General features: G+C 36.8%; 1 long non-coding RNA gene across 2 annotated transcripts; it reads left to right on the plus strand.

The window, feature by feature from the left end:
* Positions 1–19272: 19272 nt before the first annotated feature.
* On the plus strand, positions 19273–60601 carry LOC143685801 (uncharacterized). Of its 2 annotated transcripts, XR_013176741.1 has the most exons (5): positions 19273–19338; positions 54295–54440; positions 55266–55383; positions 59851–59983; positions 60237–60601. It is a non-coding gene; the product is annotated as an uncharacterized LOC143685801 (long non-coding RNA). The 2 variants fall into 2 exon arrangements; XR_013176740.1 differs by lacking the exon at positions 60237–60601 and having other exon boundaries at positions 59851–60161.
* The last annotated feature ends 347 nt before the right edge of the window (positions 60602–60948 follow it).

The raw sequence follows: 60948 nt of genomic DNA on the forward strand, positions 1-60948 counted from the left end.
CATGGATGATAGAGAGTTTCAATTCTTGAAAAATTTTCAATCATTTGTGTACACGCCTTTAAAAGGTATGCACGCTTAGTTTACAACCTGGGGCTCAAATACCCGAGAACATTAGTCATGAAGCAATTTCAGGCAAAAACCAAATATAAATTTTGGGATTGAAATATACTCAACTACGCATGAATCCATTCCTTGAATTATTGGAAAATTGGACAAAATAATTTTGAGCAAGTATAAAGAACGAGAGGCGTTTCTGAAGATCACAAAGAGCTGGAGATAATAATTCTGGATATTGTACATCTAGCTGAGGACTTAATAGTCATAGTGTGTCCTGAATAACAAATAAGTGAGGCTGGAAAAATAAAGAGTGACAGATTATATAAAAGAGTTTTTGTTATGACTTTCTGGAGACTATGTATTGGTTCCCGAGAGATTCACACTAATACTCCACTACTATTTCTCAACCTCGGCACTATTGGCATTTTGGGCCACAGAATCTTTTGCTGTGGGGACTGTCTTGTGCATGGAAGGTCACTCAGCATCCTTGGTCTTTACCCACTAGATGCTACTAGTACTCCCCAGTTGTGGCCACAAGAAATGTCTCCAGGTATTCATAGCTATCTCTGTGGATAGTTGGTTGAGAACCACTCATTTAGACCAAATGGATAAGCACTCTACCCTTTGGTTTCTATACTGCTTTCATAAGTGTCAGCTTTCCGAGTGAATGTAGGTTGATTACCCGGTACGCTGAAGGATATGTTTCTGTGGAAATTATTCATTTAGCAGTAAAACCTACATAATTATTTTGGCCAAAATTCATATGACTACTGGGTTTGGGACATGACAATTCTACGTATGAGGGGCTGGCATTGATTCATCATTGTCAGCTCTTCTGCCAAGGATAGTTCTTCACACTATAGTAAAAATAGTAACCGATATTGAATGCTTTTCAATTGCCAAGGTACTTGGCTGCATTATGGTTTGTAATCTCACAAAAGCCACTGGGTGTAGGTAACTATTACACCATCCACTTTATAAATGAAGTTAAATGAACTTGCTAAGGCCATTCAGTAATGGATGAATTTTAAAGCAGCTTAAAGAAGGCATTATTAAGAAGGCTGACTGCACAGGCTTTGGTGCACATAACTAGACAAATTCACACACCTTTCACGTTATAAGACCATCTCCAGGAGTGATGGGCTACCTTTTGTTCCTTTCCCAACCTGAAAAGAGAATATGCTCCCAAAGATTTCTGGGAACTTCTGAGATTACCATCTCACAGTGCCTGAGTCTGCAGAAGTCAAAATAGTGCCTGAGTCTGCAGAAGTGAAAATAGTTCTGTTGCCTAAGAGAACCTGCAATCTTCTCATATTTCTTCCATTGTGACGAGCTATCTGTTTGTTTTTGCTTTCTCTTGTAGTTCCACAGGAATGAAGACTAAAGAGGAATCCTCTATCAGTGTGATTCCCAGCCCCCACAGGGGACATTTGATAATGCCTGGAGGCATTTTTGATTGTCACATCTAAAGTATCATTACTGGCATCTGTAGATGGAGGCTAAGGGAGCTGCTAAACATCTTAAAATACACAGGACCATCCTACACAACAGAGAATTATCCAACCCCAAATGTCAATAGTTCTAAGGTTGAAAAACCCACCACAGAAAGAAGGCAACCAGCTCTAAGCAGTAGGCAGGATTCCCTGCTGTAACTTCCTTGGGAAACAAAAGTTCTCATAAAGTAGTTGTCATATGTCATTAATATTGATTTTCTAGAGAAATCCAATCATGCACACCACTGATCACTTTTCTTGGATTCTGAGCTGATTGCAAAATAAACTCAGATATCAGAGAGAGCTCCAAATATTGGTTCGATTTCTCTTAAAACTGGATTGCAGAATTCAACCTAAACTGGAAGCCAGCATTCATTTCCTACCTCTTTCCCCATGAACTTAACTCACCCATACCCAAAGGGAACAAATAGAGAAGAGCAGAGCTTTACCCAGAGAGACCCGAGGATGTTTAATCCATAGAATAAAGGGGGTGAATCTAGTCTTCAGGCAGAGAGGGGGCTAGAACGATGTGCATTCAGGACCCCTTGTTGTCACTCACCAATCAATGCAGTCATCCCTCATCCCAAGAGTGAGAAAAAGGAGTATAAAAGTCCAGGACCTGTGAGAGGCTGGAAGGAGAGAGGTTCCTCCTCAGTCCAAATGCCTTGTATTAAGAAACCAGAGCTTCATGATACCAAAAGGTGCTAGTAAGGGGAAGTCCATCAATATAGCATCATTCGTAATTAGAAGAGATTTAGTTACTTCTCGTAGAAAAATCATGCTCGTGGCAGCAGGAATAAAGACTTGTGTTGGTCAAGTCTGGTGACAGAAACATCTATTAGTAGATGTTTTGATGGTATTCGTATGAAATGAACTAAGGCAATAGATGAGAAATGGAGAAGAGATAGTAACTATGGGTATGATTAGATTTGGAAGGGATTTAGAGAGAGTGTCTAGAAAGAACTGCCAGGCTGCTAGGTTCTAGCTCTGATGGTCTAACAGATGATGCAGTTTATTTAATAAGCATCTAATCTACCCTTTCTATGTGGTAGACATTATCACAAGCAATTTATAAATATTAACTCCCTTAATCACACTAGCAGTTTCTATAAAGTAGGTGTTATCATTTTTTCCCTCTATATTTAAGAAAATGGAGAGACATGGACCACACATTACTTGCCCAAAATAATATTAGCAAATGGTGTGTTCCAGATTCAAATCCACACGGTAGGACTCCAAAATTCATGATCTCACTACCACTGCCCCCATGGGTATAAAAAAAAAGAGATGAGCTTTAACGAAAATACCGTACATTTATACATTCTTATGCATTTAATTTTATTTTTTTGTTTCTTGTGGGCTGTAAGATTTTCTTCAACAAATTCAAAATGTTGTTACACAAAGAAAATATGAGACAGGAGGTTCTGAAAATCTTTCAGTTAATTAAAAAAAATATTGCAGGAAAAGACATTCTGGGAAATATTCATTTAGAATGGAGAAAAAAAATGTAATAGACCATAGGGACACATTTCTTTCATAATATCTAATCATAATAGTTGCAACCAAGCATAGCAACAATAATTTTGTGATCTGTTTATCACAAAGGTCTAATTCTACCCAATAGCCCAAGACTGGGCAGGAAAGTACAGAATGTAAATGTAATTTAAGATTTTCTAGATTCCATTCAGAATCCTTGCTGGACACAAAGTGCTATAGTTATTAATATCTACCATATTTTTGCTAACACCCAGAACATATATATACACACACACACACACACACACAGTCTTTCTCATCTATATGTCTACATCTGTATCTACATCTGTCTCCATCCTCATCTCTTTGGATATCTATTTCCTTGCACCATCAACTCCCCAACCCTTTAAGTTTTTGTTCAATTGCCAAGTCATCTTTTCAGTATTCAGACCATCCTGCCCTGTCTTAGATTCCTTCAGTGTTCTTTCCTCAGCTTGGACTAAGCTGTTACAGGAATCCACACTAACACTTTAATAGAACTCTTCTGTTACCACATCAGCTTGTGGTGGTAATACCTGAACTCAAAAGGAGAATTCATAAAAGTAGAAATTTCAGAATCCCAAAGGCTACAGCCTCCAAAGGTAAGTCTTAACAAAGATATATTACCAGAACCCCTATTTACGATAGTTTAATTTTAAAAACATATGAGTTCGACTCCTGGTCCATGCACTTCCCAAACAAACAAACAAAATTCAACAAAAATGGTGCTGCAATAATACTCAAATGGGAAAATAATGAAATATGACCCCGCCATACAGCATACAAAAAAAAATAATAATAAAATCACTTAACTTTAGAAACAGAGAAAATAAAAGAGGCAAAGAGCCTTAGATTACATTTCTAATTTTTTACTTCAGCTTAAGGTGTCAAACCTTAAAAGTATTGGTTGAGTCTGTGAATACACAGGCTGACTGAAAATTTAACGACCAGCTGAGAGGGCACATAGTTTCATAAACACATGGGTATCTGGTTGAGGAGAATGCACTATGGAAGGTGTTTAAAGCTGACGACACCACTCACAACACGGCTGTAGGAGAGGAGATAGAAGACCCCTGTCCAACCTGCTATTCTGTGAAACTGCCCAATTATGCCTTCTGCAATTATCTACGACACTAATCTATTTAACTCTGTCTTGCTTTTGCTTTTCTCTGTGTGTGCTATTGAAGAGGCACATTATTAATGTGTGTGTCTGTCTGTCCGTATGTCATGATATTTATTCAGGTAGAGAGTTGACTGTTTTATCCTTGCCTTTGCTAAAGCAAAATAGGGAAATAGTGAATTTTTATGTTGAAAGATTTCTCCCTACTGGAGGATTTTAAAAAATAATAGCAGAGGTTGCATATGGGTGGTTCAGTGGTGGAATGCACGCCTTCCAGGCAGGAGACTCAGGTTCGATTCTCAGACCATGCACCCCGCACCCTTCCTGCCCCCCCCCACCCCCCCCAGAAAATAGGCTACACTGATAAACTTTTCATATGCAAAGGCTGAGCTTTTCTAGGGATAACTGCCTCATCTAGCATCTCTGAAGCTTTGGGCGAAAAGTCGATCAGTGTTTGGGGAAAGTACATTTGTGAATGTGGACTGTTGTGTTAGGGGGGAAATAATGTGGTTTGTCATCAATCTCTCTGTGTGGTGTACAAGGGCTGACTTGTTGAAATTTTGTAGGCTTTTATTTACTGAGAAAACACAGACCCTGTGCTGCTCAGAGTCCTATCAGTCCCCACATCCAAAGGAATCACATCTGAAAGTGAAACTGCTTAAATTATAACCTCATGGATAATCCAATCCATAAGGAGACCAAAATTGCTTTGCTTCTGTGAATAAGAACAAAACCCCAAGAATTTAATTATTTGAGAATTATTCATGAATATTTTGATCCTGGCTCAAGGCTAGAGTTGGAAAAAAGAGACAATCACTGACTGTTGCCAATCAGAGTTTCATGGAAGAAAATATGGAATATTTCAGTCTCAGGATAACACTCCATATTTCCAGGTTATGTTAAAAAAAAGAGGTGTTGCTAGAGACACGTGAACCTGGGATGGAAATAGAAATGAAAGCAGACTCTCTGAGAAAGAAATGGGATATAGACTGTTGCCAGGAAGAAATTATTGCAATGATGTGTGTTGTTCAGTTATAAAACTCAGATTATAAGTTACATTTTGTGAGAAACATATGGCCACGTGCTAAACTTCCACATGCCATAGTTAATAAAATTGATTCTCACTGATATACCTTGTACTAACTTGTACTACTGATCTTACCTAATGGTTGGAAAATCCATAAATGTAGAAATGTGTATCTATGTATAATATATATACATGATATTATGTGCGTGCGTGCTCTAGTTCATCTGGTGAATGTAAAGAATTCACATATACTTAGTGCTTGTTAGAGATGACTCTTGCCAAAATTTTGAAAAGGACATAGCTAACATATCTTGGGACACGACGTGTTATCTTGTTTCTGTGTTATCGAGGCCTTAGTGAAAAGAAAGGTTAGGGCATAGCAGGAAGAAAATAAGATGTAATAATCTTATGGATATTGGCCTTAATTGTTTCCCTTCTACCTTTCTAGTTTTGCCATCTTGGATAAGTAATTTAATCATTGGAGATAACACAATCTATTCTTAAAGTTGTTGGAAGGGTAAGAAATAATTCATATTAAGACTCAGGTATGGTCTTAGGCATATAGTACAAGTTTAATAAATAGTTGTATTTTTTTCCCTCTAATTATGCTTTGGTCACCATCTAACATAGCAGACAAATGCAGAGTTTCAACCCAGAGCAGCTATTCTGCAGATGGCGCAGCACACGCACACATGCTCCAAACCTTGTGTTGTCTTCCATCACTATCCAGACTTTAATAAAACCACAAGACTGAAAATATTTTCTATATGAGGCATAGGCCATTTTTAAATCAGATCGTCTTTTATTCTAACATCAAGTTTAGGATGAAAAAAAAACCAAAAATATAATTGAAATTTGAGGAACGTCAAAGACAAATTTGTCAATACAATATAGTGAAATGAGGCATTGATGCCCCTTAGTCATAAGTACAGAATCAACAACGCACTGTCATTCTCACTAGGGAATCTATACACAATGTATGTCAAAATTGGGGCCATCGTTTTCTAGCTGTTGATGTCCATTGACCGATCAATTCAGTTAAAATGATTTACTCTGTGCTATTAAGTAGATAAGGCTTTTAGATAGTTCTGTGCCAGATGTGCATAAGACTTTTATTATTTATTCATATATATTTATTGAGTGTCTCACTGGGCTTGACACTATATTATTCTCTGAACATACAGCAGTGAATATATCAGAAAAGGTCATTTTCTAATGGGTCTTGTAAGACAATAAAGAGAGAGAGGGAGGTAAGAAACTAGTAAACAGACAAATAAACAAGATCATTCCAAATAGTGATGGATTAAGAAAAAAAATAATAAGATAATGTGATTTTGAGCGATTAAGAGTGGTGGGCGAGGGAGAAGTAACGGCTTGAAGACTAGTTGTAATCAGATATTCGGGAAAGATCTCTCTGTGAAGGTGATATTTTTTCTGAGATTTGATTCATGCTGAAGAGTCATTCAGTGGGGATTTCAGAGAAGTGAGTTCCAGCCAGAGGAAACAGAAAGAATGAAGGCCCTGAGTTTGGAACAAATTTAGCATATTTAAGAAACAGAAAGGCAATGAGTGGGCTTGATTATCATTAAAAGGAAGAGCAGCATAAGATAAAGTTGCAGAGAGATTCAAGGACCAGGTTTGCTAGTCTTTTAAAACCAAGCCAAGGGGGTTGAGTTTGCATCTAAGTGCAACAAGGAGCCACTGGGGAGTTTTAAGCAGGGGAATGATATGAGAATGGCGTTGTTGGGGTCCAACAGTTGAAAAGTCTAGACAAATTACAGCCATTCTGAAAGATAAAAGTGGTGGTTGTGATCAGGGAGGAAGCAGTGGAAACGAATGAAGTCACTGTATTCGATATATATTTTAGAGATACAGCTAATAGGGTTGGATGGGGAGAGTGAGCGGCGTCAAGAATTATCCAATTGTATAAATTGGTGCCATCTTGTTCTATAGAGTATTACTGGCAGTGCTTGACAAATATCAGTAAGCATGCAACGAGTGCTCCCTCTAATTGCCAAATGATAAGTTCTTTTTCTTTTCAAGATATACAGAGGGAATATTTCATCTATTTTTCACAACTTCACAGGGTATATTCTATCACTGTCCAGCTTTTACAGGGAAAGAAACTAAAGGTAAGAGATTGGTTAAGTAATAAGCCCAAAGTTAAACTACCAGAAAATGTAAGTGCTGGGAAGCAAACCAGAGGTTGTTTGTCTGACTTCTTCAGAGTTCCTGCTCTTATTTATTATTTCTAGAAATAATGAGTAAATGCAAGTCATTGCCTTCTTTTGCAGAATTTATACACATGGAGTTTCAATTTAGTGGTAGTGCTTCTGCATAAATATTTTATCCTTGGTTTCTGGTTTGATGATGAGGATGATGACAGCTAACATTTGTTATATGGTTCCCATGTGTCAAGTATTGTATTGGACATTTATATTTAGCAATTTAATTTAACTCTAACACGAAATCTACGAGATAATACAACCATTGCTAATTTATAGGTTCAATTTTTTTAAAAAAAAAACCACACAGGAGAGCTGGCAGAATCATTCTAAGGTGATTAACTATAGTATATTTGAAGCAGTCATTTTTAATTCAGCCTTTTCATTTCAATACCAATGATTTTAACGCAGAAGTTATTGGAGTATCCATGAGTATATGGAAGTGTCAACATCATTAGTCACCAGGGAAAATGCAAACTAAAACAATGGCCACAATTAAAAACTGACACTATCAACTGGTGGAAAAGATAGAGCACATAGAACTTCCATGTAATGCTGATGGGAATTTAAAATGGTTCAATTATTTTAGAAAAGTTTTATTGGTTTCTAATAAATACAAATATATACCCATCTACAACCCAGTAATTCCATTCCTAGGATTATATCCAAGACAGATACAAATGTTTTATGGCAGCTATCTTTTTTTTTTTTTTTTGGCGTGGACAGGCACCAGGAATTGAACCCAGACCTCTGGCATGGTAGGCAAGAACTCTGCCTGCTGAACCACCATGGCCCACCTTATGGCAGCTATTTTGACTCACACAGCATTTGCGTACATACTAGGTGCCAGGTAGTGTGCTAAACAACGTACAAATGTTATCTCATCTTACACATTATTAGGGATCACTACCAAAGGATCTCCTTCATGTGATCATATACCCCAGTGTGTCCTTACCTGTCTTACACAGTTAAATATGATTTTATGTAACTATTAAAAACACTCCTTTTCATTCTCAAATTTTCTCTGTTTGGATAGTGTGCCAGTTTGTAAGAATTTATGTACCCTAGAAAAGCCATGCTTTAATCCTAATCCAATCTTGAAGAGGAAGACACACGTTGGAAAATTGATTAGATCATCTCTGCAGAAGTGTGACTCCCCCAATTGTGGGTATTAACCTTGATTAGATGGAGATTAGACTCCACCCATTCCAACTGAGTCTTGGTTAGTTTCCTGGAATCCTTTAAAAGAGGAAGCATTTTGGAGAAAGCTGGAGAATAATGAGAGACGTGAGAGAGAACACGAGACCCAGTGGAGCCCATGCAGTCAGAGCCTTTGGAGATGAAGAAGGAATGTGCCCCTGGCCAGGAGAAATAGCTAGCAGATGCCGTCATGTTCACCATGTGTCTTTCCAGTTGAGAGAGAAAACTTGACCTTCATTGGCCTTTCTTGAGTGAAGGTAACCTCTTGTTGGTGCCTTAATTTGGGCATTTTTCCTGACTTGCTTTAATGGGGACATTTTTGTGGCCTTAGAACTATAAATTTGCAACTTAGAAAATTCCCCCTTTTAAAAGCTGTTCCAGTTCTGGTGTCTCACATTCAAGCAGCTAGAAAACTAGGACAGATAGCAAATTATTTGGTAACCCAAATTTCAATCAATGTTTTCCTGTTTATGAGCTTATGCTATAAGTTTTGGTATCAAATGGGACAGTATAGCTTTCCCTCCTCTTTAAGTCTCCCTCTAAGTGATGGAATATGACTAAGGATCAAAATGTAGTGAAATGATGTTTACATGACTTTAGGAATCAGATATCTACATGTGCTTGGAAGAGGTCATTCTTGCATACCTACAAGTCAAATGCCCTTTCCGAATGTCATACCCCCAGCTGTTAGTCACCACAGTCCCCTCTCTTATTAACATGACAATCCTACTTTACAGACAGTTCTGCAATGTGTTTTTTCACCTGACATCTGAATACGGAATTTGAGATAATAAAGTGAAGTTTAATATGCGTTATTTCATCATCTAATCAGGACCTTCAGCCCTAGGACTGCTTGCCCTCTCTTATTTAATATGGGGCCATTCTACCTCCTAAATAGTTCCTACATTTATGTAGTTTCTATCCCCACAGCCATTACCCTAGTTGATCTTTCATTTTGTCTGTCCTATATTATTTTTCCTATAGCCCTCACTGTTCTCCATATTTCTGCAGTTTTCCTCTTTCAAGCCATCTCCAAAATAGAAATCTGATCATGTCTTCCCTCAATGTATTCAACGGGTCCTGCAAAAAAGGATCTTCATTACCTGGCCCACTGCCTCATTTATTGCCCCTTCTTCCTTGGACACTTTTCTCTCCATGCTGAACTAATGGAGGTCTTACCAGGGTACCCTGTATGCCCTTAGCTTTGGGTTTTATAACTTTAAAGTTTCCTCTACCTGAGACTCCTTCCCCTAATCCTATTTGTCTAACTAACATTTGCAGCTCTGGTTTCTGCTTATATATCACATCCTCTTTTAGTTTTTCCAATTGATAGTCTCTAGTTGCTCATAGCACCCTGCAAACACTCCGATTTAGCACCTATTAAATTATATTCCCATCGCCTTTATAATTCTGACTCTCCTTTATTCTTTCTTGTTACTTCTCCATTTCTTAACACATAGCTAATCTGAGGGCAAAGTGTTGTTGGTATTTAATTCATCATCATATTCCCAGGAACTTTTGCAATGATGTATAGTCCTAACACACATCTAATTCGGACTCAGTGAACATTTATTGAATAAGTTAACCACTGAATTAATCTCCATTTTATGGAGGAAGTAATGCATTATAAACCATTGAGCCCATTAAAAAATAAAAACTACTTAAATAAACACATAATATGGAAGCCGGAGGGATGGATTGAAGAAGGGGTATTTTGGATGAGTTGTCCAGAAAGGAATTTTCTAAGAAGGTTTGAGCTAAAACTAATTCATAATAAAGTGTCAGCCATTTGATGAGCTTGAGGAACAGTGTTCCAGGAAGAAGAGACAGCAAATGACAAAACCTTGTGGAGGAAATAGGGGTTTAGGAGGAAAAGAAGGAAGGCAAGTAAATGTATTTTATTATGGCTTTTAAGAGGAAGAAGAAGATGAGAGGGGGTAAGGGAGGACCATTTAAATGTAAAGCATGGGCTTTCTCTGAATACTTTTCCAAAATATCAACCCTCTGCCATGATTCTATCCCCTTTGTCTGTTTTTTTTTTTATAGAATTTACCACAATTTAACATTGCATTACATATCCATTTGTTCTTTTGTCTGTCTTCTCCACTGTGCTAGTCACTCTGTTATCACGTAGAAGTTCTTTTGTTTATTGCTCTATCCTCTGAGCCTAGATGTGCGCTTGGTACATAGAAGATGCTCCAAGATCTACTGCATAGAGTAGCAAAGTCTTATTCGTGTATTTTCCATGTAGAAAATAAAGTGAAAAGGAAAACGTGTAACAAGAAGAGTAGTCAGGAGACCCTTTAATAACAAGTTGAGCTTGCAATGGCTTGGATTGAATGGATAGCATATCTAGAAAGGGGTGTTCAGATTTAGAACATATTTCAGAAAAGGTAACAACTGGATTTGCGGATCAGTTTTATGGGTGTGACAATTAACAGAGATAAGGAAAAAAGAAACCTATCTAGTAGAGTCATTCATTCTTTAAGACGAGTAGTGTTCCCATTTAGATTACTAAACACACTCACATACCCATGCATGTGCAAAGAAAAAAAAATGTGCTATTTGTCTTTGAGAATCTTAAATGTGGGTTTAAAAGTATCCCTGCCTGGCATCTCAGCTTTGAGTCATGAAAGCAGGAGCTTTATCATAACAGGTGTGTCATTTTCAGGGCTTCTTTTAAGAGCTCTGAATGTTGTGTCTGAGAGACACAGCTGTATCTAATGCACACCAGTGTGTACCATTCTGACTTTCCTATCTTTTGATGAACAACATTTTCTCAGCATCTGTTTTCATCTGTAATGAGTTAAAGGAAAAGTATTTTTTATCACTATAGAGATATAGGAAATCAGAAGGTCTGAAAAGGTACTCCTGTGAGATGGAAAAGGACATATTTTATCTGGGACATTTTAATGTGGAAAGAACATCAGAGTCTTATTTCTACTAGTCTTTTTGTTAATTCTATACTGTAGCTATAACTATATAACCATGACTATAATCATATAATATAAACAGTGTAACTTTACTATATGAAACTCATGTTGTATTCTAACTGTAAATTAAAAGACATTCATTTGGGCAGGCAATGATGGCTCAGTAGCAGAGTTCTCGTCTACCATTCTGGAGACCCAGGTTCGATTCCCGGTGCCTGCCCATATGAAAAAAAAAAAAAACATTCATTTGAGGACGGTATATTCGTTAAGTTTAAGGTAAATAAGGTATATGTTCATAATGTGTGTGTCTTCTACTTTTCAATGAAGCCTGAATCCCAGCACTCTCCAAATTATTTTAGAAATGTAAAACATGATTATAATATGAATAATGACTTCTGGACTTTTTAATAGAGCCTGAATCCCAGTATTATACAAATTATTTTAGAAATATAGCACATGATTTTAATATGATTAATACCTGACTACCTGGTCAAATAATTGAATTGAATTGTCTCTACCTTTTAGGGCTGGTGTCAGGAGTAAATGAATCTTAGAAGTAGAATACTTAGAAGAGTATATGAGAAATATTAAGGCAATATATGTATTAGCTCTGAATAATAATTTCACCAATACTACCTTTGAGTATTTATTTGTCACACACTGGGTTCTAGACAATACCCGGAATACTTTATGGGCCTATGGACAATTAATGCCAGCCCCCACCCCACAAGAACCCTCTGTTACATGAGCCATTATTCTTCCTTACTTATAGACAGGGGAATGAAGCTCCAGGAATGTTGCCAGCTTGTCCAAGGTCAACAGCTAATAAGAAAGAATTTGTTCCTCATATTTTCTCCGGGAGGAAAAAGTTCACTGAAACAAAGAAACACTGGCAAATCAATTTTGACGAAGAATGTTTGGAGAATTTCAAGCAATGGAGAGATTCTCTCATGTGGAATTATATTAGTGGCAGGCTGTGAACATGCAGGGAATACCATGAAAAAGAAAGAGCAAAGAGGTTAAAAGATTGTTTAAAGATAGGACAAAGAAGATATAAAAACAAGGATGTAGAGGGACTGAAGATTAAATTCCACTTCAAACTTTGATCTATACCAAAAATTCAGGCAACATTTACTTTGCCGAGAAAATGGGACTCTTTGTTTGTTTGTTTGTTTGTTTGTTTGTTTGTTTTTGTTGAAAGCTCATCGTTTGAGTGTGTTTCCCCTAAAGAGAGACCAAAAAACTGTCAATGAAATATATTTATGTATTTTCTCTTTGCAAAGAAAAGAGATAGTTAATTAATCTTTGGATAAATATGTGTCTATTTTGTTTTCCTCTCCATTCTCTGCTTTCCAAGGTTATTGAGCCCTCTCCTAAAGATTCTTAGAGCTTATTCCAGTAGGCTTGTTCTTTTCCTTAAAGCAAATGCTTACATTACTTTTTAAAACATTAAGAAGGTGCTGAGATCATTTATTGTTGCTTTACTTTAAAGGTGTCTAAATAAGAGTGTTGGTTTTTTTCTTTCTTTCTTATTTGCCTGTTAGTCAGCGGCAGTCTCCAAATGTCATGATGCTAAATCAGAACTTTTTTTTTCTTTCCAATTTAAAAGAAAAAAAGCAAAGTTCACCTCAGCACCAAATGAAGGCAGTTCAGGCTGGTTTTGGAAAAGGAATGAACTTGGGAGAGAAGAATAACAAACTTGGTCTTGAGGTCTTTCCTATATATTGAAAAGGCCAGTTTGGAAAGGAAATGCAGAAAAACAAACATAAGGTGCCCAGGTTTCTTTATCATACCTGGAGAAGGATATGCTAAAATCTACACAGCCATGCCCTGGCGCCAGGACTTGATTTTTCTTTTTTTTCTTTTAAAATGGCACCCACTGCTCTATAAAATGATCCATTGGGACTTCAAAGCTGTGGCGATTGCATGTGGCACAGGATGTACGCAATTAATTATGCGATGTTTAAATGACAGGGTGTAGGAAAAAGAGGGGAGAAAAAGAAAAAGTTGAAAAGAAAAAAATTCAAAGTCAACTGAAAGACCTGGTTGTCTGCCTGCCAAGAACCGGTAGCAGATAAGGCCTGCAGTTGCTGGGGAAACTCAGGCCTCCAGGAGCCAGAATCCAATTTCAGAAACCACAAAATCAACATAAACGTGTGCAAAAATAAAAAGGTTTGTTTGGCAAGTAATACGGAGAAGGCTACCAATGTATAAAGCACATGAACCAGGGCGACCTCAGCCAACTGAAGCCGCAATGACGACCACGTCCTGGCACCTCCAAGATGACTGGTAATGAGACGCTGTCCACGCCGCTTTCTGTTATCAGGTAATTGCTACCTTTTTGAAATATTAACCGCCTACCACCTCTCCCCAGGCCTCACCTCAAAAAAGTAAAACACCACCCTTCATAGAAAGCAGTGTCAGGGAACTGGATTTAAAACCCAAGAGGCCAGGAAACAGACCCCTAGACTTTTCCTTTAGATCATGAATTAAATGCTATATCACGCAGGGAAATTGAAAAAAAAATACAGGAAAATAATTTACTTCTACAGACTTCTCTATTCCTTCTGCAAGATCTGAAAGGAACAAAGACATTCTAAAGTAAGAAGTCAACTTCATATGGGAGCTCTAAATTATCACCCTTAGTCTTATTCTGAATTATTTATTTAATTGATTTACTGTTTTTTGAATAAAGAAGTACCATCTAGAACAAAAGCCCTCTGAGGGGTTGAAGTAGGTTAAATCCTGTACTCAAAAGATGCATTCAAGTCTTCCTCTATGTTTCTGTGTGATCCGACCCATTTGTCATAGATCTTCGAAGATGTATGGCCAGTTAAATGAATTGTATGGACTCATTTATGTCTAGTAGCAAACACCACTCTCCATAGTGGGCTTGCCAAACCTTTCATTACCCTCCATACTATAGCTTATTGCCCTCTTGACAGGGAGATACAAAAGATCCAGGGGAAGTCCTCAAGTTCCTAGGAGATATCAGCATCGCATGATGGAGGGAGCCTGTATCCCTGTACTATCACCTGGAGAAGTGCAGTCCAGGACAGCCACTTGACCAGGAATATCCATGCTAGAAGTTACAGGGATAAGAAATAAACTTCGAATTTGTTGGGTCATTAAGATTTGCACTACTGGTTACCACCCTATAGGACCTACTACCATTAGAATAACCTAAGGCTCCACTTAAGGATCAATGTAAGCATTATGGACTTCTGTGATGTTGTCTTTGACCTCTTTAGGTCAAAAGACATCTTCTATGCCCCCTTTGCTGACATGTCAAACTCAAGCATAGCTCTAATCACATGAGTTTTATGTGACTATCACTTTAGTAAGAAGCTAGGACTATGAATTCTTACTGATATTTTCAGGTATAACATGATACTAAAATCCCTTGTTGATATTTGGAGTCTAGAAAATGTTTTCATTCATCTACATCTACCTAGTAAAGATGAAGATGAAAAGCCAAAAATGTTCAGAGAAGGTATTTTCTTGTCCTTTCTAACAAAACCTCATAGGGTAGCTCTTTTCATAGCTGATCCACAGCCTATTCAATGGAGGGAAAATTCAAAATCCTTGGCCCATGTTTTGAAGAGCAAATAGGGCAGTCGCACACATTGCTGAGAATTTTTTTTTTCCTGGAAGCTGAAAGTGGCAGAGAGAAAATTTTGAGTTGGAAATAATTCTGCATTGTTCTGCACTGACATATAAGTATCTTTTACTAAGTCTAAGGCTGGCACAAAATAAAATTCTACCAGAAATGGAGGAAAAATATATATGATCTGAAGCCTTGGAATCTGATGATTTGGAGAGTCAAGGGAAGTCAAAGATGCCTCTTATTTTCTTCTCAGAACCACTTTAGGGCATTATAAAAAAGAGATATTGATACTGGAGAAGTGTTCATTTGACTCAGTGCGTCGGTAGATTATACCACATCATGTTCTAATTAGAAGCTGCAACTTTACTTTTTTCAACTTAATTTATAATGAAACCACTTGTTGGAAATAGTAGTTTACATGTATACATTATGCAGACATCAAATTTAAAAAGAATTTCTAATGACTAAATAAAACTCTTGCTATATTTTAAGTAAAAAAAAATCAGGGCATATTACATGACTTACTTCGTACAATATAATATTTTGGAGAAAGCCTGAATTAAATATACAAAAAATTTTAAAAGCTATCTCTATCTAATAGAATTATAGGCGAATTTCATTTAAATTATTCTAAATGATTTTCTATAACTTCAAATTTTATTTAATACATATATTACCATTTTATTGTTATAAATTCTTGTTTTTGTAAGACTAATTCAGACAATCTGCACTTAGAGTACATTTAAAGCAGTGCACAATATTAAAATATATTTACATTATGAATTCAAATGGAAACGAGATATCATTTTTCACATGATTCTTAAAATGCGCTGGGGCGTTCTTTCAAATATATGTAAATATTAATTTATTTGATACTTATAACAATCCAAGGAAGCAGATAATCATACTATTGCCTTTTTCAGATGAGAAAATCGAGGCACAGGGAGACTGAATAACTTGCCAAGGTCACTCAGCGGGCTACTGGAGGAGCTACTGGAGAAGCTGGATTTGAATCTGGGAAAAACTGGGTCTAGAGGGTACCTTTTGAGATTACACTGTAAAATGCTGGATGGAACAAAAATGGAGTTTGCTCTTGTGTTAACTTTCTCAGGGCAAATGGGGAGCAAAAGATTGCGTAGATTGATCTTTCTATTATAAACACACCCATTGCATCAATCTGGATGTGTGGGGTTTTCCTAGATTTAAATTTTAAGAGAAACTCACTATTAAAATAATTTACTGAAATAGTGCACAATACTTTCCACCGTATTTTTACACAACATACAGAAACAAAAGGCAATCTAGAACACAAACAAAAAGAGTTAATGAGTCATTATTTGAGCTCATGAGGCATGACTTTTCCATGAAGTTTTCATCTTTCAGCGGGCAAAGATTTGTTTCCTTACAAAGAAGATCAGGAACCATTGCTGGCTGTAGCCTTGGCCCTTTGCTCATTCTCCTAATGCTCAAATACTACAAAGGTCAGAACAGAGGCGGGGAGCAGAGTTAAAGAAAATAGCTTTAGCAAGGTGGTTTCTTCCAAAGGAACTTGATTAATCTAATAATGTTGCACATTAAATCAATTTTCAACAAGAAAATCAAAGCCACAAATGGTGATATAGGGCTTACGGGAGCTCCTCTAACCAACCCCAACTCCAGCCAAGATTTTAGCCTCTTGCTACATACTCTACACAGAAGATTAAATTTTGGCAGTTGAGTTCTATTTTCATTTAGAAGGTCCATCAATACTTTGGCTGTAATATTTATGAACATCAAGCCAAATCCACCAGGACATAGATCTCAAAGCAAGTCTCTATTACAGATATACCAATCAGTTCCTCATACATTACTAATAACAGTAATACTGAATTAAAAAATCACAGTGTAAAGCAAACTATAACACAGAACTGCAAATTGTGTGAACAGATGAAATCAATTGAATGGAAATTTTAAAACATTACAATCCAATTCCTTTATGTTATTGAAAGTATCTTTCATTCCTATTATTTTGTCCTGGAGTTAGAAGATAAAAAATCAAGTTCAAAGTCATATTTGTTCATCCAGTTGCATTCTAAATCCTCCAGAAAGATATTTTAGAGGAAAAATTCGAATGTTTAACCAAGAATATTTTTAAAGTCTCAACTGCAAGCATGTTAAACAAAGACTCTTTATTCACCATAAAATACCTTTTTTTAGTGGCCAAAAATATTGCTAAATTCCTAGTGATTTTTAGTATATATAAGATTTTACTTATTGATTTACTTGGAATGGAGTGCATATAAAGAAACAGAACAGTAAATACAATTTACTGGTATTGAACAATGCCAGATAGAAATAAATAATGATAAAATGCATTAAAAATAAGCTATCCTGTAAATAATAATGTAAGCAAATGGGGAAACAAGATTTAATTTGAGAAAAAGTTAGGTTTCTATTCTATCTTCCAGTGACACATGAACATCCAAAATTTATCCACAGTGAAAGTGAAAATTGAAGAATATCTTTGCCTCCTGAAAACGCAAAAACGTTTACAAAAGGTGAATTAATAAGAAATTTCATTAAAAAAAAAAGAACCACAAATTTCAGGTTCAGCTTTGTCTGTTAGGTGATCTTGATCTTTTTTCCCTGGATGAGCTTTATAAGAATACAGCATTTTATCAATAATAACTTTCTAGATTGCAACATCTGCATCATCAAGTCTTTATAAGTCTTCCCAAATACAAAGTGATGGAAAAGAAAAAGAAAGGACAGAGAGAGAGAAGGAGAAGAAAGAATTGGAATAGAGGCATTTTCCACACTTTCCCAAGTCTTAAAACACCCCATTCTCCTAAACACTCTCAATGTAGCAAACCTTTCCTCTTTTCTTCTTGGCTTCCTCTCTGCCAGCCCTTTGGGAATGGGCCTTCATTCATTAACTCACGACTGGGCTGTGCCAGACGTTTCTTTTCTTTTACATGATTCTGGGCACAGGAATGAGGTTATGCGAAGACTGGCCTTGGGATTGTGGAAGTCTTGATGGTTCCTGGCAGAAATCTGACTTTTTTTTTCTAAACATTCCCCCCTTTTCCATAAAGAAATTCTCTCAGTTAAAATGCAAGCATTCAGAGAAAAATGAGGAGAGAGGTTGTTGATATGGAGCAAGTTGATGAAAAATGCACCATGTTTGGTTGTAGAATTCTTAATGGGTTTTGCTCTTCAGTTGAGTTTAATGTAGCAACATTTTATGTGTCGGTGGACTTAATCAGACAGGATTTGGGGTGCAACATCATGCGGTGATTCACAGAATGTGGGTGCGTGTGTGTCCGTGAACACGTGCCTGGTGGCTTTTATACAGTAGAGAACTGCTGAGTTAAAAATATTTCCACAATGAAAACAGGGAATGGTTTTCTTCCAGTCACCTTTCAAAGGAACTGTTCTGTCATCTGGACCCAGGGCTAAGATGGGCCACCTAGACTTCGCAGGGCAAATCTCCATGGGACCATTCTTCACTCTGCCTCCAGAATGGCGAAATGCCAGGTACTCTCCTGTTAATCATGCACATTCTGTAGCTTTAAGTTTCCTCTATCATTTACTGTGGCAGACCTTTGAAGTGCTCTTATTCTGGCTTTGCTCACTTCTTTGCCATTCTTTGGAATGTCTTTGGGTGATATTTAAACTAGTGTCAAGATTGGAAAATCAAAATCTGGGGGCCAACATCTTAAATCTGAAAACCGTGGATAGCCAGAGTATGAGGGAGCTTTTTTCAGTGTGCTCTTTGCCACTGATGAGCATAATTTCTTAATATAGACATTAAATATCTGAGGATTATAATGCAACTCAGCCTTCAAATATTCCTTTTCCTTTGCGAGGAGAAGAGCTAAGATACATACTATCAGACCCAACCACCTTGATTTTTGAAACCTGGCTGGCTTTTGTATTTAGTGGGTCCACTGTGGGTACTGCATCATTTTGGATTAATGAACATGGACTATCTGAGTGGATGAGGTAGGATTCATCACAGCAACTTTATAGGAAGGGCTAATTTTAGTCAAGCATGAAAATCTTAAATCACAACAATCCCTATGACTCAATAAAGGGGTAAACAGATTTCCCTGGAGGGAAAAGAGGTTGGTGGGAGCCAGACAAGAGTTCAGGACCCCAGATGATGGTGTGAGTTTTCAGGTATGTATCTCAGGCCGAAGAATTGAAGCCTGATGCTTGTTTAGACTCCTAAGTCTGTCAGATGCCATTCTGATGGCATCCAAACCAGGCTCCATTTTATTCCTTCTGGGTCTGGATAAAACTGAGCTACATGCATTATTTCTACAATCTGGAGGGGGCAGAGGGAGAGGGTCTAGAAGCGTGCAAAGTGGGAGAAGTGACCAGTAGTGAAGGCCAGAGGTAGCCATGATGAGGCCTGAACGCATGGGGTAGGGGTGGAGGAGGCACAGTGGAAAATAATTTGGAAGAACAATATTTGTTAGATAACAGTTTTCTTTCTTTGACATAATATACCCATCAGCATTCTATCCCTGAGACCACAGACACCCCTGACAGCCACTGGACCTTAATAAGAGAGAATGGTCATCTTTTCAGACTTTACTGATTATATCTGGATTTAGAATGACTGTGTCTTTGAGAATTTTTACTACAGGCTGAGTAGTCAAATAGGGAATTAAGTCCCCCCTCCCCACCCCTTTTTCTCTCCTGTGTTTCCTTTCTATGACATCCTTGGTGATGCTGAGTAAGCAACCAATTCATTTGGTCAATTTCATAAAATTTCTCATCAGTTGGGCACACATATTGTTCAAGGTCATCTAGTAGAATAGTAAATCTTGTAGGCATGCATAAAAAGCTCTTAGTAAACCAGTTTTGTTCTTGGTTACCGTTATTATGTCATGTGACTAGTATTCAATATCAGACTTTTTTTTAACAAACTGACTGTATGATCAGTTTTTGTAGGCATCATATGGCTTTATTCTTATTGCATGTAAGCCCAGAAGATCACATTCTGAAGTATATTAAATGCTTGTGGTTACTGTACCTTAAGAGGAATGAATCTGTTACTAATCTAGGTCCAGAAACTTTTAGATCTTAGATCACTATTGTCAAAGACATTGAATAATATATTTTTAATATTATTTTATCAATGGTGTGAATTTACTGAACCAGGAGGAATATTCATGTGATCAGGATTTGTTTCTAATAGATTCTCACTTATTAACTTACTTATTATGTTTATACAATAAACAGCATTCTATAGATGGTTCCATTATTAATCACCTCAAACATCAATGCCAACTTATAAAAGATTTGGGGAACTCTGTGATTCCAGAAAGAGGGATAAGACTGAAATATTATTCTAAAACTACCTTTTCTTTTGATGAAAAAAAATTTACATGAACAGCAACAACCAATGCTTCATCCTGTATAAGGTAAAACATTACCAAGTTGCAAATAGAAGACCTTGGTTAATAGAAAATAATGTTAAGCTGGAGAGTTTGGCAAAATCTTACACCAGACAGTACTGTTATATTTCCATTGCTCAGAGATCCTTGTGAAAATATTCATGAGATTTTGAGGTGGGTTGGCTGTACAGGAACATGGAGTTGAGGTTCTGAGAGATCTTTGATGGCCCTGTGAGTCTGTGAGATGCTGCACTAATTCCTTGCTATCACCTCACATGCAGAACTAGATGTGTTTGCTGACTGAGTTCCCTCTTTCTGTCAATGGTACCACCAATCTTCCACCCATCCAGGCTTGAAATTTCGGAGTTGGTTTCCATTCTTTTGGCATCTTACCCATTGACCCAGTCATTTACCAAATCTCTTCAATTCTTTAATGTCTCTTTCCCATCCAACTCTACCTTACCTGTCCCATTTGCAAGACCCCAGATGAAACTCCTAGCACTTCATACCCATCCAACTGCAGTGCCCGTGTGATTGGACTCTTTTTCTAGCCGTCTGTTCCTGTGTACCACCACTAGATTAATCTCTTTTAAACATTGCTTTGATCATGTTATTCATCTTCGGTGCCTCTGCCTTGTGTTCATCTTGTTGCACAAGCTGATGATATTTCCAACAACAAAAGAGTCATGTGATTAAATACCTTTAGGAAAAACTGTCTGCTGTAACGTCTTCAGGAAATTCACAGTGCTCTTTTCTTATCAATAACTTCAAGCAAGTCCCCCAATGGAGAAACCTAGTTTATTTTATTTAATCCACTCTCCATTTCTCAAATTTACTTGAACATGGAAACTTTTCTTCCCATGTAAAAAGCATTAGCATTTCTCAGATTGAATACTTTAAATAACACACTTTCAGAAACGTTAGTGAGCATCATAATAGTCAAATTCCTTGGCATATTTCTTCATGATTTTGGTCTGTATTTTCTTGTTTTGTATTCCTCTGTTCCCCAGTGCACCCAAACAGCACCAAGAAGATTTTTCCACTTCTCAGATGATTCTCTCTGCCTAGATTTATTCTCCCTTCATTAACTTTTAAAGGCTAAATTTCATACAGTCATTGTTAACCCTTCAAGATCCATTTCAATATCCCTTCTTTTATGAAGCCTTTGCAATGCTCCAACTCCAAAGGTTAGATCAGTTTTCCATGATATGTGAGGCACTCTAATCATAACACTTACAGAGCACATTCCAATCCATTCAACTCAATTCAGCAAAAGTTTAGGAAGCTGACTAATGATAAGGAGAGACTAACGATAAGAAACAAATGGCACAAAGACCCACACTACAGTATTCATGGAATACTTGGATAGTGGGGACATGGTTTAGAGTAGTGACAGTCAAATAACTAGGGGAATCTTCTGAAGCACAAAGTATTAGGGCAATCAATTTGGGAACTGGAAGAAGATGGTTCATAGAAAGCTTCAGAAAGATGTTCTCTGAGCTGGTCTTGAACGTAATTAAAATATTGAACAATTTTCATCATTGGCTAACAATTGCTGTGATCCAACCCTGTACCCCTATATTGAACTTCAAACTATATTCTCTGTCTGTGCTTCATGATTCAGAGGCCCCTCGGTCATCGTTGTCTATAAGAGCACCTCAACAACTTGAAAACTATTATTAAATAACTCTTCAGTTACTGATTCCTTGGACTAACTAAACCCAGTTCCTTTTATCTTTTCTCAAAGGTCTGATTTTTCAAGTCTTTAATCATCATTTTGTTTCTCTGAACTCCCTCCAAAGCCTCCATGTTCTTTACTTGTCAATCCTACAACTGGTTCCTATGCTGAGTAAACATCACAGAAATGTCAGGGACAACCATACAAAGTGGTAAGGTTTGATTTAGTTAAGAACCCAGCTCTCACAAACACTGATTCAGAATATTCCAACTCTGTAGTGCAAAACTTGGCTGTGGTTCAAAAGTGTTTTAATGGCCTGTTCATACAGCATTACATGAGGGTGATGATTTAAAAAAAAAATTTTTCTGGGCATAATATTAAACTACAGAAACCCACAAATAAGTACATTCACACAGCACAAGATATTTAGGAGCTAATTATGATTTCCACTATTTACTTATATAAATAAAAGTGGCAGATATTAAATATTTAAGATATATATTTGTAGGTGTGCATATATGTATATGTGCTATGCTAATTATATACTAAATATCTAGTTATATGAAAACTAAATAAGGTATTAATAGTTATTTTTCACAAAGTTTGAGGTTTTTTTTTGGTTTTGTTTTGTTTTTGTTGTATACAATGGCTTATTTCTTACTACTAATAAAGGGAAAGCAGAATACAAATTCAAAGTTATGTGAACAGTGGTACATCAAGCAAACTTTAATATTTTATACTTATAGCACAATAGGCAGAAGGAAAAGACATCTCACTAATAAAGAAATTAAAATTTGATGATAGCAGACATTTTAAAAGCAATAGTGAAAACGAGAAATCAGAAAAATCTTGAGAATAGAGTTCTTGAGGAAACAATCATCTACTTGAAATAGTATAATAAACTAATCCACCTTTGAAAAACAAAGGGGAAATAAAACATGCTTGGATTTTTTTTTAAAAAAACTGAATTTTCCACTAATAGACTGAATTGAAAAAGGTATTTAAAGGAGAAGGAAGTTTAAGATATAAAAATGAACAGTAAGAAAAAAATGGTGACAGTGCATTAAATATAAACAAATATCAATTGGTTTGAAGTCATAATACTAATATAATTAACTATAAGTGATTTTTAAAAAGAAACTAATAAAATACTAGAATTTTATAGCTTTCAGGTTGAATGATATCAGATCCTTATAAGGTACTTATATTGCGGGGGGGGGAAGGAAGATTAAAGTAGGTTTTAAGATGTTGTTAAACCTTGTACTTGGTAAATAAAATATGTATGATAACATTTCAGGAGGGCGGTGTGATGGTGGCTCAGTGGCAGAATTGTCGCCTGCCAGGCCAGAGACCTGGGTTCAAGTCCTAGTGCCTGCCCATGAAAAAAAAAAAAAAAGAAATTCAGGAATGATTTCTAAAGAGTAGAAATACCATAATTAATTTCAAACTCACTTTTTTTTAAAAGTGGTAAATGAAAATAAAAATAAACCACAGCAACATGAAAACACTAACGAATCCTAAAGAAGGCATGAAAGCATTTTGTAAGGAGAAAGAAGAGGGATAAACAGAAAAATAGATAAAGTTAGACAATATAGATAACTCAATATCATTGAGATAAATGTACTAAACTTTCCATTTAAAATATAAAAATCAAATTGAACTTAAAAAATATCTAGTTTCCAAAATCTATTTAGAAAATAAGAAGCTTGAGTCTTCTGCTACTCACAAAGCTTTATTTTATAGCATAATGACACCTAATTTTTAAAAATATAAGGGCAGTAAAAGAGATACTTAGTGAATACTAACTAAACAATAGCTGGCATCTCAATATTAAAATCAGACAAAAGTATTTTCAGGAATAGAAAGAACTGTCACTATAATAAGCAATTCAAGTCATCAAGAAGATATTAACAATTTAAATGTGCATGCACCTAATAATAATGTCTCAGAACACATAAAGCAAAAATGGATAGAACTTCTGAAGAAATTGGAAAATTTGTAATAATTATAGGAGGTTTCCACACACTTTTATCAATGACAACCTGAGCAGACCAAAAAATATATATATATATATCTATATATGTAATATTCACCAAAATAATTCACAAGCTTGATTTGGTGGACTTGAATAGATACACCTTTTTCTTGGGAAAACATGAAACTGTTAGTGAAATCCATTGCATATTACTGGACAATAAATCAAGGGTCAACAAATTTCAGAAAAGAGATAACATACAGATCATTTTTTCTGTAAATAATGCAATTATGTTAGATGCCAGTAAAAATAATGAAATCTGTATATCTTTAGAAATTAAAAAAAATCTACTTCAGTGAAATCATATTGTAAATTCGAGATATAACTATCAAGTAAAGATGAAAACACCACATAACCATTGTGGGGTGCAGTGAAAATGATGTGTCATGGAAGATTTGTAGTTTTAGAGGAAAGCTGAAAATGAATGTTTTAAGCATCTGTCACTACAAGTTAGGAAAAGAACAAAAGAGTAATCCTTAAAACATAGAAGGAAGGAGATAGTAATTTAAGAGTATTAATTAGTATAAAGGGAAATAAGAATTCAGTAAAGGAATCAGCAAAGATTGATAAGCTTCTCTCAAGATAAATAAAAAATAATAAGAAGAAATGGAAAATAGTGTGTAAATCCAGATACAACAGACATCTTAAAAAGTAAGAGGATAGCATGACAAATTTTTACAAAATACATTGAGAATTAGACACAATAGATTATCGTTCAAGAAGAATATCCTGAAAAGTCTATAATTATTCTTAAAAAAAATGCTTAATATAAATCTCAGAAAGAAAATACCAGATCTTATGAGAGAGCTCTCCCAGACTTTTAAGGACAAGATGACTTAACTGATTCGAAATCTTCCAGAGAACAGAGTCTGTGTCTCATCTCCTACTGGGAAGCAAGTATAATCCTGGCACTAGAGTCATGGAGGAAGAGAAAGAGAAAAAAAAGAATAAAGAGCTCAGCTAGTCATGAATTTAGATAACAAAATCCCCTCCAAAAATATCGGTAAACTGAACCCTTCATTGTGTAAAAAAAAAAAAAGAGAATCCATGCCCAATCTAGATACAGTTCAGGAATGAGAGGGTTGTTTAGTGGTATGAAATCTCTGAGAGTTGCTCACTGCATAATACAGATTACAGGTATTCAAGACCCAGAGAGAGCAAGGTGACAGCCCAAAGACAGGCATCTAGTAAGTGACCAAACTGGGACTAATGTGGGAAAGATTAAATAGTGTCCACCTATGAGAAAGATGTGAAAATGAAATGAGATCAAGTACGTATAGGAGAGCGGCTGCCATGTGATACATGATCTATTGATGTTAGCAAAAAATAAACTACTTTATTAATATTTATTCAGATATTACTCTATGTTTGACTCATCGTTCTCTGCCTCGTCTCCCACAGCCTCTTGGGACTGCAGAATCAAAAGTGTGGGAAAAGAAAGGTTTAACTATAAGGTTGATTTGAAAAACAAACCAACAGTGATCTACTTGATTCTAGGCAATCAGAGTCACTTGTTAACCCCCTTGTGGGATTTAGAGAGGGGCAGAGCAGAATGGCAGAGGAGATAAGAAGCTGGAGAAAGGAAGCTGAATTGTGATGCCCACAGTAAGCCAAGAGACCCAGACAAATAGGTCACTCAAACAAATTGTGCTGTACGTTCTATCTAAACTGTTCTAGATTCCAGCAGTGGAATCAGAATCAGTTTTAAATGCTGATGTTAAATATGTATTAGCTTCTTAGTGCATTGCTTATAAATAGAGCCACTTTCTAGTGTCATTTCACATTTCTCTCAGTAGTTTTTCTAAGCCCCTTTGCTAATTCCTGGAATCTCTCCATTCAGCGTTGGAGTCATAATCAGATTTGGCCAGTTGATACCAAGGCAACTGCCCGAATGTTTTCTTTCCACTGTATCACAGGACGTCAGCACACAGCTTTAGAAACAGTCAAGAAAATGAGGTCTGTTTCTTGAGGGGCTGATTAAGTAAGACAAAGTCAATTAACATATGAGTCCTCACAGGTTACTGCGAGCAAATTGTTCCAATTATCCAAAACCAGTGAGCAAATTGTGATGTAATTAAAAGGGACAGTCATGATTCTAGTGTCACATTCTGCCACTGTGCTGTCAGAAATTCTGCATTTAAGACTGATTAAAGAGAAGCTTCCAACATGCAAAATTTTGCTGTAGGAAGATTCCCCAGGCTGTTAACACCTCATATATTGGAATACTACTCCTCTCTATTGTATTTAAACAATTTGCCAGTTTTTTTTGTCTCTATCTACATTTTTACATTTTTTATAGTTGATTCCTTTGATTAATTAATAAATGCAACATCTTCACAAAGTATGCTTAGCATATATGTTGGCACAGCCAGGGCACTTTACAACATTTGGGAATAAAAGATAGACTCCACTGTTACTGTTTATAGTCTGTAATAGGCGACATAAAAACAGCCCACATTAGCTATGTAGGCAGCATACTTTTATGAGCCTGTTAAACTTTGTTTTCACAGCCTACTTAGTCATTTCAAAATAGGGCCTAAACAAACTCTCCATATATTTACTTGTTTTGTCACTAAGAACTAAGATTTGTGTCTCATTATGTAGATGATCATGCAAAATGTCTTTGTCATGGTTATGGGACGACCAGCAGATGGGATGGGAAGTGATTCTCTTTCTAAAAGTGGGGATCTTTTCAATGCTACCCCTTTGAGATTTTAGAACACAGAGAAATCAGCAGACATGTTTTAGGGAAAGACTTTGTAATTCTGTTATGATAACAAAGTACATTTCCACCTGGAAAGGGGAGGAGGTTGTAACTCGTTTGTTTATTTGATTTTAGATTTTTTGCCTGTTCATGATAATTCAAATGAAGCTTATAATCCATGGCTATAAGGACACAAAATAAGGTTACGTATGCTTCAAATAGTGTGGCTGGAATGTGAATAGCTAGAAAATCAAATCGTAGAGAATATTTTCAAAGTGTTAGAATAAATTTAGGTTTAGGGAAACAAGTCAGTTGACTTCAAATACTTAAAGGAATGATATGTGATGGCACTGGTCTTGGTCAGTGGTCTTCAGAATATATAGGGACCTGGTGTCATAATAATGTGTTATTTGATTACATTCCCATTTATGACATTTTGATTTAGTTAGGATGCTAGGCTAGGACATTTTTAAAGGAATTAACTTAACTGTTATTATATTTGAGTGGGCAAGAATTAATATTGTGTGTCTACTATACACAAGACACCCTACTGGATCATTGGCATTCATTTACTTCATTTAAAATGTACAAGAATTCTATAAAGTGAGAAGTGTTAGCTGCATTGGGTAGATTAGAAAAATGAGTCTCAGAAAATTTAACTAATTTGTCCAATTAGTTAAATGGTGAAATCAGGGTTAAAACCGTATTCCCTGTTGTTATATTTGTTTTTCACTATAACAATATTGTACCAGTCAATGCTTGTATGTTTTAAAATGTACTTGTTCACTAAATTTTGTCTACTATGTACCAGATACAGTTCTAGATGTGCGGAATATGCATTAATAAAAAAGTGGACTGAAAACAGACATAAAATAAACTATTAAGCTAATAGTGCAGGGAGTTAGAAAGTAGATTCTATGGGAGAAGCGTAGGATGGTAAAGTGGACTGGACAGTGTTCTGGGTGGGCCTCATTAAACAGATGATGTGTGCAAATATGAACAATATAAAGTTGTTGACTTAACCATGGGGAGATCTAGAGGTAGAGTGAGGGGACAGCAGTGCAGAGACCCAGGTGAGAATGGGACAAACATTTAGGAGAAAAAGCCAGGTGATAGATATGCCTGGAGTAGAATGAAGTATTTAAATTTCTTAATGGAGATTTATTGCATTGGAACATTTCCTACGTGGAAATTAACTTTGTAAGATATACTATTCTATCCACTTAAGAATGGGCATTTCTTAGAATTTTAGCTCTAATCGTCCATTCAACAATCGTTACTATGAACTACTGTTCTAGGTGCATGAGATACATGAGTGAATATAGCAGCCAAAGATTCATGTCCTCATGTAATTTGCCTATAACCATCACTAAGCAGGATGTATTCTAACAATTTAAAATAGTTTCAATAATAGAAACCCTATTTACATAATGCACATATGAATGTTATAAAATAAATTTCTTCATATATGTCCAAAGCAATCTGTAATAAAAATCAGTTAACTTACAAAATATTAAAATAGGTATAGTAAAGTCAATGGACAATAAAACACTTAAACATAAATGGAAGAGTTCCCATTACAATCAGAAAAGAGACAGGAAAATCCATCATTACGTCGGAGTCCTAGTCAATGCAATGAAATTGATAAAAATGGAGATGTGCCGCTATTTATAGATAAAAATTCTATACTTAGAAAGCACACGAGAATCAAGGGAATATTTATTAGAAATCAAAAGAGAATTCCATTTGCGGCTTTTTTTCTAAATACATACAGATTCCAAACATTTTCCTATACATACCAGAAATAACCAGTTAGGAATATTTTACCTGTATAACGGCAACTACAAAAATGTATCAGAAGTTAAGGAATGCTTCAGATAAGGCCATGCTCTTTATTAGAAATACTCAATAGTGTAAATATGCTAAATTTTTTCCAGAAATAATCTATAAATGTAAGTCAATTACATGAAATACATTGTATGATTGTTTCAATTGGTAAAGTGGTTCTGGAGTTCATATGAACAAATACAAATTTGATCAGAGCCAAAAAGAAAAAAAACTGGGGAGAGAAGAACAATAAAGCTACAAAAATAAAAAGGAGTGGTATGAGCCAAAAAACAGAGAAACTAGGCTACCAGGAAACCCAGCAGTAGACATATACGTATATTTTATTGAATGATGAAGATAAAAATGTCAAATCAGTAGACAGATACCTATATTTTATTGAATGATAAAGATAAAATGTCAAATCACTGGAGAAAGATTGGACACATCTACGATGGTGGCTGTCCTTTCCTGTTTGCTGAGCCAGATTGTACATCCTCCCTGGTCAAGAGTCTGCCCTCCTTCTGGGAGCCAGCAAGCCTAATTCAGACAACTTTTCATTTCATTGGAAAACAAATCAACAACAAAAAACCTACAAGCAAACATATAAACCCATAAGTTTGCTTTTATTTTAAAATGCTGTTGTGAAAATTGCCTCTTGATTAAATAATAAAACTTTCACTTTCTGGATGTCATGAGGTCACAGAGGGTAACTCTAAGAACTCCATCACCAGAAATGACTCTTTTATTGCTGAAGGGCCCAGAAACCCTATTGTCAGATGACTGATGAAATGGACTATGTGGCGTTAAAAGCCAGCCTGATCTAGTCATAAAACCTGGAAGGCCCAGCCTCTCCAGGACATCAGCTAGATCCATCTCCCTACGCCGTATTATTGACAGCTCCTTCCAACATGAAAAAGTCTGAATGGGCACAGCCCAAATATCCCTGAAGGGTGGGAGAAAGATCAAAAGTGATGGTGGAGTTATACAGAGAAGGCAAGGTTTAACAAACAAGTATGATTAAGGAATCAGTATATTGATATTTCTTTTTGTCTCCAGTATCTTAGAGAAGCTAGAAGTAAAAATCCAAACATGTGGAATAGTAACCCATACCAAACTCTGAAATCTGTTCTACAACTAGTTATTGTGATGTGCTTTGAAATATATAGATTTTTTTGAGTATATGTTATATTTCACAAAAAAGAAAAAGTCAATTCTGACAAAACAAAAACAACCACCAGTCTTATCTAAGAAGTCGCACACCCTTTAGTTCAGTGGCAATAACTTTGGCCAAGCCTAATCTGGGACATTCTAGGAACTCTGCAATTCACATCTCTTCAGCAATGGCTACATAATTTAAGTGATTTGAGCTGGATGCCTGTGTGAGTTCATTTTTAGGTAGAGAAAATCAGTTATATTTTTTGCTTGTTTAAACTTAGTAGATCTGCACAACACACTTAAATGTACAGACACAAACACAAATGAAAATTTTGTGTATTTCTATCAACTTAATGAAACCTCTTCTAACTTTTTGGAACATTTCAGATTTATGTTTATGTGGCACACATACACTATATATATATATATTTTTTTTTTTCCTGAAGGTAATTCAAGGGAGTGTATGTATCTTAAGCCAAAAGACAAACATACTCGTCAGAGCTTTAAAACAAATATTCCAATTTTCCTCCCGAAAGTTTGTGCCACATATTTATTAAATTTGGAAGCTGGAAATTAACCAAAAAAAAGTTATTTTCTGTGAAAACTTTGCCTTCACTAGTTAACTCATAAAACAACCAAGCTGAGTGTGGGCATGAGGAAAATGCAGTTTAATCAACTGATACGATATTTTAAAAATTCTCCTATTAAGGAAGACTTGTAATCTCAAGCCATGTTTAGCTATTATAATAATTATCCAAATATAAAAATACCACCTAGAACAGCTTTCCTCTCAAATAACCTCAGTGCTTACGGTGATTTTTTTTTTTTTTTGCCACACAGCTTGCTCCATTTGTTTCAATTTCTCAATAATTATTAGATGCACTATTTGAAAGAACTTCGGAAAATGCTACTTCAAGCAAGGCCTAAGGGGAGGGTGTGACACGGTTTCCATTAACCTTTGGATTCACCTAGAAGATGGTCAGTGACAGAGGATAGACAAGATGACCTTATTAATCCCAGGTGGCCGAAAGATTTTAGGAGTCATGACTTGGTCACTGATACTGCAAAGAGTTATCAACAAAAGTCCACTCTAATAACAAAGTTCACTCTCTAAAAGGTATTGAATGAATAGGCCACTGGCTCAACGTATGGCGGACCACCAGCCAGAGTTACCTGTCTGTGATTTTCCTTAATATCATGCTGTCTGCCACCATTGACTTTGGCCAGAGTATTACATTTCCCTTTAATATTTCAAAACCACTTTGGCCCTCTGAATCTGTTTCACTTTAATGCTCCAGCTAGCTCAATAATACATATAAACCCGATCAAGGCTAGCCAAGGACACCTCTTGAGTCTCCATCAAACCTACCTTGTCATTGACAAAACCAGCATGTTCAAGAAGAGAAAATCTTTATAAAGTTCTAATGGTCTTATGATTCATCTTCTGATGGATCAGAGGCTTTCTGGATAACAGTGACTGGGCCACCTGGTTTCACAGAGGATTATAACTGCACAAACAACATAACTCCTGGTCCTCTATCCTCCTAAACCCAAGTCACACATATTGTGAGTCAGAGATTCCCACCCAACAACACAACAGCTTCTGAGCTCAAATGCTCCTTTGACACAGCCCATACCACCCAACTTCAATCTCGTCCAGGCTGCATTTCTTTTGGAGGCACAGCAGGATTTTTTTTTTTATATACATACACACACACACATATATGCACACACACATAATATTTTTTTTTAAGGAGGCAGAGGCATCCAGCCAAATAAACTACGTTAAGCAGTGGGTTCCATTTTAGGTGTTGACAGTGTATAATAAATCCAGGCCTACCTAACATTTACAGGAACGTTATAAAATGAGTGAAATGGCATGAGCTGGTTGCCAGGCCAACCAGACAAACACAATAAACAGGCAGCAGTGACAGGAGTAAGTTACACCATCTCTCCAGTCTGAAATATATCACTTTACATTAGTCTTTGACCACTTTGAAAGCTCTTTGTTTTATATTTTTCAAAATGCTCTTTTACAGCATAGATTACCATTAAATCTTTTCAGATGAGGAAGTTTCTTTTTTTTTTTCTCAAACTTGCATAGTTCTAGAACATTTATTTTTATTTTAACCCTAATCAAAAAAATAAATTTAAGGCTTAGGAACAATGTTAAGGCTCAAATCCTGAAGGTCCCTTCTGGCAGATTAAAAAAAAAAATCTTCCCTAGACTAGAAAGAAAATAAACAATAACAGTAGTGGGTATACTTAGTTAGTTTAAAATGTTCTGTTAAAATGGCAGCAGCCTGCAGTACTATTTAACTCTTTAAAAGACAGTCTGTACTCTGCAGTACCTTCTCTTTTAGTGGCGAATATATATTTTTTATAAACATAGAGTCAGAATATCATAGCCTGAAGGACCTTAGAAATCATTTTGCTCAAATCCCTTAGTTGACAAAAAAATAGATGGATTAGAGTGGTATTTTAAATTCTCAATAAACAATGCCATCTCTTGTTCTGCTATTTATAATCTACAAAAATAATATTTACACTGATCCTTTTAGCCAATAATCAGGTAAGTGAAATGGGCTCTAGCTCACTTCTAACTTGCAACTCAGGTTATAAGCAGCAAAATGAAATAGAATATTTTAGAAAATTTTTTGTATAAAATGAATATCCCTGTAAAGTATGTATAGGACTCTCTAACACTCAGCTTAAAATTTGTTTGGCTCATGCGAAATATTGTCAGATCATCACTATCTTTTCAAAAGTCTTATTTCTGAATAGGGTGGCAAACTTGTCCCAGTTTGCCCAAGAATCTCCAAGTTTCAGCACTGAAAGTCTGGCATCCAGGAAAACCACTCAGTCTGGGGCAGATGGGATGGTTGATCCCTTACCTGTGAAAGTAATTTATTTTACTCTCCTTGTTTCACAATATGTGTAATAAAACTTGTTTGTGCATTACTCTGAGGAAAAATATATCCCTACCTAAAATTTTTAGAAGTGTCCTAATAATGGTTCATTTGTTTATAAATAAAGATGGCTCATATTTAAAATCTATTTTCTAGAGTAGAACCGGAGGTTTAAAGTAGGAGGAACTCAGCATGTAGTTAGCTTGTGCCTCATGTTCAAGTTTTTAAATCATGGTCTTATCACTGACAAACTTTCCAGTGCTGATTAGGGAGAAACTAGCCCATCTGTCAATGGTTTATCGATTCTCTACTTGTACTCCCTGGGCCGAACCTGAAGGAAAACAATGTAGGTGTTGAAGACTGGAAATGGGCAGAGGATGCTGAGGTTGGAGGAAGCGCTGTCAGAAGTTGGTTGCAGTACCGGAAATTTCTGGAGCTTCTTAGAAATGATACTGCCTAAAGCTTTAGCATCTCCAAAATTGACATTTTAGTACAAATAGCACAAAATGTATTGTATTGACTGAAGAAAAAGCATCCACTTTACTTTCGATGACAGAAATATAACTCAACTCTACAGATACCTGTTTAATAATTTCTCTCCTCCAGTTCTATAGTTTTGATATTTTGTATGTCCACATTTTGCTTGACATCCAACAAATTGCCGTTAGAGAAAAATAAAATTTTATGATTAAAATGTTTCTGATAAGGAACAATGCACATGGGAGGTTAATTTATTAACCGTCCTAATTCTTCATCTCTTTATCCACATAATTTTATATGTGACTTTGTGGTCCCTTCCCCCCCCCCCCCCCCCGCTTTGATGTGTGTGTGGGGGGGGCTGCACTAGTCAGTAGCATGCAGAGAAAGCTAAGGAGTGTCAATTCTAAACTGAGACCTCAAGATATCGTATGCATTTCCACTTTTTCCATCTTGATTCTCTGCCTCGGCAATTAAAGCATGCGTGAGCCAGCCTGCTAGAAACTGGAAAACAGTCTCAGTCGCCACCTTTGCCCCAGATTGACTGTCATCATATTTAATGATGTTTGAGTGATTCCATCTGAGACCAAAGATATACCCAGCTGAGTCCAGCCTAAATCAGCAACCACCTAACACACTCGTAAGTCAAAAAAAAAGTTTTTAGTCACTTAGCTTTGATGTGGTTTGTTAAAGGGTATTATTGTGATGATAGAAAACTAGTAGAATAAAGAAAGTAAAGAGACTTCATAACTCCATCTCTCTAAAATATCCGTGTTGCTAGTAGAATCAGGGAAATCTGTGATATTTCTCATGAAAATGAATAGAGATATTATAGCGAATGCAATCAAATTACACATACTCTCCTGAAATTGCCTTGTCTATTAATAGTTTGTGGATAGCTTTCCTCATCAGTTCTTGTAGTATATCATTAATGTTATTTTCTAATCTAAAATCTTTGCCATCAAAAAACACAGACTGTAAAAAATTGTAAAGTGGGGGAGGGTGGCTGGCACCGTAACTGTCTCTACTTCCTAACAACTTGCTTAGGGTGAGAAGGCAACCTTGCTGAGACTCAGCTCCAAGCCCCTGCATGCTCACATGTTCCTCCTTAGCTGCCTGATGATTCTCCCTCAGGTCCCAGTATCTCATAACTTACTCCACTGCCCACTATGACCTCAAAGTATATTACCAGGTCTCTCATTTTACATATAAACATATATATATATATATATATATATATATATATATATATATATGTTTTTATTTTAAAAAATCACAAACAACTAACTAAAGACTGATCAATCTCGGGAATTTTCATTTCACTAGCACACATTTATAGAAACACTTTCTTAGTGCAAAGCAATCAGCCTCTTGGGCTTAAAAATGCAAAGGGATGGTTTAACATATATATATATTTTATTGTAGTATGCAGCCATTGGCTACCTCAGTTAGACTTACTTAATCAATTGATCAATCAATATGTTATTCCTAGCGCTCCATCCATACCCAATGTAATAACTGTGCTCTGAAGATTGCTACTATATTTAAGCATGCACACAGTGGGGCCATGGAAAAATCTACTTTACTGTATTCTTTTCTCACTTATTTTTGCTAGCTGGTAATTCTCCCTCCTGACTTTATTCTATGTAAAGTGCACAGAAAACAGAAGTAAAGAAGTAAACATTCTTAAATTTCCTGGTCTTTGATATTATCAGAAACAGGACATGCTGTAATGCTTATTAGATGAATGAAATAATTGCAAAAAAAATGAAAAATATGTTTAAATGCCCTGAGAGAAGAGATAATTTATTTTGATAATTATAGATAATGGTAAATATAATAATAAGACATAGAAATAATATGAGGATATATTATGCTGCAAAACAAGACATCTTCATTTTCGGACTTGAGAGAATCCTGGCAACTTAGGAAAGATGGCTTCTCTTCAGGCTACAAGAAGCAAGAATGTCTGTCTTTATGTAATGACCTTGATATCATTCTTACCTACCTTTTGTCCATTTATGCTGTATAGCTTCATACTAAAAGCAATTACATAAACCAGATATTCTGTTGATCAATCATAACCACTTCCATCCTTGACCCCTACCCCCAGAAAGTTGTCAGAAACCAAAGGGATGCAAAGGTGCTAAGAAAGGGGAAATATTTAATGTCATGGACTACTCTAAAATACAGGAAGCCAGATTTTCTTAAACCCGGTTTGACAATACTTCATTTATATGGCAAGTAAAGGGAAAGTGACCAAGTTTGAAATGTTTTAGCAACTGAAATTGCTAACTAAACCAGTCTTTGAGTCATTAGTTGGCCTCACCTGAAGAAAAGCTGCCTTCAAGTCTGAACCCACTCTTAGGTCTTGCTCAGGTTCGTCTCTATTTGTTATTCCTTGTAGCTATCCTTCCTAATCCTTGCTCACTGTGACATTTGGAAGTCTCTAAATGAAGGGCGGGGTGAGTCCCATGACTCCCGCCCTCTTGCCATTTTTAGCAGCCTGCAACCTTTCCTGGCTGCTGTAGTTTATATACTTGGACCCGGTGGTTTTGCCAAGAAACAGGCGTCTGGTTCACGAACCCTTAGGTGGCCTCCCATTAAATGAAAACGTGTCCACTCCACCATAGGAAAGCAAAGAAGGGACTTGAAATGTCGATTGTGGAAAGTCAAGGTTAACACAGTGCACGGTTTTTACAAGAGAACCACCACCCTGCAATGACTAATTAAGCAGAGTGAGGTCCAGATGGCAAGCATCTTTAAAGACGCAATTATAGATTCAAATGCTTTTCTGTGACACTGTTTTCCTAGAAAGATTCAATGGTAATGATGACTTGCTTTTAGTGTGAGATACCATTTTATTCCCTCAGAGAGCTGGTCAACACCAACCCTTGGCTGGACACATGTGTTCAATTGTTCCCAACTCCATAATATGCCATCAACTTAAGCAGACACCATTAAAATTCAACTATTTGTCACTAATCATGAAGAAGAGAGTGAATCTCTGGTAAAGAAACAAATCCCCCATATTTTACTACAGTCTGGGACAGGTGTCCAGGCTTGGATTTAAACAAGTGAGTCAAAAGATACTTATTGAATGTCTCCTGAAGGCCCACCAATTCTACCACCCAGACCCCTGGAATGGTTAAAGGACACAAAGATAATAAGGAAATAACCGTCTCCCCAAAATGCAACCAGAATAAACAGGTGTTAAATGCTCAAACCTACCAAGTACTGAGACAAGTTTGAATGAGCTGAACTCAAATTTTTCCACTTCAGAAAGAGCAAAGGCAAATCAATTATTTTCCTAGTCTACCAAAATCCATTTTCATAATCCCCAGTCTAATATTTTTCTCAACGTTCTAGCACAGGATGAATCTAAAGGTGCTATAAAAAATTCTAGGTTCAAAACGCATTAGCAAACTGCATTAAATGAAATTATGAAAGTTCCTTTACTATAAGACTTCTCTGGGATACACTATTCTACTATCGTGCACCAGGAAATTCTGGAGAGGGATGGAATGTTGTTTAATCCTCTCCCCAACACACACACACACACACACACACACACACACACACATACATACACACACTATATTTAGGATTTTCAGACTTTAAATTTTGAGGATAGTGTTGGATAGTTAGGTTTCTGAGTGGAGCAAAGATGGCAAAATCTATTATTTAGGAGTATTAATCTGGGAAAGGAGTCAGAATACAATGGAACCAAGTGGTACAGAAAAAGGAGATTGTGTTTCTTTTATTTCCTAATGTAATCATTATATAATGTGTTAAAAAGCAAGAGTGCTGAAGGGAGTGAAAAGGGAGGCCTGGATATGAGTCATTTAAGGGCAAAATTTAATGGGGTTTGTGGAGATTTTCTATATTCCTGGAAGCAAGAAAGAGGGTAAAGATGATTCCAAGGTTTCAAGACAGGAGAAAAATATATTGATAAAAATTGGGGTGGGAGATACTGGAGAGAAATTCAGTTTTGTATTCATGAAATTTAAAGCAATGGGGACCACTGAGGGTTTCATGGTGGAAAAATAACATAAAAGGTTCCCTCACCTTTCTTAGGTATATTGATAAACTAAAGAGTGGACCAAACAAAATTATGCGTAAATCTCAGAGTGATAAAATTTGTTCCCAAAGGAAGAGAGCCCTTGATCGCAGTGAGAGAAATATAGAGATAAAATGTGTTAAAAGAAGAGCAGATGATAAAAATGACAGCTGAGAACAGCTTAAGAGCTTAAGGCAGACACGTTTTAATGTTGTTTTTCATAACTCTTCAACTCCAGAGGCACCTAAATGAAATGGAGTTTAAGGGGTGTGTGGGGGCTGGGGGTGGGGATATAAAAATATGTATGTATGAGTGTCTATGTATGTATATGTGTGAATGTGGCTGTGGGTATGGAGAAATAGTCGGGGGAAGTGTAAGAATAATTACTAAAGAATACAATGAAATGCAGAAACAGAAATGCCTTTCATTGAAATTAATCTTGATTAATATTAATGAGCACTTACTAAAGTGCAAGAAATATTTCACATGGACAATAGCAACTAATTGTCAGTCTTATTTCACAGAGACCAACTCCCTGATTAAACAACTTTATTGAAGTAAAATTCAATCACCATAAAACTTCCACATTTTAAGGGTACAATTTGATGACTTTTAGTAGATTTACTGAGATGTGCAACTATCAGCATAATTCAGTTTTAGAATATTTTCATCCACCCAATAAGATCCCTCATGCTCACTTTCAATTAATTGCTATTCCCATCATTTGTCCAGGCAAATAAAAATTGAATTTCTTTCTCTATATGCTTTCAACATATACCATTTATCCCCAACCTAAACCTAAATATATTTGACTTTGTTGTCTTTTGCCTATTTCTAAATCCAAGTGCCCTATTTGACATGCAATATAAAGAAGTAGAGCACCCTTGAAAATCATCACACACACACTCAAAATAACAGATTTTTGGAAATATAACGTCTACAGCATGGAATATACATCTCGTAATAAGTTAGTTTTTTCCATGTTCAAAAAGTTACCGTAAACTAAAAGCTGATGTATCAGCATATTAAGCAAGACATCCATACAAGACATTTAGAGGAGTTGGATGAAACTTGTACCAGGAACAAAATAAAACATGTTTTACTCTGGACCTGGCATTCACTGTGGCTAGGTGAGCTTGTGGAAAACCAGGCCTGCCACTCTCCAGATGAAACCCTGATAGGCAATTGCATTGTAGAGACAGCCAGTACGGTCAGATAAGTATTTGGATTTGGCTCATGGTTTGAGAAGGGGACAGAAAAAGACCACATGGAAATTGGCGCTCAGAGAAATTGCATCTGGATGGCAAACTTTCCAGGCTGCTGCTGATTCAAAATGTCAAAATGCTTGAAAAAGCAAACACAGTGACATAAGAGATACATACAATGACATTTCCAAGATGTTCCCAACAGAGCAACATGCAGTAGCTAGCAAAATGAAACTATTCCTCAATCCCCAAACACTGCCTTGATAACCAAGAAAAGAAGGAGGAAAAAATGGAAACTTTGAGAGTTAAGTAAAGGAATTGACAAATCAACCCCAACTGCTTGGATTTGGTCCCTGCTCTTCAAACAACAATTGGATATTCTTTGTTAGATTCATTTTTTTTTCAAATGCCTGACACTTCTGCAATGTTCAGTAAGTGAGTATTCCTAAACTCTGACAGAAGTCTGAATATTTCGTACCTACCGGAGTAGTAAAACTTATGGATATTATGGAGATAGAGATCTTCCCCAAAGTAAAGAAATCTGTTAAAAATTACCTTGTAAATGGAATAGTCCTTCAATTAGCTGATACTGACATCCATCAGCATAGCAATCGGGCTTTCAAGATGAAATGAAAGTTGGTAAGAAGAATAAGAGAGCAAATGTTCAGGGAAATTTTTTTAAACAGCCTGATTATACAAAGTACAAAAGTGAACAAATTTCTTCAGAATTTTCTGTGGTTCACCGGTAGGCTCTTTCGAATTGCAATGTGGTTTCTAGGTTCTTTCTCATCCTAAAAAGATGTTGTGAGTGTAATAAGCTTCATATCCATTTTCCAGTCCCGGTATGTACAAAAGTCTATTCAACCCTTATTGGTCAAGCATCCCTTCTGCTTCTGAATGTTTCCTTTGCCGTTCAACCTCTGTCCAGTGTGATGGTGAAGTTCTGGTGTCAACTTGGCCAAGTGATGATGCCCCCTCGACTGGTCAGTCAAGCACTGGCCTGACTGTTGCTGCAAGGATATTTTGTGGCTGGTTGATAAACAGGAAGGCTGATATATTAAATCATCAGTCAGTTGATTGCATTTGTGGCTGATTGCATCTGTGATTGAGTAAGATGCACCTCCCACCCACGAGATAATCCAGTCCATTGAGGTCTTTGGTTATGAAGTATTGTGCTGTGGGTCTATTTGGGTTTTGCTCGCTTGGAGTTTGCTGGCCATGTTGGATGTGCATATTCACATCTTTCATTAAATTTAGGAAGTTTTCAATCATTGTTTATTTACATATTCTCTCTGTTCCTTTAGTTCTACCCTCTCCTTCTAGGACTTTCGAAATGAGTTTACTGATATGCTTGATGGTGTCCCATAGGTTCCTCAGGCTCTACTGACCTTTCTTCATTCTTTGTCTTTCAGCTTCTCAGGCTGGATAATTTCAATTGTCTTATCTTCAATGGAATCTTTCTTCTTCCAGCTCCAATATACCATTGAACCCCTCTAGAGAAATTTTCATATCTTTTACTGTGGTATTAAGTTCTGTTTAGTTCATTGACCTAATTTTCCTAAATCTATTGATATTCTCTTCATGTTCCTCTATTGGTTTTCTGATCTTTAGTTTTTTGGTCCCTGTTTTCCTTTAGCTCTTTGACCATATTTAGGTGCATTTTCTGTTTTAATAATATGTCCCAGATATGGTCCTCCTTATTGCCAGTTCCCAATGCTCTATTCATTTCCATTGCTTGGACCGCTGCTTCCTGCTTCTTTGTATATTTTGTAATCTTTTCTTGAAACTTGAAAACTTTGTTGTATTAATATGTTTTTGTTGGAATTCAAACCTCTAGGTATCTGTTCATTGAGCTTATATCCAGTTAGTCTATGATGGAACTTTCCTTCAATGCCAGGGGCTAACAAAAGAAGAACAAGAGAAGGAGGAGGAGAGGGAGGAGGAGGGGGAGGGGTCCCATCTTCTCTACTCTTTGCAAGCTGACCTGTACAAGTACTCTCTCCATACTGTGGTAGTTAGATTCAGTTGTCAACTTGGCCAGGTGAAGATGCCTAGTTATATTGCTGTGGATGTGAGCCAATGGCATGTGAACCTCGTCTGTTCCTGATTGCATCTGCAGTCAGCTAGGATGCATGCCTGCTGCAATGAATGATGTTTGAGTTAATTTGACTGGTGCTTAAATGAGATAGCTCAACGTAGCACAGCCCAAGCAGCTCAGCATACCTCATCTCAGCAGTCACAGCTCAGCCCAGGCCTTTGGCAATGCAGAAAGGAATCACCCTGGGGAAAGGTGTTGGGACCCAGAGGCCGGAGAGAAGGCCAGCAGAGATTGCCCTGTGCCTTCTCACATAAGAAAGAACCTCAGTTGAAAGCTAGCTGCCTTTCCCCTGAAGAACTGTACGTCAACTAAATAAATCCCCTTTTATTAAAAGCCAATCCATTTCTGGTATATTGAATTCTGGCACCTAGCAAACTGGAACAGAGAGTGGGGTGCTGCTGCAATTTGCAAATACCAGATACATTGGAATGTTTTTTTTTTGATGGCTAAGGGGAAGATTTTGGAGGAACTGTGAAGAGAATGATGGCGAAGTCCTGGCATGCTTGTAGAGACTGTTGGTGTAAATGGAACCACTGTCAATCTGGACATAGGGGGACACAAAAGGGACAAATTGGAGTTTGCAGAGTGAGGACCATGGAAACTTGGCTCTGAAGCCAAGAAACCTCAGCCAGAAGAGTGGACCCACCCATATACATGGAGAGGGTGAGTATGCCCTGAGGGAAGAGGATGAGTCTCCCATATGGTTGCAGTGGAAGAGTTGAGCTGCCTCAAGCCTGGGAAAAGGAATAGCATGCTCCTGGGGACTAGGGAGAGCCTGGTTGCCACCACATAGAGGGGTTGAGCTTGTGCCCCAGAAATGGCAGAGAGCCCAGGTGTGGCCCCAATGCCTGGAGAGAGTAGAGCAGAGAAAAAAGGTGGTCTCCTCAATGTTCCCTGAGGTTGATTTGGAAAGAGGCGGGCCACTGCATAGGCCCTTGGACAAGGTGGGACTGCCACTTTCTAAAGCTGAAGTATAAATAACTTTCAGACTTTGAAATCCAATGGTGTTTGCCCTGCAGGTTTTCCTTCCAATTTTTCCCTATGGATCCTGTGACTGTCCCTCCTTTGCATATTGGCACCAGATATCTTGTTTTAAGATTCATAGGTCCACAACTAGAAGAGAATTTTTGCACCCTAATATTGTTTAAGGTGATGCATGTAGTTGCCAAGTTGACAAGGGGCAGACATGTGGTAGTCAGATTCTATTGTCAACTTGGCCAGGTGAAGATGCCTAGTTATATTGTTGTGGACATGAGCTGATGGCATGTGAACCTCATCTGTTCCTAATTACATCTGCAGTCAGCTAGGAGGCATGCCTGCTGCAATGAATGATGTTTGGGTTAATTGGCTGGTGCTTAAATGAAAGAGATCAATGTAGCACAGCCAAGCAGCTCAGCATACCTCATCTCAGCACTTGCAGCCCAACCTAGGCCTTTGGAGATGTAGAAAGGAATCACCCCAAGGAAAGTTGTTGGAACCCAGAGGCCTGGAGAAAAGGCCAGAAGAGATTGCCTTGTGCCTTCCCACGTAAGAAAGAACCTCAGATGAAAGTTAGCTGCCTTTTCTCTGAAGAACTACATGTTAACTAAATAAATCCCCTTTTATTGAAAGCCAATCTGTCTCTGTTGTGTTGCATTCTGGCAGCTAACAAACTAGAACAGATTTTGGTACTGGAGAGTGGGGTGGTGCTTGGGGTTATCTGGACCACAAGCATCTTAACGTCCATCAAGTTTCTCCAGGCTTTTTCTTAGAGTAGCAGTAGCAGGGATCCCAGGAGAAGTAAGAGGGCAAGTCCCAATGTCCATGCAATTTTCCTAACTCTAATTATGTCACAAATGCCAATGGCCTATTGGTAAAACAAGCCACATGTTCAATCCAGATTCAAAAAGCTGAAAAATAGACTATAACATTCAACAGGAAGATCCGCAATGGAAGAATTTGGGGCCATTTTTGATGCACTCATAATCTTACCATCAAGGAGATGGCATTTTTAATATTCTGGCTTACTCTTTTTTTTCAAAAACACACAAACACATTGTAAATTAAATATGTTGTAAATGTATTCCCATATGAACATTGCTCTACCTCATTGTAGTAAATGAGCATAGCTTGTTCCCCTGTTTAACTATACCATATTTTACTTGACCTATTTCACAATTCCATTATAGAATGTTTCTCATTGTTAACTCTCAGGCTTTGGTAAACATCTTTGTGCATTCATCTTTGCATATATCCCATGAGCACTTCCTCAGGATAAAGTGCTAGAAGGAAGAATGATTGAAGAAAGACTAAACATAGTTCTAAGACTTTGATCAAATTTCCTTCCAAGTAAATGTTTTCAGTCCTTATTTTAGTTTAAAAGGCTGCTGAAAGCAGATACCATGAAATTGGTTGGCTTTAAACAGTGGACATTTATTAGCTTAAAGTTTTGAGGATGAGAAAAATGTCCAGATCAAGACATCATCAGGGCAATGCTTTCTTCCTGAAAAATGACTGCCAACAATCCTAGGCTCCTTTGCTACATGGCAAGGCAAACGGTGCCATCTGCTAGACCTTCTCTTCTCTTCTAGCTTCCATTACTTCCATCTTTTTGCTTCCATGGCTTTCTCTCTCAGTATCATCCCCTTTATAAAGGACTCCAGTAAGAGGATTAACAGCCATCCTGATTGGGCCACTCCTTAACTGAAGTAGCCTCATTAAAAGATCCTACTTACAATGGATCCACATCTGTAGAAATGGACTAACCTTAAGAACATGTTTTTCTGGGGTACAGATATTTCCAAATCACAACGTTGCTATACAATATCTATTTTCGGGCATTCTTTTCTCTACTAATAATATTGGTCTTTTTATACCTTTGATAATATGATGGATTTAATTGGCAGCACACTGTTAATTTAGAGTTTTTAAATTAAGATGATGGTATATATTTATTCTTAGAGCCATGCCAATTATATTTATCTATTCATAAAGCATTTGTTAATTTTTAATTAATATGTGAAGTAGCATGCTAATTTTCATTTTCTGTTGGATTCATAATCTGAAAAATAACTTGTTATAGCTTAATATATAATGTAGTATTTAGCTTTAATGCATTCTGCCAAAATGCTTTCCTTGTTTGTTGTCTTTTAAATTTATAGAGTGACTTTTGCTCTACAGAGCTTCTCTGTTTGTAATTCTTTGTGTGTGGCTATCAACCTTTCCTTTCAAATGACTACATTTGTATAAGGTAAAAGACATTTTTTCCCACAGAGTTTCTTTTAGGGTAGGGATTGTGTTTCCTATTAAAAAAACTTCTTATTAGCCAAGGCACAAGGGAGAAAATGAGAGAAACTAAGTCATGTGATATGGTACAGGTTGGTTCATGCAGAGGAAAATGGTCAATGGGAAATCCTAAGCTGTAGGAAAAATAGCCATAGACCTGTTATAACAAGAATCCAATATTAGATAATAAGTTGGTGGCTTTTTGTCATAAAAATTTACTTCTCATAATTCTTTGCATAAATATACACAAATGTCTCATGTACTTTTTGAGGCAAAGAAGTGTTGGTGCTGAGAAAAAAAGGTTCAAGGGTGTGCTGGTTTGAATCTGTTGTGTTCCCCAGAAAAGCTAAGTTCTTTAATCATCATTCAATATTGCTGGATGGGATCTTTTTCATTGTTTTCGTGGAGATGTGACCCACCTAATTGTGGGTGGTAACTTTTGATAAGATGGTTTCCATTGGAATATGTCTCCACCCATTCATGGTGAGATTGCTTACTAGAGTCCTTTAAGAGGGAACCATTTTGGAAAAAGCTTCAAAGACATAAGACCTAAAAGAGCTAACTGAATAGACAGAGACCCAGGAAGGCTGTTGAAGATTCCTGGAGAGAAAGGTAGCAGAGGTCGCCACGTGCCTTTCCAGCTGAGAGAGAAACCTTGAACATCATCAGGCTTCTTGAACCAAAATATCTTGCCCTGGATGCCTCACTTTGGACATTTTCATAACCTTGCCTTAATTTGAAGATTTTCATGACCTTAGCACTGTAAGCTTGCAACCTAATAAATTCTCCTTTTTAAAAGCTTTTCTGTTTCTGGCATATCACATTCCAATAGTTTACAACCTAAAACAACTGGAAGAGGATAATAAAATGAGAAGCATACCAAATATTACAAGAAGAATTGACAACAATCCTGCTCAAACTCTTTCCAAACTTTGAAGAGGAGGGAATACTCCCTAATTCATTAGATGAGGCCAGCATCACCTTCATTCTAAAGCAAGATAAAGAGATAAAGAAATCCAAATAAAAGAAAATTAATGACCAATGTCTCTTATGAATATAGACGCAAAAACCCTCACCAAAATGATAGCACATTGAACATAACAGCACATAAAATAATATACACCACTGTCAAGGAGGATTTAAACCTGATATGCCAGGGTGGTTCAACAGAAGAAAATTAATGTAATATACCACATTAACAGAACGACAGAAAAAAAACGATTATCTCAATTGATGCAGAAAATGCACTACTTCTTCATAAAAGCACTTAGAAATCTAGGAATATAAGTAAACTTCCTTAACATAAAGGGCATATATGAAAAACGCACAACTAACATCCTATTTAATGGTGAAAAGCTGGAAGCTTAACTCTAATATCATAACAAGACAAGAAAGCCCACTATCACCACTGCTATTCAACATTGCCCTAGAAGTTCTAACCAGAGCCAGTTAGGCAAGAAATGGAAATAAAATGCATCCAAGTTGGAAAATGGGAGGTAAAACTTTCCCTATTTGAAGATGACATATCCTATAAAACCAAAATTACTGAAAAACTCACAACAAAGTTTCTGGAGCTAATAAATGAATTCAGTAGTGTGGCAGGGTACAAAATCAACACCCCCAAATCTGTGGTATTCTTGTACACTAGTAATGAACAATTTTAGAAGAAATCAGGGGAAAAAACCCTATTTACAATAGTGACTAAAAGAACCAAATATCTAGGAATAAATATGGCAAAGATGTAAAGAACTTGTACGCATAAAACTATGAAATATTGCTAAAAGAAATCACAGAAGATCTAATTAAATGGAAGAACATACTGTGTTCATGGATTGGATGACTTAATTTTATTAATATGTCAATTCTACCCAAAATGCATTACAGAATCAATGCAATTCCAGTAAAAATTTCAACAACCTTCTTCGCAGAAATGGAAAAGCCAATCATCAAATCTGTATGGGACCCTGAATAACTAAAGCCATCTTTCAAAGGATGAACAAATTTAGAGGACTTATACCTCCCATCTTAAAATTTATTGTAAGGCTTCAGTTATTAAAACAGCATGGTACTGGCACTAGGACAAACATATAGACCAATGAAATTGAATTGGGAGTTCAGAAAACTTCTCTCATATGTATGGCCAACCAATTCTTGACAATGGGGAAAAAAAAAACACTCAAATGGGAAATTATAATTTCTTCAACAAATTGTGCTCAGAAAAATGAATTGCCATTTTTAATAGAATGAAGGTAGACCCCCACCTCACAGCATACACCAATCAACTCAAACCTTGTGTGAGACAATGTTCCTTAGACTTTATACCCAAAGCACCGGAAATGAAAAAAAAAATAGTATTCTAGTTTTTGCTAACTGCCAGAATGCAACACACCAGAGACAGATTGGCTTTAAATAAAAGGGGATTTATTTTGTTAGTTCTTCAGAGGAAAGGCAGCTAACTTTCATCTGAGGTTCTTTCTTACATGGGAAGGCACAGGATGGTCTCTGCTGGCCTTTTCTCCAGGCCTCTGGGTCCCAACAACTTTCTCCAGAGAGATTTCTTTCTGCATCTCCTAAGGCCTGGGCTGAGCTACAAGTGCTGAAATGAGGTATGCTGAGCTGCTTGGGCTGTGCTATGTTGTAATCTCTCATTTAAGCACCAACCAATTAAGTCAAATGCCATTAATTGCAGCAGGCATGCCTCCTAGCCAACTGCAGATGTAATTAGAAACAGATGAGATTCACGTACCATTGGCTCATGGCCATAGCAACAAAACTAGGTGCCTTCACCTGGCCAAGTTGACAACTGAATCTAACTACCACATGTCCACCCCTTGGCAACTTGGCAACTATATGCATCACCTTAAACAATATTAAGGTGATCTTCTGGCTGTGGATCTGTGAATCTCAAAACAAGTGGTCTGGTGCCAATATGCAAAGGAGGAATAGTCACAGGATACAGATTTTCATTTCCATAAGGAGAAATTAGAAGAAACACAGATGTAAAACCTGCAGGGTAAGCACCATGGTATTTCAAAGTCTGAAAGTCATTTATCCTTTGGCTTTAGAAAGTGGCAGTTCCACCTTTTCCAAGGGCCTATGCAGTGGCCCTCCTCTTTCCAAATCAACCTCAGGGAATACTGAGGAGACCACCTTTTTTCTCGGCTCCACTCTCTCCAGGCATCAGGGACACCCCTGGGCTCTTTGCCATTTCCGGGGCACACGCTCTATGTGGAGGCAGCCAGGCTCTCCTCAGTCCCCAAGGAGCGTGCTCTACCTTCTCCAAGACCTGAGACTGCACAACTCTTCCACTGCAGCAAGGTGGGAGACATCCTCACCCTTCAGAGTAAATTCACCCTTTCCATGTATATGGGTGGGTACACTCTCCTGGCCAAGGTTTCTTGGCTTCAGACACAAGCTTCCATGGCTTTCATTCTGCAAACTCCAATTTTTTTCCCTTTTGTGTCCTCCTTTGTCAAGATTGGCAGTGGTTCCATTTCCACCAACAGTCTCTTCAAGCACGCCGGGACTTCTCCATCATTCACTTCACAGTTCCTCCAAAATCTTCCCCTTAGCCATCCAAAAAACGATTCCAACATGTCTGGTATTTGCAAACCGCAGCAGCACCCCACCCTCCAGTACCAAATCTGCTCTAGTTTGCTAGCTGCTATAATGCAACACACCAGAGACAGATTGGCTTTTAATAAAGGGGATTTATTTTGTTAGTTCTTCAGAGGAAAGGCAGCTAACTTTCATCTGAGGTTCTTTCTTACATCAGAATGCACAGGATAATCTCTGCTGGCCTTCTCTCCAGGCCTCTGGGTTCCAACAACTTTCCCTGGGGTGATTCCTTTCTCTATCTCCAAAGGCCTGGACTGAGCTGTGAGTGCTGAGATGAGGTATGCCAAGCTGCTTAGGCTGTGCTACATTGAGCTCTCTCATTTAAGCTCCAGCCAATTAAGTCAAACGTCATTCATTGCAGCAGGCACGCCTCCTAGCTGACTGCAGATGTAATTAGTAACACATAAGCTTCACATGCCATTGGTTCATGTCCACAGCATGAGATAGGTGCCTTCACCTGCCCAAGTTGACAACTGAATCTAACTAACACAAATAGAGAAATAGGACTTCATCAAAATTTAATGCTTTTGTACCTTAAAAGACTTTATCATGAAAGCAAACCACCTGCAAAACAGAATAAAATTTTGGGAAATCAAATATCTATAATGGTTTAATATCCTGAATATATAAAGAAATCCTTCAACTCAACAACAAAAAGACAAAAAATTTAATTTAATAAAAGGGCAAAAAGACTTAAATAGACATTTCTCCAAAGAAGATATACAAATAGCCATAAAGCACGTGAAAAGTTACTCAACATCATTAGCCAACATCATTTGCATTTGGGAAATGCAAATTAAAACCACAATGAGGTACTATTTCATGTTCACTAGAATGGTTACTATTAAAAAACAACAGAAAAGTGTAAACTTTAGAGAGATTGTGGAGAAACAGAAACACTCATTCATTGCCAGTGGCAATGTAAAATGAAACAGCCACGATGAAAAACAGTTTGGCAGTTCCTCAGAAAGTTAAGAATGTAATTAGCATGTGGCCCGACAATACAATATCTAAGTATGTATCCCAAAGAATTGAAAGCATGGACTTAAAAAGATATTTACTCACAGATATTCATGAGCTATTATTCACAATTGCCAATAGATGGAAGGAACCCAAGCGTCCATTAACCAATAAATGGGTAAAAAAGATGTGGTGAATTAAAAAATGGGACATTATTCATCCATCAAAAGTAAAGAGGTTCTGATATATGAGATAACATGGATGAGCCTTGATGACATTATGTTGAGTGAAATAAGTAAGACACAAAAAGACAAATATTGTATATTCTTCTTGATATGAAATAATTATAATAAGCCCACTCACATATTTGAATCTTTAATATCCAAGGGGATGTTGTAGGGAATAGGGAGTTAAGGCTTAAAATGGTCAAAGTTTCTACCCAGTACGGTGGAAAGGTTTTGGTAATGGATGATGGGGATGGTGGAATGATATTGGGAGCATACTTAATACCAGTTTTTTAATATATTTAAATGCAGTTAAAAGGAGACACTTTAGGTTGTTCATATGTTACTAGAATAAAATAAAAAATAATCCATAGGACTGCACAATACAAGCAGTGAAGCCTGAGATACCATGGACAATCGTTAATAATAGAACAATTATAAAAATGTGCTTTCATCAATTGTAACAATGTACCACATCAAAGCAAAGTATTAATAATAGATATATGGAAATATTGTATTTGATGCATGATTTTTCTTTAAACCCAGAATTTCTCCAAGACGACATACAGAGAGAGAGAGAAAGAAAGAGACAGAGATTGAAAGACAAGGAGACTCAGAGAGAGGAGTCAATGATCATAAGAACTTAATCTATTTAGCTGGGGATACAGCAACCCTGGAGAGGAGAAATTCCAACAGGGTACTGAAGAGTGACTTCAACCAAATTTATTTAAATTTGATAGTGGAAGGTGACTTCAGTTTACACCTGAGTTATACTTATAAAAGTTTTGTTCAAGGAAGGTCTATTATTTTTCCTCTTGTACTTTGATGGTTTTGCTATTGATGGTTTTGCTATTTCAAATAAATAATCCAATTTACTCTGTTTTAAAATGTCAGCTCTACTTTTGTCAAAGTCCAATTAGTTCCAAAAATACTTTTAAGTCAATGGAACCCCCGTTTTCACATTGAGAACTTGTCTTGAGTTAGTTGATTACTGAAAATCTGTGTGGTTAAAGATTTATATACGCTTTTTTTTTCTGTTAATCTCTATATAAAGAATTTTCTTGCCCTGCAGCCAGCCTATTCTTCTCACTATTTCAAATGCCCTTAAATGCAGCCTTTGTCACTAGAGACATAGAGGAAAGTGGGTGGAAAGGCCAAAATCACAAGAAAACTCAAAATTGTTATCATAACTAACTTGTCATCAGTACTAAAAAACTAAAATAAAAATGAACATTCTTGGAACTCCAGCTCATTTGCAAAGTAAAAAAAAAAATAAAGCTTATTCTCCATGTAACCACTCCTAGAGTACTTCATAAACTGCTTCATATGTGCAATGCCACTGTAGTTTTTGCTTTTTCTAACGGTATCAGCCTAAGCAGCTAGTCGTTTCCTTCAGCAACATGTTGGTTTTTTTTTCTTTCCGTTGTTGCACATCCTGCACGTCCTAAATCAATTGCCTCCAATTCTTACTTCAGCTGGATGCTCAGGCTCTCCTGCCTTCACAGCCTCTGCCATCTAAGATGCAGAGCACAGAAGAGATCTGTTTCCCCAAGTCTGGTTTCACTGGCACTGGTAATTTGGGAGTCATGACTCAAGCTCCTCACCTGCTTTTGGGTCTTCTCCAATTCAATAGGTACTTCCTCCTGATTTTCTTCCACTTCAAGAACAAGGGAAAAGCGATAGTACTTCATATGCACCTGTATATTGTCAGTATCCCACAACCAAAACAGGAGGAGAAATAAAATAAACACCTTTTTATAGTCAAGCTGGACCAGGTCCAAGGAGATGTCTAAAAGCTTTTGTCTGCGGAAAACTGAGCTCCCAGAGCTGATAACGGATGTCGAGGCATAATAAGAAGTAAAGTTCTTTAAAACCAAACTGCAAACACCATAAAATTGTATGGTTTGCAACTTCCCTGTTCAAGTGGCTTTGTTATGCATGTGCATTACAACGGAAATCCGTGTCCACAAAATCCGTGTCTGCAGAAGACAATAAGAACATTCTAGGCTTATCATGTGTTTATATATGGCTTCCGGAATGAAGGTTGCATAAATGTTTTTTATCTTTTTTAAAACTGTGATAAAATAAGGCGGTGCGATGGTGGCTCAGTGGCAGAATTCTCGCCTGCCATGCTGGAGACCTGGGTTTGATTCCTGGTACCTGCCCATGCCCCCTCCCTCAAAAAAAATATTGTGATAAAATATGCATAACGTAAAAATCACTTTAACCATTTTAACTTTACAATTCTGAGACATTAAGTGCATTGACAATACTGTGTAACTGCCACCACTATTTCCAGAACACTTTTATCATCCAAAATAGAAATTTATACCCTATATTTCTATTCTTTCTTCCTCCAGCTCCTGGTAACCACTAGTCTAATTTCTGTCTCTAAGAATTTGCTTGTTCTAAGCTTTTCTTATATGAGAAATTATACAATATGTGTCCCTTTACATGTCATTTATTTCACTCAACTGAAAAATATTTTTTTCATTCACCTGGAATAATTGATCAGGTAAGTTTGGGACAATGTGAAATTTTTAAAATACACTTTCAGGCAGTGCAATGTTGGCTCAGTGGCAGAATTCTCACCTGCCATTCTGGAGACCTGGGTTCAATTCCTGGTGCCTGCTCATGTGAAAAAAATACATATATATATGTATGTATGTATATATGTATATAGTTCATTTGGCTTATTTTTATTCATTGCCTTCTAGCTGCATTTGCATAAAATTTTCATTTCTTTTCATCTAGTGTTTTCTACTTTTTGTGACTATTTTCTGGCTCCTATTTCCTAGTTTCTTGTTAAAAGGTTATTTTTACTGGAAACACATGGTAAGACAATGCTATATTGGAGAACTACATTTGTTCCTTAATAGAGGATCTCTGTATGGAAAGATGAAGGCAAAACTAGAATGGAAAACCTAAGAGCCTCCTCTGAAAAGGCTATAAGATTCCAAATACCATCATGAGTTGTTTTAGTCCAGTTAAAAGATAATGGGATTGAAGTTATAAAATAGAAAATTTAGTTTTTGTTTCGTATACAATATATCAGTAACAATTAGAGAAAAAAAAAACCTTACTATTTGAGTTTTCATTTTCTAGTTACTCAAAATCTTGTGCAGAATAAAATGAGAAGTAGCAAGACTCTATTTGGGTGCCTAATTATATTAGTTCTCAGCATATATGGCATCTCATGTTCTCCAAGGATGCAAGAAATGACTCCATTCATGTAGAAGGACAAGTTTTATTTTAAGCATGACTACTGATGCCCATGTCAAGTCTGCTGACTGAAAAGAAAGTGTTTATTGATTCAACCTTTCCATAACCCTCTTCTAAAGTAAACACATCCGAGATAACCAAGCAAAACATCAAACTTCACTCAAATACCATGTGGCCTTCTTTGCTTGAAGAACTTGACATGGGCCACTAGCATGGCCAAGTCTCAATGGTACAGAGGATCTGACTACTATATAGTAAATAATATTCCCCTGCCAACCTTTTCTCTCCTATCACCCTGGAAAACTTCTCTGATGACCCCTATGTCTCCCTCATCTTCAACTTAACATTGTCCTCATTAAAATATTATTGCACGTCTCATTATCAGTTGTCATAACAATCTTCTCTTAGGAATAAGTCTGTACAGTTTTACCATCTTTGGGAATTTTCATGTTGTTGACAATGGTGAAAACTTACATCAATCATGATTTCTAGGCATGATGCAAAACAAGAAATTTATACATACTATGCCAACATCTCCAACACCCTACCATCTCAAACTTTGCTGAACCTCATGTTTTATTAAACAAGGAGAAATGAATGAAATATCTTCATCATTACTGAAGCAGGAAACTGTTAGACAATTCTCTGCAGAGAAAAACTTAAAGGTAGTATTATGTTGATTACACATAAAAATAGAAATAAGAGAAAAATGAGTAATTTGTTTTATATATATATTTTTTGTTAATGAAGGCCATGACTTTGAGTTTTCTTTCTTACCAGTGGTTTCCTTTGCTCCCTAAAGCAGCTCTTGAACACAGCTCTTGATGATGTGATGTAAGATCACATCATCTTTAAGAAGGAGGATAATTTAATTTATATCTTCTGTAGTATGAGAAACATGCATTCAACTAATCTAAAATTATGAAAATATAAATTATAAATGAAGTCTCTTAGGACATAGCCCTCTTGTACATCATTTCAGATTGCACCTTTTTTGTTTTGGTCAATTCCAGTTAGTAACAGTATGCTTCTTGTGATTATATTATAATAAATCCTTTGACAGAGACTTAAGAAACTTGGATCAGTAATAACATCATATTAGATGTAATAACATCTAATTAAATATCTGGGTATAAAATCTTAGGTTGACAATAGAAAGATGAGATACTGCAACAAATTTTAATTTTTCCCCTTTGTTCGGCCATTTGTTTCCAAGAAGATCAGCTGTCAATAGGTGAAGAGCTTGTGCCTGTGGCCTGCCTGCTTCTCACATAGAATAGTTGATAAAGATGCCTGACCTGAAGTCCATTGGGAGAAATATAGTTTATAGTTTGGAGATATTTATCAGATCTCTAGTTTAGGGGGAGAGAAGATAATGGTTTATTCTTTTTCTACGTTAGGTAGATTCTTCTTTGACTATGCTCTTAATTAAATTTAAAGGAGTTAAGATGTGAAGGACGGTAGCCTAAAAATAGCAAGAAGATGTAAATAGTATCAGCATTTTGTAAGCATCTTTGGGGACTTTTTCAAGGAAATATAAAAGATGTAGCTGACATATCCAGGCTAGTGCAATGTAATAAACATATTATTTAATTTTATTTCTTTGTCCAATGCATTATTCCAAGAGTCTTCTCCCAAAGGTCCACCTCACTAGAAAGTGAATCATAGTATTTGGGGCCCCCTTCCCCACATCACCACCACCTCATTGCAAAGTTAGTTAACCAAGTTTGGTCTTTCAACCCAAGATGGCTCAAACAGAGTCTTTTTCCAAACAATTGGGAAAGTTGCATACTTGAGGTTGACACAGCATGGTAGTTAAGAACATTTATCCTGATGCCTGTCTAATTTGGTTAAAATTTAGATTCTATTTCCAGTTATGTGACTTCAGTGAAGTTGTTCAATTTCTCTGTGTCTCAGCATCCTCACTTAAAAAATACATGATGATAGGACCTATGGCCTGTTGTGGGATTAAGTAAAAGAATACATTTAAAGAGTCTTAAAAGAAAGTAGAATATACTATAAAACATTAGCTATTCCTATTAGAATTGAGCTATTTTGGCACATTAACTGAGAAGATATCAAGTGCCTATGGTGGTTCTTTCTCCCATGTGAAGAGAAACACAGAGAGAAAGAGGCAGAAAGAGAGAGAGAGACAGATAGACAGATCTAATCACAGAGACAGAAAAGATTTGAATACTCACATGAAAGAAAGATGTTAAGAGAGAAGACTGGATCATTTAGGGTCTGAGAAAGAAGCAGGTGTCACACTCAAATGTGGATAATTTCATTAACAGGGTTTGATAACACCCCTGGGCCTGAAGGAGTTGGGGACAGGAGCAGTGCCAGAACCTGAAATGGGACATATCAGCACCTGCTGTTATGGAGAGGGCTGTCTTTCAAAGAACAAGCCACCTTTGGTTGAGAGATGTACTTAACTGAGGTAAATCTACAGAAGGGTTGACAGAGTATTAAATACCTGGCCCTCACTCTCCTCCTACCTTCCAAATGTCTACCAAGGCACCTCATTAGCTGAATCTGACCAGAACCCAGAGGGCAAGAGAATTCCAGGGATGCATCCAAACAGGTCATTCTCCAAGGGCACAAAGCCAGGAGAGGAAGGGTAGAGAGTAGATTTTGTGGGCCACACGTCGGATATCCTGCACAGAGACCATCTGGATGCAAAGAAGGAGCCACCACTAGAGCTAAGACCTTTTCCAGTTCTAACACACTGTCTTTCCATTATGTATATTATACCCTTGCATCTTTCCAATACACTCCTCTTATTAACCAAAGCTAAAGTGAATGCTTTTCACTTGACTTAAGAAGACAAGTTCTGGTGACAACAAAATATGAGCAGACAGTCTCAGGTTATAAAGTCATAGGGGAGTATCAACATTTTCCTATTCACCAATGATTCTTTGGGATAAAGTAATGCCATGGATATACTCTAAAATTTTCATTTCCTATTGAACCATTATAATAATTGGCTTTGATCTCTGCATGTGTGTGTGTTTACTTATATACACTCATATTAACTAGTAGTATAAAGTCTACTTCACTTCTGTACCTTTATATTCAAACATTGCAATGGTGTAATCAGTTTAATTTGTCAATGATCTACTGATCCATGACTGATATAGTTGAAGGGGAATATTGTATAATTTTTTGGATCATAAGCTTTTTTGTTTGGAATATATGTGCCACTTTCGACCCTGAATCTCGCCATTTGGTCATTATGTAAAGACCATCTCAGTTTTTGTTTCAGGACTGCAATGTTTTACTGCCATTAACTTAGTATTGAGTGCAGAAGAATATTTTGACTTCCCAGACTCAAGACCTTAACGTGGAGAGGAACTTTATCGAGAAGTAAACTGTGGTAAAGGGTAAGCTCTAAATCTATTTCAAGAAAAAAAAACTGAATGAATTAAAAGTGAACTAAAACTCAGTAAAGTTGAGTGATCCATGATGGCTCAGCAGGCAAAGTTTTGGAGACCTGGGTTTGATTCCCGGTGCCTGCCCATGCAAGGAAAAAAAAAAAAAAAAAAAAAAAAACTCAATGAAGTTGTGACAATGAATGGAAGGGTATCAATCTTAAGAAGTATAATTATAGAAGAAGGGGGACTGGAGAGACATAGTGACTCTTAGAGATAATGAAAATATCAGTAAAAGTAAATTTCAACCAACTGATCAAACAGCATTCTTAGAAAAGCAGACACTAAACTGAAAATGAAGGGAAAATCATATTTAGAATGATGATTATGAAAATATCAGGCTGGACTAATTAATGCCAGGCTTGAACTTAGTATGCAAGTTGTTTTAATTTACAAAACCTATTGACAGCCTGTAATTGGCTCATGTGGGAAGAGTGTAAAAGATGTGCTCTGTGGGTTTTAGTACACAGCACCCCTATGTGACTGTTCATATCTGACAGGCGCAAGAGTTGAAGTCAAGTCAGTTTTCTGAATTTAGGTACTCTTTCAAGGTCCTAATTAGGCCAAGGTTTAATGCAGGACGATGCAAGGTTGTGGGGCTTTCTGCTTATGAATATGGTAACTCAATAGTAATATGACTCTGCAGGTCTATGTGCTCATTTTAGGGTTTAATTCAGAAGACAATCCTATTTTGCTCATTTCCAGATCCTTGAGCATTCCTTATTGTAACTAGCAAGTGCTAAGATTAATTCAACTTCTGATCCAAAGGCTCCCAAACAGCAGTGTCATCATGAGCTAGTCTCAAGTTTTCTATTTTATTTTAGTCACTAATTCAGAATAAGTAGTGTTGTCTCCTTAGATCAGTGGGTTGTCAACTAGAACTAAACCGAAGTGTAAACGTGAATCAAATGCTTTCAGAGGGAAAAGGAGCTACAATTGCCATTGACTGAATGATGCTGAAACACATACAGGGGTATATGACTTTTTCCTGAATGCAGACTTTTTAAAACAAAGAATTCAATAAATTCTCCAGAGTGGAAACACAGGTTATATATACAGTATTTAAAGAGGTGCAGGAAGAAGATTAGGAGAAATCAACATGTTTGCCTCGTTCTAGAAAAAAGTAGTTGAGAACATGAGTGCTAAGCTTATTGAAGTACAAGGATCACAATTATAAGAAAATCAGTTTTGGAGAACCAGTTATCTAAAAGACTACAGTTGAAGCTTCCAACTTTTATTTAATGTCTCTAGAAAAGTTGGAGATTTTCAAGTCACTGTTGTCTAAGAAGTTTACGGTTTCCAATTAGCCCCTGTCTTTCCATATTTGACACTATCTAAATGTTGATTTTAGGTCTTACTTTCCAACTTTGAAGTCATTTGGACTCATCTCTGAACTGTCTCCAAACTTCCTTCACTTCTATTCAGTTTAAGGACCCAGAAATGAAGAACACAGCATACCTGCTAGTGATGGTCTGACTAGTACTAAGCCTTGCAGAAGGTGGATTTCAGGACTTGTCTCTGCTCTGCTATCCAGAAGTCTCTTAAGATTTCATGAAACACATCCATACTTATATTCACATGCCTTCACAGAAACACACACGCACCCGCCCCTTATTTTTCACATTAAAGCTTTGTTGGGTGAGAACCATACTTGACTAATTATACTCTATGGCGCAACCCCTGCAACAAAAGTTTCCAAAGAAAACAGTTGAAATTTCACCATGGCCAATGCCTGGATGAAGCTGTCTTGAGAGCCGTGGAATAAGCAGCTCCCTCTGTGGGGGGGATAGAAAGCGATTATGTCGTATGCAGGGCCTTTAAGTTGAGGGAGAATTAACTCAGCTTCTAATAAATCACTGTTGACATCCTCACCAAAGACTTCATGCTCTCCCAAGCCAGGGGGAATTTTCAGCTTGCCAAGAAGGAAACTCCACAAATGCAGGCTATTATGTGCATGTGCAACATTTGTAGGAGAGGTTCTCAGGAGTTTTCCCTAGGCTCTCTGAATGAACGCCACAGAGAATAGCTACCCTACTAAAATAAACAAAGATTGATTAATAATGTATTATCATATTGTACAATTGGGACTTCGGAAAATGTCTACCAGCTGAAGGCCCTGTCTTCACCCCACCATTTTGTTAGCTTATAAACAGTATTTGAGGTTTTATACTCAAAACATAAAAATGAAAAAAAAATGTCACAGAGTAAAAAGACTGGATGAAGAATCCTTCCTTCAATAGTTTGAAGAGATAAGGTATTTTTCTCTGTGATTTCTGAGGAAGAATTTCTGTTCTACCAACTTTTATGAAATTGCACAGACTTTATATTTTATACCTTGGAGTCTTCTGCATTTTCTCATTGGCTCCTCAAAAGGTTCCTGAAGAAATGAATACAGATGCTCTGGTATCTATTTTCAGGTAAAGGGACCTCAAGTCTGAGAGGTCTAGTGGCTTAAGTTCAATTGCGTAAAGGGGCAGAATCAATTCTTCACCTGAACTGCAGTGCAGAGTCAAATCTCTACTCCATAGAATTATCATACAAACAAGATGTGTTTCTTAGTCAATCGAGTTAAATTCCCTATTATTTACATTTTTAGGTCCCATTAAAAAAAATAATATCTCAGCATGCTGCTAAGCCTCGGCCAGGCCATTCTTTTCCTTCCACCTCCATCATGGCCAACCTTGGTACCAGCCATACAAGGTGATTCTGAGTACATGGGATTCGCACAGATGAGCCTTTGCTTTCCGCAAAGAGTGTGAGCCCGTCTCGGGATGCCGACTCCAACCCATTTCAGTGAGGTACATTGTTGCATGCTGAGTAGCCTGAGCTCCTCTGATGGGCTCTCTATCTGGGTCCCCTTCTCTGTGGCCTGGGAAACTGACCAATGAAGAACTGCAACAATGGCCCATTGCCCTCTGCTTTCCAGTTGGATTCCACTACTTGGAGGCCTTGGCAAGAGATCAGAAGAAGGAAAGAAAGAGAGGTGGAAATGTTTACCCCCCATCCCTCCGTGCTGGCAGCATTTGGTCACAGCTCTAATCCAAAGAAATCGCCATGGCACTGCTTGTGCTGGGTTACAGGGGCACCTCCCTCCACTCCCTCCTTCTCCTTCCCCAAAAGTTCACCTTCCCACCTCCTGAAATGCCTTCATTATCTCAGTTCTGTTGTAAAACTTTTCTCAGCTCACCCTAACTGGGTGAGCTTCACTAAGGGTTCTGGCAGTAAATACAGGGATCGGTCACATTGAGTTTCCAGCTTTTTGATGAATCTCTTTAAAACTGTGAGCACAGCACTATATACATACTGGAAATCAATCTATTGTGTGGGCTTTAATACATTTTTTCAGGATGTGATGGATGTTGTGGTAGCATTCCCAAATGATAAAGAAGCAAGTAAACATATCTTAAAAGGCCCAGTTCAATACATATTGGGGGATCATTGAAAATTATGTCAGAATTAAATGTAGATGAACCAGATTTGAAGGATGTTTTCAGATCGTTCGGGTTTACTTCAATAAACTGTATTCTCCAGATAATACTAAGGAATAGCCAGATTGACTAGAGGTCAGCCTAGATTAATTGGGAAAATATGCTATTTTCACAAAGGTGATATTGAACTAATTTTAATGCCAAACCTTTAATACTTTTATTGAAAGTCCATTTTTGGATAGGTTAAATTGGGTGATTATGTATATATATCAATATATTTTTTATATTATATATATTATATATATACACACATATGTACATGCATATATACACATGTATACCTATACATGAAAACACAAATATAGAGATGTATATATGTAAATATACATATATGTATGCATATTTGTTTGTATATATATATTTATATATTTGTAAATAGGGACATATATATACATCTCACTAGTCACATGTCTTCTGTATAATATAAATGCAAACATTTTCAAATTTTGACTGTGCTACCAATAAACAAAAAACAAACTAATAGATTTTATAAAAGAAGTCTGATATTAAATTATGTATATATACATATACACAGTTGGTTATAGCAGTTAAATGTAGGATCCATGTGGCTCATTGTTAGTAATTATTATTTTCTGTTGCAACACACTGTCATTTTGGTGAACTATTTCGGCATCGGTACATTCCTAAGTATAGTCAATAAACTCCTATTAATAGCGTAGAATATTTTTAGCTCAGGCTTTAGCTTTTTAAAACCACACTGCTTAAATGCCCCCTTACAGAACAAATATCACTAAACTCAAGCATTACCCCCGTCTATATACATCTACCAATGTTGGCCCATGAAAAGAGTACTGTACAAACTTACATATAGATGTATGTTTCATTTAGGTAAGCTTCTGCCAAATAAATGAATTTTTAAAAATAAAAAGTTGTCCATTGAATTAAGAGTGTTTTCTTTCCTTTCCTTAAGGGTCTGTGAGGCACTGACAACAAAGATGACAGGAGTATTTAAAGAAAAAGAAAAAAAGGAATTTCCCGAAAAGACTGAAAACCTTCCTATGCGCATTAAGCTCTGAACAGTGACAAGAAAGAGAATGATGCGGGTTTGAAGTTCCTACAGTGACCTTCCAAATGATAGTTGCTTGACTGATATCTCCTTGGACTTTTTCCATTGTGTGTGTGTGTGTGATTTTCCTTTTTCTCTGCAAATCATTTACTCTAGCCACAGTAGCAAATCAGACAATTCCTCCCACAAATAAACTCTACACTGTTCATCAGTCACCCTCTTTGCACTTTGGAGGCTTTGCTTCCTACTGAAAACCCCGTGTGAAATGAACCATTTTTCCTCTTCTTCAGATTGAGATTTTGGAACAAGGGGAATCCAAACACCCCATGACTGTGTCTTGACATTTCGAGCCAAGTGAATTTAAAAGCAGCGATCCTTGCTGATGAAGATTCAATTCTGGATCACAGAAGTAAGGCAAGAGCTATTAATCACCAGCTGTAGCTTCTTTGGTTTTCACTTTTCAGCTGTGTGTAATAAAATGGAGGGTTGAATCCTACATCGTTCTCAAAAACTGATGCTAATACTTTGGGCATCTCAATGATCTCAAGCAAAGCCAAAAAACAAGGAGCAAAGGTGGTTCTCTGCACACCAGACTTCACACACTTTACTTCAGGTGGAGCCATCAAGTTGCTCCTTCAGTTGATATTTATTTTTACTTTACACGGGCTTTTCTCAGAATGTGTGAGAATAGGTGTTCATGGAGCAAATAATCCTTTTGGGAAAAATATGCAGGCAAAATGAAAGACTAAACAAAAATTTAACAGGTTTGTTTGGCCACCTAATTTCTCTCCTCAGAAGATTTAATTTGTTGCTCCACTCTGTGAATCTCTGGGAGGATATAGTAAAGTCACTGTTTTGGAACTCATTTGAACCTTTTTCTTTCTTTTTTTTTTTTTTTGGAGACTCTTACTTCTTTAGTAAACACGGCTTCAGGTAATTATAACAAGCTGATTATCCAATTTCAAGAAGTTTGGAAGAAAATAAGGTAGCTTGGGGCAGGGT

Source organism: Tamandua tetradactyla, chromosome 6 (assembly GCF_023851605.1).
Source record: "Tamandua tetradactyla isolate mTamTet1 chromosome 6, mTamTet1.pri, whole genome shotgun sequence".
In the NCBI taxonomy this organism is placed as follows: Eukaryota; Metazoa; Chordata; class Mammalia; order Pilosa; family Myrmecophagidae; genus Tamandua; species Tamandua tetradactyla.